Source organism: Malaclemys terrapin, chromosome 1, assembly GCF_027887155.1.
Source record: "Malaclemys terrapin pileata isolate rMalTer1 chromosome 1, rMalTer1.hap1, whole genome shotgun sequence".
NCBI classification, from domain to species: Eukaryota; Metazoa; Chordata; order Testudines; family Emydidae; genus Malaclemys; species Malaclemys terrapin.
The window spans coordinates 102925262-102997350 of record NC_071505.1 but is presented as its reverse complement, the minus strand read 5'-3'; the positions used below and the strand labels follow the sequence as shown (position 1 = coordinate 102997350).

General features: G+C 42.8%; 1 protein-coding gene across 1 annotated transcript; it reads right to left on the bottom strand.

Annotated features, from left to right (window-relative positions):
- Positions 1-17990: 17990 nt before the first annotated feature.
- AKR1D1 (aldo-keto reductase family 1 member D1) lies at positions 17991-68329 on the bottom strand. Its single transcript, XM_054033688.1, has 9 exons — positions 68037-68329; positions 46664-46831; positions 38063-38179; positions 32663-32740; positions 29491-29613; positions 26671-26780; positions 25055-25220; positions 24025-24107; positions 17991-18806 (listed from the first exon to the last, which is right to left on the bottom strand). The coding sequence occupies exons 1-9, from the start codon at positions 68127-68129 to the stop codon at positions 18764-18766; spliced, it is 981 nt and encodes a 326-aa protein (XP_053889663.1). The 5' UTR covers positions 68130-68329; the 3' UTR covers positions 17991-18763.
- Positions 68330-72089: the final 3760 nt, after the last annotated feature.

The following is a 72089-nucleotide window of genomic DNA, read 5'->3' as shown; positions in this document are numbered from 1 at the left end:
GCACACAGCAAGCAGCAATAACAATGGGAATATTGGTTTGGCTGAGGTCTGATCGAGTCAGTAACATGCGCCAGCGACCCTTTAAATGTCCAAATGCACATTCTACCACCATTCTGCACTTGCTCAGCCTGTAGTTGAACAGCTCCTGACTATTGTCCAGGCTGCCTGTGTATGGCTTCATGAACCATGGCATTAAGGGGATAGGCTGGGTCCCCAAGGATAACTATAGGCATCTCAACATCCCCAACGGTTATTTTCTAGTCTGGGAAGTAAATCCCTTGCTCCAGCTGTTTAAACAGACTAGTGTTCTTGAAGATGCGAATGTCATGAACCGTTCCCAGCCATCCCACGTTGATGTAGGTGAAACGTCCCTTGTGATCCATCACTGCTTGCAGCACCATTGAAAAATAACCTTGCGGTTTGTGTACTGGCTGCCCTGGTGCTCCAGTGCCAAGATAGGGATATGGGTTCCATCTATCGCCCCACCACAGTTAAGGAATCCCATTGCAGCAAAGCCATCTACTATGACCTGCACATTTCCCACAGTCACTACCTTTGGTAGCAACAGCTCAGCGATTGCTTTGGCTACTTGCATCACAGCAGCCACAGTAGATTTGCCCACTCCAAATTGATTCCTGACTGACCGGTAGCTGTCTGACGTTGCAAGCTTCCACAGGGCTATCGCCACTCGCTTCTCAACTGTGAGGGCTGCTCTCATCTTGGTATTTGGCGCTCCAGGGCAGGGGAAAGCAAGTCACAAAGTTCCATGAAAGTGCCCTTACGCATGCGAAAGTTTCGCAGCCACTGGGAATCGTCCCACACCTGCAACACTATGCGGTCCCACCAGTCTGTGCTTGTTTCCCAGGCCCAGAATCGGCGTTCCACGGCATGAACCTGCCCCATTAACAACATGATCTCCAAAGCGCCGGGGCCCATGGTTTGAGAGAATTCTGTGTCCATGTCCATGTCCTCATCACTCTCGTCACTGCCCTGCCATAGCCGCCTCTTCCTCGCCTGGTTTTTCAGTTCCTGGTTCAGCATAAACTGCACAATAATGTGTGAGGTGTTTACAATGTTCATGACTGCTGTCTTGAGCTGAGCAGGCTCCATGCTTGCCGTGGTATGGTATCTGCACAGTTCACCCAGGAAAAAAGGTGTGAAATGGTTGTCTGCCATTGCTTTCACGGAGGGAGAGGGAGGATGTACCCAGAACCACCCGCGACAATGTTTTTTGCCCCATCAGGCATTGGGATCTCAACCCAGAATTCCAATGGGCGGGGGAGACTGTGGGAACTATGGGATAGCTACTCACAGTGCAACGCTCCGGAAGTCGATGTTAGCCTTGGTACATGGATGCACACCGCCGAATTAATGTGCTTAGTGTGGCCGCATGCACTCGACTTTATACAATTGGTTGCCCAAAATCGAATTCTGTAAATTCGGAGTAATCCCATAGTGTAGACGTACCCCTAGTAAAAACACTAAATTCTCTCCAGTTTGGGCAGTTGGCAGGTAAAATCAAAAGGAAAAAGATCTATAACAAAGCCAGAGCAACCCACTAGAGGGAGCCCTTAATATTCACAAACTACAAGGTTACTAGCAAAAAAGTGTCCGTTTCTTGTTTTCAAACTAATTTCACTTTATTTTTAACACTTCATTGTTTGTGCCACCTTAGATGTCTAAATATGACTCTTTTGTGGGTGCTGTCCATTTGGATCTTTTCAATTTGGAAAACATGGAATGGCAAAGTAAGGTGTTGTGGAATTTGCTTTCAAATGGAACTTGACAATAACATGCTAATTTATTCACTTCCGTTATCATCATCACCAGCCAAATGACGAAAATAACTGAAAACTCAGCGCTAGCGGACTCAGAGCTAACATACATCCAAAAGTTATAATAAAGAAAAGGAAAATTAACTACACGTGGGTTGTAGTTTCACAAAGTTCCACAGCTTTCCCCTGCCTTATCTCCATCATGCTATCGCCTTAGCCCATCTTAGAAATGTCTGACTGTTTCCTGCAGCAGTTACCCTTGCAGCCTCATTTCCTCACTAATTGATGACAACTGCACCTGGGACTGCTTAAATTAGCAGCAGTTGGGCTGGCTCTGGCCTAAGGGTAGCAGATTATCAGGAACAAACTGACCCATTCAGCCTTTCTTCTGGGCTCAAGCTGGTGAGGACCCCTATTATTATTCCACCCTGACTCTATCAGGTAAGAGCCTCTATCTCTGGAGCTAGGGGGGAAGGAGAAGCAAATTAAACAAAATAGGTAGAAATACAACCACAGTGCCCCTTTTCAGTTAGCTCCTCACCTCGGATAATCAAGGGAGAAGGGAAACAGGTCCCTTTCTGCTCTGAGGTAGGGCTGGAAAGATAATGTTGCAGAGATTTAAATAGAAGAGGAAAGGCAATAGGTGAATGCCTTCCACACGCCATCCATTTCATGGTCCTTGCTTCACACACAGCACAAGATAAGAGATTTTCAGTGCCAAAAGAGACTGAAATGTGAAAAAAGAACAGCCCCAGAGTTTGGAGAGCAGAGGGAGGGGCATTTCCTCCAGCCACTTGTAGGATTTCACTTCTATGGGATTTCTTAATAGAAAAAGCTAAAGGGCATATCTAGCTACAGAACTTTTATGGTCCCCATTACTGTAGTATCAGGCACCTCCCAATCTTTAATGTATTTACCCCCACAATGCCCCGGGACGTAGGGCAGTACAACTATCCCCATTTTGAAGGCGGGGAACTGAGGCACAGAAAGAATAAGGTCCAGATCCACGAAGATCCAGAGCTAATTTCCATTGATATGGCTCTGGGCCTAAATGATTTGTCCAAGGTCACTCAAGAAGCTTGTGGCCAAGCAGGGACTGAAACCCAGACCTCCAACTCCAAGGGTAGCGCCCTAAGTGCTGGATCATCTTTCTTCTCTACATGATAAAAACCTTCGTCCCAGCTGTGCAGATCCCTAACTGTGTTTTCAAACTTGTGGAAGCGAATCTCAGAGACCAGGGCTACCGACTCAGGCTTGCACTGCGGCACTAAAAACAGCAGTGTAAATGCTCAGGACTGGGCTCTGAAGCTGTGGGTTTTAAAACAGTGTAGACATATCCGGAATTTATTTCCAGGGCATCAAAACAATTGGAAAAGTAGTGTTTTGGATGGGCAGGGGCCGTGACTGATGAATATGCTCCGGTCTTGATCCAGCCAGCTGTCTTGAGTGAGTGGATCCACAGTGTACAGTCCCATTGAAATCAATGGGCCTATACCGGAACACAGGGCTCAGTCTGCATGGAACAGCTTGTAGGAGCAGGAGTTGTGATTGGAGGATGTAACAAGGCTGATGTTCATTAGGAGTGTGCTTTGAACAGGCTATAGCTTAATGAGACTTAGCCATAGTGTAGTAGTTCACTGTGGCTAGGGGTGTTTACTAGCACAGATCATGGCCATTGTTTTGTTTTGTTCCACTCCTTGGTTTTTCTTTCTGAGTAGAAAAAGCATAAAGCCATAAAACACTTCCCCAATCCACAGCCAAGCAACGTTATTAAAACTGTGGCTAATATTGACTTAGGATCCGAACTCTTATGCCTGTTCTCTTAGATTTTTTGAGCCAGGTGATGTTTTCCACCACATTATAACAATTTTACAAACTTGAGTGCTGAGCGGCTTGAACAGTATTTTTCTGAGTACTGACGTGATTCTTGAGCATGTGTACATTGTAAACAGACAGAGTTATATGGCAGGTTTTGCTGCACATGGGTATGCGAGTGGGATGCAGTGGGTCTCCTTTGGGAATGAGTTCTGAACTTCAGAATCTTTCTAGGAACACTTTGCAGAGCACTGTTCTGTAAAGAGAGACGCATTCTTGGAAAATGTAATACCTTGCCAGCTCATGAGAGCACAGAAGATTGAAGGGACTATCTGAACTACATGTGTATGCCCATGAGTATGTATGTTAGGTCACTCAGCTGAAAAGCGATGTTTCTATATTTCAGCTCTTGTTTTGGAGCAACAGAGAGATTTTTGAGGAGAAATTTTTTCTTTTAAAATGGTATTTTTACAGTATGTGACTTTAAAAACATCACACACAGGTTTCACTGGGCCCTCATCAAGCACCCAGCAATACCTGCTCCTTTAGAAGAGGGACCAATCCCCTTCATTTGTCCACCAATGTAATTGAATAATGCTATGCATGGGGTTAGCATGGGAGAAAATTCCTTAGCTCCATACATTTTCCATATTATCTGAGCATCAAATGTTATTAGTGACCTTTATCCACTACTTTGAAAATTGCGGTCACAACATTTGGCACTGTGCCATTCTGTAACCGTGAATTCCAGATGGTGCCTTAACATAAAGTAACATTTTCATGGCTTTGTTCTGCTTTCACTGCCCTTTAGGTTGTAGGAGTACTCCTTTGTTCTTGTCTTATGCAATAGGTTACACAGGAGAGATGAATCAGTTCTCCCTGTATCATAATTTGAATCACTTCAATCAATTCCCATCTATGTTTTTCTCCTTTCTGTTCTAAACAGCTCTGCAATTTGTAATCTCCCATTCCCTATCACCACTCTTGTCACCCTTGTGTGAGCCTTCTCTCTCTCAGCCATGTCCCAGGCCTTGGGTGCTCTGGGGTAAACTGGACCTATGCCCAATGACTGGCTTATCAGTATCTCTTTCAGGCTGAGATTCCATCTTCAAGGTGTGGTTTTACTCTAAAAAGGCACCTTCTTATGTTGTCTCTCATTTCTAGTTAGTGTTGTGCTCTCTAACACAACCAAGCAGCCAAGAGCCTCTTCCTTGTGAGTCTGTTGTAGCCTCATTCCGGGTTCCTGAAGTACAGAGACCAGGGATATAAAGTTGAAACCACAACATTCCTTTTATTAGATGCATAACAAGTCCTGCAGACTCTAAGCACAGACCCTGACTGCATCTGCATCTTGTGAGAGGCCCCTTACACTGGTGATTATGCATGATTAATTTTAAAGAGACAGTATCACAATAGCCTATAATTAGCATAGCTTTCTAGCTCTCCTGCGCTAGCAATATTTGAGGTACAAACAATACAGGGAGAGAAATTTTAGTCCAACCAACCTCTTTTAACTGATCTTAGATTTTGTAAGAGCTGGGAAGTAGCTCAGGTGGGGATGGATGTTCTGGGAGTCAGGTCAGGTCAAGCACTTGTTGTTCTTAGTCAGGAGGAGGAAACCAAAAGGTTGGAGACAGTTGGCAGATGCACTACAGCAGGGAATAGGGGTGTGTGTGTGTGTGTGTGTGTGTGTGAGAGAGAGAGAGAGAGAGAGAGAGAACTTCTAGCTGGGAAGCAAGATTGATTGGAGTGGATATCCAGGTCTATGGCAACAAAAAAGGCACAAGAGAGAGTAAGTAGGATGGATGGAAGTGGTTATCTGGCTTGGGGTTGAATCGGAATGAGGCTTAAGGGAGTCCGGTTGTGGGGCAAATCCAGGGTTTGCATAGTTAATTTTCAAGAATATTGGGTCACTCACTGAGGATTGCGGGAGGGTTGAGCAGTTGAGTGCGGGGGTGGGGGGGACTTTGTGAGAAGTAGTAGTAATTGCAAATGAATATATAAGGTTTGTGTACTATCTCAGTGCAACTTGTTGGGAAAAAAGCATCCTGCTAAGCAGTATTTTAAGGGTTAATGTTATCACAATAATAAAACCTAAAACCTCAAAGAAACAAAATGCAAATCCACATATTAGTATTTTGCACCACTTGATAATGCTAAGCCTGTGATGTAATGACTATTTACATAGTCACTTGCAATATATAAAATATTACACAAGAAACGGTGGATGAATGTTTCAGGGCAAACGCTGTTTCCAGAACATTTGGAACACATACACACACTTGCTGAGATTTTGTGTGCAATTACCAGCTTGCCAATGATGGCACATGCAGCAGAAACATCTGCAGGCACAGTCTGGCTCGTTTGTTCCACATGCTGTTAGTCGGCCATTTTTTAAAAATAGTTTGTTACTCGCAAACTGGCTGCTGTAACTGGTGACAATTAGAGAGCGGTAACCTGAGAGGGCTCAGCTGTGGCTTGCTTGAGGTTCTGAAATAAAACAAATCAAACATTTCTAACACGTACAGAGACATCAGACTATTCTAGAATGAAAACATGGCCCCTGGGATGGAAAGGCAGGTGCCACTGCAGAGGAAAACTTTGAAGGCCCAATGGAGGGATCATGTAACAGCTGTGGCTTGCCAAGATACAAGGCACCTGTTTGCAACGTGTTCAGCAATTTTCAGCCCTGTTTAAGTCCCTACCTGCACTGAGGAAATTCACACCGTGTTACTACATTGATTGGAGCATCTGCATTACAGGCTGGCACAAAATCTTAGCTAGCTACATCAATGTAATCACATTGCTGCAAACCTTTAATATAGATATGCAGTTCCATTAATAAGTAGAGTTTATGCTGGTGCATTTTACCCTGTATGTTACTGGATTAAGTCCAGTGGTTCTCAAACTGTGGGTCGGGACCCCAAAGTGGGTCACAACTCTGTTTTAATGGGGTTGCCAAGGCTGGAGTTAGTCGTGCCTAGGCCTGGGTCCGAACGCCAAGCCCCACTGCCCGGGGCCGAAGCCAAAGCCCCACCACCCGGGGCTGAAGCCAAAGCCCAAGGGCTTCAGCTCCGGGTGGTGGGGCTCAGGTTATAGGCCCCCGGCCTGGGGCTGAAGCCCTTGGGCTTCGATTTTGGGCCTCCCACCTGGGACAGTGGGGTTCGGGCAGGCTTCGGTTTCGGTCCCCCGTCCTGGAGTCATATAGTAATTTTTGTTATCAGAAGGGGGTTGTGGTGCAATGAAGTTTGAGAGCCCCTGAGTTACACCCATCTAGATACACTGTTGCAAATTCTCTCAATGTAGACAGGGCCCAAGAGAGATCTGGTCTAAGCCAAGGCATGGGAGCCAGAAAATCCTGGATTCTAATCCCAGTGCTGGCATGGATTCCCTCCATGAAGTTAGGCAAGTCAGTCAGGATGGGATTTCAAAAGCACCTAAGTGACTTAGGAACACATTTGCCATAGAAAGTGAATGGGATTTGTGCTCCTAAATTCCCAAGTTGTGTCTGGAAATCCCACCTCTAACCTCTCTGGTTCTGTATAATGGGGATGATAATACCTCAGTGGGGTGTTGTGGAGACTATGTTTTTATTTGGATTTCTGAACTATATTAAGAAGCACCTTATCCAAAAGCTCCAGGCACCTTGGATGTGCATTAAAAATGCCAATTTTACACAATGAAAATAAGTTGAACAGCATCCCAGGAAAGGAGATGTGGATCCTCTCCCACCACTCCCCCCCGCCCCACCCCTCAGCCCCGAGTATGTCCTGCCCCATTTTCAGTCACTGCTCCAAGCCTGGCCAAGTGGAGAAGGGCTGTACAACATGTGTTGATGATCAGGAGATTGGGGCTATTTTGCGTTAAGTGGAAGAGTGAACTCCAAAGTCATGGGCTCCTAGCACAATCTTGGTTGGTCTTAGGCAGTACCATAATTAACATTATTTAATTTAATTTAATTTTATTATCAAGGATGCCTTGCCAGTAGCCTCCTCTGTTTTAAACTGAGGGGACTCCAGCTTTGGTGTTCTTTCTTGCCTCTGAGGCAATATGGCTCGAGTGCAGTCTCCCCAATAAAACCCTTTGAAGATGTAAAGCTCGCTGCATGTAAACTCTAAATATGATTTATCCAAAATTAGGATTATGACATTGCAACCGCTCTAGTGCTCTAAATTGGGGAGAGGGAATTCTTGGACTGTATATTCCTTGGGGCAGGAAATATGGGCCTGATTCTGCTCTGTTACGCTGGCGTAAACTTGAGTAATTCTGCTGAAATCAATAGAGTTACTCTGAATTAGAGCCCTGTAACAGAGAGCAAAATTCTATCCAATATCATAGAAATGCTGCATTTGCACAACCCCCCCTTGCTTCATGCATGTGGCCAGTGTGAGAGATGTTTTAGGTTTATGGGAGACTTCATATCCTTTGTAAATGATTATGTACTTGCCTCAAGGCAGGATTTGCATCCTCTTTGGTCAATGGTCTCTGATTGGTTTGATGTTCTGTTAGCTTTGAAGTCTGTGGAGCAAAACTGAGCTGTCTTGTCAAGCTGTGTGTGTGTTCCCTCTGGGCATCTTTTTTCCGCTCTGCTCGGCTCTGTTTTCTCTTTGGGAGGTATGTTGTCCTGTTGTGAGTGTTGCTCAGTTATTTTTGGTTAAGCCTCCCATGGAATTTTAGGCATGGGGCACCGAAAAATTAAAAATGATTCTTTTTTGCACATTTGACAGCCCTTTTTGGTTAACTAGAATTCTGCTCCAGGGATTGGCAGAATATTGGGAAGAGCTGAAACAAGGCACTGAGAATCAGATTAGCATAGAGGCTGTGGTAGTCTCAGTATTGTTCCTAGAGGCCAACCTGCCAATCCTGGTTTAGATCATAAGTGAAATGAGTATGTTGGCTCTCATGCTACTCATTACTAATTCACTGCACAATTATGCATCTCTGCTCAGGAAGACCTTAGGACTGGACTGCTGAGCAGAGCTGAATGCATTGACAGAATGTGTGTGGGGCTAGGACTCAGGTAACAGTGAGTCTCATGTCATGCTCATGGTGCACTGACATTTGTGTAGGGGATACAGTGCCTGTCCACACTATCCCTGATTTTAACCAGTGCTATTTACCTGTCACTTTCATAAATATAAGTTTTTGCGTACACAAATTTGGGAAATCAAAACATCTCTGTATGTGTTTACTTTTCAGCCACTGCACTTTTTGTACGGGAGTTCACGAAAAGTTATTATGCAATTACTGTGTGATCTTGAGGTTTTAATTTGAAGTGATAGGGCTATTTTAAGGGTTACACAGAAAAAAATTACGAGTCCTTTCCTGCTGATAGATATCAGTGGGAGAATAACAGAAAAGCCAATTAGCAAAATTCCTGCCTCCCCTTGATTTGTCCAGAGGGATTCCATCCTATTTGTTTGTCTTTCCAGGATTCTTCTAGGCTGTCCTGGAACAAACTACAATAGTTTGTCCTGTCAGGAATAGATCAGTTTGTGCTCATAGGAATTCAGCTCAAGCTTTTTCCTGTAAGGTTAGCCTGCTTGGATTTGAATCCCATGTTTTGTCCTGTGAGGAATCACATTAGGCTTTGTTTCTGATAGGTTTTAACCCCTTTGTTGGTCTCCTTGCTACAAGTGTTCTTCGAGGCTTTCCTCTTTATGTACTGCTGCTCACACCATGGCTCTGGCTTTTTTGGGAAGGTTCCAGTGGTGGCCTGGGGGTTTGTTGACTAATCACTTAGTATACTGGCAGTTGTCCATAACTAGCTCTGCTTTTGCAAAACCTAGTGTGTGGAAATAACCCAGTAAAAAAAGAACGAACATAGACACAGGATAGCCTGCTTAAAGGTGCTCTTGGGAAACAAGCCGATTCCAACCCCCTGGATCTGAACATCCAAACATTTGGAGAGTTCAGAGCTTGCTTAGGTCCATCCATGATATTCAAAACCACAGTTTTCTCCACTCCCCAGTTTTCTTTCTGGCAGAGAGAGGAGATTTCCCTTCAAAGCACAGTTGTATGAGTAGGAGCGCTGAATATATTTTAAATGTATTTCAGGGGAGGAAGGACACAGCGTGACACATCTTAACCAGCGTTTCATAGATAATGGAACCTGCCCTTACAAATGGCTGGAAAAAGAACAAAAGATGCAATTAATTAGCAGTCTAAGGGGAAATAAAGGGCCATAGAAGCCGCAGGAATGGGGCAATGAAAAGGAGAAAATAGCCTTCAGACATTTTTTAACCCTTAATTAAAGCAGTGAGGCCACTACTCTCTCATCCATCAAATTCCTCTTCTTCATACTTTTGCTGTGATGCCTACAAGAAATCATTCAAACACTATCTGGACTGAACAGCAGTCAGAGAATGCTGATTTTATCCATTAATTTTTAGAAAACAACAACAACCTTTCGAGTGATTTGGAGTCATCCAATTCTGCCTATACCTGCCCAGGTAGCCAAATGATCACATTTTTTGTTACCATCCTTCTCCTTCCCCTCCTGCTGTTTGTCACATGTGCTTCCCTCACTTGGTTCGAGTTAATTTGTAAGATGTCCATGTCTTCAGGTATTTGTATAGCATCCAGGACAATGGAGTCCTGATCCTAATAGCAGGTAGCCTTTGGGCTTTATCATAGTGAAAAATATGGTAATTGGTATGTTGACTGCCCTTTCTCTCTAATGTAGCATACCTCTTAGATGTCCCACATTGTGCAGGCATCCTATACCTGGCCCAATTTGTTAAAGTTGTCCTGTGGTCCTTGAGGCTCTCTAACAGAAAGAACAAGGGGAAACTGTAGAGCAGTGGGTCTCAAACTTTTTTACTGGCGACCCCTTTCACATCACAAGGCTCCATGTGCGACCTCCCCCCCCAATAAATTAAACACACTGTTTAATATATTTAACACCGTTATAAATGCTGGAGGCAAAGCTGGGTTTGGGGTGGAGGTTGACAGCTCGCGACCCGCCACGTAATGACCTTGTGACCCCCTGAGGGGTCCCGACCCCCAGTTTGAGAACCCCGGCTGTAGAGCTTTCACCAAAATGTAAGAAGGAGCAATCAGAGAGAAATCACATACAGTATGCGTTGAGTACACAGAATCACTGTTTAGTTTCATGACAATAAGTTATTGTCCAGGTTATTTGCATACTTGTACATACTTTTTTTAAATACAGGAAATATTCAGTAAAAAAATTGTTGTCCCTTATTTTGAGGATTACTGTCCCTCATTTCAGAGTTTGGGGGTTGAGAGTTTTAGGTTCTAATAGGTTATAGGTTCTAAAAGGTATCCGTTCTATTTCAAAGATTGTATACTAATAACTACTGAATGTACAATATCAGAGGGGTCGCCGTGTTAGTCTGGATCTGTAAAAGCAGCAAAGAGTCCTGTGGCACCTTATAGACTAAGAGACGTATTGGAGCATGAGCTTTCGTGGGTGAATACCCACTTTGTCGGATGCATCCAATGAAGTGGGTATTCACCCATGAAAGCTCATGCTCCAATACGTCTTTTAGTCTATAAGGTGCCACAGGACTCTTTGCTAAATGTACAATGGCTCTACTCACTGCATGAACAGCATCTATTTCATGCATTTGCAAAGTCTTTTAAGGTCACTTTGGTATCATCAGTTAATACACTAATATTAAATGAAAGGCTATTCTGTTTATAAGACTTTTGCTAATGTCCTAATTCATAACTATCTCTCACACACAGTTCCCTGCAAACTGGTTCCCATCTATCCAATGCTTTGTGTATATGCATAAAACTTAAGGTGGAATTTGTAATGGAAATCCTTCTCAAAGTTGGGCTCCTGTGGTTTGAATGGATTTCAGCTAAATGAGCAGCTCAGAAATGCTTGCTTTGCAGTGACAATATTCGAAAGTTGCATTAACTGCTTTAGAAACAATGCTTGCTTCTTCTTTTTCTTTTTCAAACCTTTTCATTAGTGCAAAGTTACAATAGAATAATAACATATTTCATTGTACATTGCTTATTCGGGATCAGGGTAATATTCAAAGAACCTGGATAATGATTCTGGCTTATTAGCTGGGGAGCACTCCTCCTCTGAGTACGCTAAAAAAAAGTGTAAACAAATATCTAAATACGAGTCCTCTTTTTGGGGCTTCTTTTGTGTATGTATTTGGTGTGAAAGCTTTTCCATTGCAAGGTATTTTACTATACCACAATTCCACAGGAGGAGGGATTACATTTTTCCAGTAATTTGCAATACAAAGTCTAGCTTTGTAATAAACAGAATGACAAATTACTTTTTTCAAAAGGTAGCTCCTTTACTGGAGCATTCAGTAAGCAGGTCTGGGGATCTCTGGGAAACTGGCATTTTATCATAAGATGAATCTCTTTAATAATTTTCTCCCAGACTCATCTAATTCCCAGACACAACTACTGCATGGGTAAGTATGTTCCCTTTTCCCTGCACCCCTCCAACAGATCACCTCCTTACTTGCAAAAATATGATCTTAACTGGAATCAAAAGCCACCCATACAGTAATATATAAATATTTTCCTTATGAACTACATAAACTGAAGTTGTATGTCTCTTTCCTATATAGAAACCTACTCACACAGATACATTTCTTTGTCCAAATCCCTCTCCCGTCTTTTCATCTGTTTATTTCTATCAACAACTTTTTTTGATCAAAATTGTATAATATATCTTAGACATTAAACCTTTTGTTCCAGCTTGCTCCTGGGTCAATTCCTCAAATGTGGGTAAAGGTCTAGATAGAGATGCCTCATATCCAGATTTCACAGTAAAATGTTTGACTTGTAAATACTGAAAATATGGGATCTTTATATTATTTCCATTATTACTCATCTCCTGGTAGGATTTCAAATCAGGGCCCACCAACAGCTATGCTAATTGAGTAATTTCACCTCTTACCCACAAAAATAGTCGCTTTGATATGTTCTTGGGATAAATTGCTGATTATTAATGAACATAGCTAAGGGAGAGAGCCTTGGCTACAGCAATTTAGACAACTTGTTCAAAGCTGCTTAGGTCCTTTGGATGAAGGGGTGAGCTTTTTTTTATTTTTGGTGGCCTAAATTTCATTTTAATCCAACAAGTACTATGAATATTTGGACTCCAGTCTTGTTTGAGTTTTACCCACTCTTTGGATGGTCTCTTGTTAACCCATCTGATCACATCTTTTAATTGTGATGCATAATAATAAGCCACATTGGGGAAAGCTAGTCCACCCCACTCTATAGGCTTAGACGGACCTTCAGAATTCACCATTTGTCTTCTATATTTCCATATGAATTTTAAAAGTGCATTCTGCCATGTTTTTACTGTCATGTTGGGGTTACCAACTGGGATGCACTGAAACAAAAATAACAACTTTGGGGAGACATTCATCTTTATCAAGATTACCCTGCCATGCCAAGAAAGCTCATATTTATTCCATTCCGCCGAGTCTTTTTATTATTTTATTCTGTAGTAGAGGGTAATTTGCCTTAAAAATATGCTTATGTTTCTCTACAATATTTATTCCTAAATATTTTAAAGATTCCTGTACCCATTGACATTTATGTAGCTGACAATAGTTTGTTCTGACCCTTTTGGGAATATTATTTCCTAAAATTGCAGATTTATAGTAGTTTATTTTGAAGCCTGATACCTGTCCAAATGCCAGAGTCAATTGTTCTATAATTTTTAATGAAGCTTCTGGCTTGTGCAAATATAACAGGACAGTGTCAGCATACAAAGCTATCTGGTGTTCAAGCCAGAAGACATTCTGATGCCCTTTACCGAGGGACTGCTTCTCTCATTTATTGCAAATGGCTGGGTTGCCAAAGCAAACAACAGGGGGATAATGGGCAACCCTGTCTCATACCCCTCGACATATTAGGAGGAGAAGATTGAAGACCAAAGCAGATGCTTGAGAATGAGTATATAAGGTCATTATGCCCCTATAAAACTGATTTCCAAAAGCAAACCTTACCAAAATCTGAGGTACTCCCACTCCAGCTGGTTGAAGGTTTTCTGAGCATCCAAACACAGTAGTGCACAGAACGAATTGCTAGAAATAAAGCTTATGAATCAAATTCAGAGTTCTTCTGGTATTATCAAATAGATGCCTACCAGCAATGAACCCATGCTGGTCAGGGTGAACATATTTGGGAAAGATAACACTCAATCTGTTTGCTAGCACCCTGGCATAAATTTTAGCATCCACACTGATCAAGAAGTAGGTCTTAAATGATGCAGATGACCACATTTTTTGCCCCTTTGCATGGATCTGCAAACTCATTGCCCTGCAATATACCATTAAACGATTCCGTTAAAATAGGGACCAACACTGGCTTTAGAGCTTTATATAATACACCCTAGAAAACATGGAGCTGGATTGGATTTTAACTTCTTGATTACATCTTCAACTGTCTCTGCAGCAATTTTGCCCCTCAAAAGCTGCCACATCATCCTCTGAGAGCTGACATAGTTTCACACTTCTCAAATAGCTATTTATAGGGTCAGGATTTGGATGTTCTGAAACATATAAAGTATGGAAAAAGTTAGCAAATGTTTCAGAGATCTGTTTGGTGAATCAGTTACTAAATGCCCCTTTTTATTTCTAACAAGAGGGATGGCTGATTGATCCTATTTCTTGTTTAACTTTCTGGCTAAAAGCCTATCAGCTTCATTGCCCTTTTCATAATATTTTTGTTTACTATATCTAAGTGTTAAGTGTTAGCTCAGCCTTACCTGTTTGTAACAGTTTAATCTTCTCTCTCCTCTCAATTATTTACTTATATACTGGTAGATTTGGTAGATTTATGTCTCCCTTCCAAAGCAGAACGTACTTTAACTAACCCCTCTCTTCTTAAAGAGCTCTCATCTTTTTGTGGAATGATGTTTTACAGGGATCCCCCTCATTACTGCGTTTCCAGCATACCAGAGAACACTTCTGTTGATCCCTTCTGTATCGTTTTCTTCTATATACTTCTGGAAAATTTCTTCTTGGTCTTGAATTCTAAGGGGATCGTACAACAAAGCTCCATTCAACGGCCAGGCCCTTTGTTTTTTCACTGAACTCCAATCTTTTAATCTAATATATGCAGGGGCATGAGCAGACTAAGTTATAACTCCCAGATGTCTTATTTAAAGAGGCACAAATGTAATCGAGAGCTTGCATCTGGCTGGGGCGGGAGCGGGGGCTTTCTTCTTTTAACAAACGGTAATATACTGGGTGAAAGCAGACTTAATACTCATGGGAGAGTCTATTAATGTCATGACTGTTAATGTTAAGGGGATGGATGATCTAACAAAAAGGGAGGGGGTATTCTGCTCACTGAAAAAGGATTGTTGTAGTATAATCTATTTACAAAAAACCCACTCGAAGAAAAATTATGATTAATATTTGAATACTTCTTGGTTATCACGTCTCTCCAGAAGGACTCTAATAGAAGAGAAGTGGCAATACTGTTTGCTAAACACATCCCTTTTATTGTCTCAGCAAACGCATAATTAGAAGGCAGATATATGTTAATTAAGGGGTCCTTGAAAGGTAAACTTCTCACCTTGCCAGAGGTGCCAGAATGGGGGGGGCGGGACAGGGGGTCATGGCCCTCCCACTTTTTATCAGGCCATATAAGGGTAAGCAATGGGGGGAGGGGACAGAGAGGAGCAGAGGAGCGAGCGGGGGTGGGGTCTTGGGGGGGGGAAGAGGCAGTGCAACAGGCCCAGTGCTCGCAGAGAAGGGGCAGTGTGAGGGTGGGGGTTTAGAGAGAAGGGGTGGTGTGGGGAGGCCTAGAGGGCAGTGTGGTATTGGGGGGGGGGGGAACACACAGTTCAGGCCCCTTTGGCCCCTCTACTTTTAGTGCACTTCTGCCGCTCCTGTGATCTTACCCAATGCCTATACTCCCAATCAAGGGCAACCTGTTTTTGATCAGGTTTTTTGGGGGGCGGGGGGGGGGGTTAAAATGTTTTAGGGAAAGGGATATTATTCTGGGGGGGGATTTTAACGAGGTGCTTAATCCTACTTTGGACGGATCGGATATACACATAGGGTATTTGGAAGGAACAAGTGCAAAGTTGTTGCATCACTTAGAAAATGAGGCTCTGGTGGATGTCTGGCAGGAGATGAAGCTGGACATCAGAGCCCATACGTATCATTCTGCTACTCCTGGATCTTGTTCCTGGATTGATAAGATTTTTGTTTCTAGGACCTTTCTAATTTGCTTGCTTGTTTTCAACACTCATGAAAGGGCTCAGCTTCACAGCCCGAAATTCTGTTTGTAGCAGCAGGGAGTTGTGTCCCACTATGCTGATACTCAGTTATACCAACCATCTAGGAAAAAAAAGCCAGCAGTGGGGATTGTTTCTCTGATGTGGACACTTGTCCACTAAAATGGCCTTTTGCATGCTGGCCATTGCATGCATCTGATCTACATAAGAGTTTTACCTTGCCTGAACACACCTATTAATGTTCAGCATCCTGTTAGTTAATGACTCTTTGGCGTGGTGTTTGACACCTGTTAAGTCCTCTTCAGCTAATGCCATTGTTGAAATGTTCAGACATAAGATTTTTGTAGTGACAAGCCAGCCTTGCTCACCACTAGATTTTGCTGTACTAACATGCTTGGTGGTGCAAAACTTCACGTTCCCTTATGAATCCCCTGAGCCACCTCACCTCAGCTGCGTGGCTCACTTTGAATGTGAAGAGTTGATTGTGCTGTTCATGTAGCTGAGAGGGAGAGAGTGATTTATACTGGTGGACTGGCATTCCTTTATGCGCTATTGGCAATAAAATCCCTTTCAAACACATGAAAGTGTAAAGTAGACATCTTTGGTCTGGGTTTCATTTTGCATTTGAGTCTGGAAGAATTTTTGGCAGGGGTCAGTTTACTGGGTGCAGTAAAAATGAACAAGTTTTATTTTTTTTTTAGGTCTGTTCTTTTCACCTGTAATTATTATTAGAACAGCAGGCACTTAAGCCCCCTGGGCCAGGGCTGGCCCTTCCACTTGGAGCAGAGCAGCATGAAGTGCTTAGGAGGAACATATTTCACACCAGGCAGGGAATTAAACTGCACTTTTAAATGGGTTACAGGCAAGTGAATTCCATGTTCCGTTGTTTTTTCCTTTGTGCAGCAGCAGCTGGAATGCATGACTCAGGATCGCATCTGCAAGGCTGTTTGTTTCCCCTTCTCTAGATCTCATAGATTTAGGGCAACATGTAGAATGGGAAGCAATGGTCTGAAACTGAGCAAAGGGATTATCTAGGCTAGATGTCAGGAATAGTTTCATAATTAGTGAAAATCTGCATGGAAGAATCTCCCCCTGGGAAATAGACTCTTTTTCATCACCCATTTCAACTAGGCAAAACACATGGGCCAGGAGAAGTCTATGAAGGGACAGTCTTGTGATAGCAGAGTATAGAGTGGAGAAGCTTTCAGTCAGTCCTATCCATTTCTTTATCTCCATAGTGAAAGATGGCGTGAGTATATGTACATCATTATAGCTTGCTGAGGGTAGAGGCTTCTGCATATTCCCTTTACACAGGAAAATGAAGGGATGCTCATTTCTTAGAACTTCAGGCACGGTCTAGATGCAGAGGGGTGTTTGGAATCCAGGTTTAGCCAAGAGTTATGCATAGGTTAGATCAAGCATTTTAGTGCAGATCTCATCTCTAGGTTTTGCAGAGAATGGTTTAAAGGACAAGATTTGAGAAATCAAGGCAACTTCTAATTTACAAAACAATGCTGCCAAACCTGGCCTGAGTGCTGGGTATGCAACCTGAGCTTGGTCAGGTTACAGTATGAAAGTAGTGCACAGTGCTACAGTTAAGCAATTCAGCACAGGACGCATGTCCATTCAAGGCTTGAGTTTATTAACCAGAGCAGAGGTAGCTGTGTTTTACCTTTCCAAGAATTATTTATCTCCGGTCTGACTATCTTCCTATCTGAGAAAAATACAAACCTAAAAAAATCCCCCACCCCTCTTCCCTTTATTTCCCCTTCAACAATGGACTTCAATTTTCTGGGCTACCCCAAGACAACTTTTCCTTCTTGGTGTTTTTGGGCATGAGGTGGAGAGTGGCTTTTCTAATACTTAACCTGAAAACTCCAGTCAGAAGAGGATGGGGCCTTCCCTTACTGCAGACCCTGTTTACCCAGTCAAACTTCCACAAATTGAGATGTTTTCTGCTTCTGGAGGAAATACAAGGAAGTTTCTACAAGTGTACCATGTCCAGCCAGATTCCTTTCCTTGATACTGTTGAAATTACAAGTCTTGTACTGCCTCACACCAAGCACAATACAAAGACAAATTATATTTAACAAAATCTCTCTTCTAAATTCACATTTACTAGAGCAGGAAAGACTGGGTCAGGAATTTGTATTCACCGTTAAGCACACTACAAATAAGAGTTTTTTCAGAGCTTTGAAATGAATAGTTTATTGAGTGAATCATCATTTTTGGGATTTGCAAGAAGGATGTGCTCAGCTTGATGTAAAGAAAGAAAGCGCAAGAGAGACACTCACTTTCAGCTCTTTAAAGTGGTGGTTTCCACACTACACTCAAGCAGAAGAGACCATATGCAGAAGTAAAACCTCCTTTAGACCATTTTTTTAAAATGCCCAAGTAATTTCCTCCTCCCAACCAGCCTTTTCACTGGATCTTGATAATGTTGTGTTTGTGCTGCCAGCCTATTGCTGTGGAAATTATTCTGATGTCACAAATTCAATGCTTTGGTTTCATTGCAAGATCAAACATGATGGTGAGTTGACATGCAGTGTTCAATTTGAGGTAGCAATGGGCCTGCATTGCAGTTTCAACCCAGTTTTTAAAAACTCTACAAGTCAGGAATGTTCTGATTTGTTTTTATATAGATTGCACATTAAAATTCAGAAACAGGATTCATTTTGGGTCCTGCATGCTCTTCTCCCCTTCCACCCTGCCCCAAATAAAAAAAATTAAGGTATTCAGCTCACATGGTTTGGGCCCATCAGTAACTTAAACAGAACTATCCTTCAACTGTTGGCAAGGGTGACAAGAAAAGTTTGAAGAGACAAATGAACTGTAACTTCATTCATGTTTTAATTCTGATGTTCTGGAAAGTCTCCATTACAGTGAAAGCCCCATCTTTAGAACTAGGTGTGTTTGGACCCAGCCCCACAATACTGAGTTGAATATATGCTGCTATGGTTTATTTTCAATATTCATCATTGAAGGGATACTCCGGATGGTCACGCCACCTGTGAAGAGAATTCAGATAAAGAGTCTTCACTACAAAAGCTATTACATACGGCAACACTGGGCACTGGTACTATTTATACAGTGCCTAGCACAACAGGCTCCAGACCTGGTTGAGGTCTCTGCCTGCTACTATAATAAAGTGCTACTAGTGGTAACCCAAATAGGCTTAAGAAAAGAAGATAGTTGGTAAGCTTCAAATGTTAGCTGAAGGACTCTACTGAGTGAAAGTGATCAAAAGCTGTGCATTGACCTACATGAAGAGTTCTGGGGCAGGATGTGTGAGTTAGTTAAGTTCTGTGTGGACTCGTATTCATACCACACAAGTCAGCACTGGCACTGACAGCTTTGTGGGTAGACTCAGGAAGCCAGAGACTTACCAGGAATGGGAAAAAAAAAAAAAAAAAAAAAGGTGGTCCCCTCCAGGTCAGATACAAGGCACATTAGGGCAAGCTTTCCCTGCCTTGTTGCTAGAGACTTCAGACCTATGTTAAACCCTCTTCATGCAAAACATTCTACATAGGTTTCAGAACATAGGGGTAAATCTGCAGGTTTTCCTACTTCTGCAGGGGAAAAAAATGCCACTGTTTGTTTGATGGATGTCATATGGCTAGAATACGCCTCAGCTAGAGTCCCAGTACTGGCTAAACTTGGAGAAAGGTCAGAAACAGCAGCTCTGAAAAAAGATTCATTTCTTTAGCTCAAGTTGTTTGAGCTGGCATGGATGGGTCTGCTCTGGCTTGGCCTCCTCTCCCCTCCCCCCCCCCCCCATGAGTCTTTTGCATCAGAGCTACTCCTGGCTGTCCCCTTTAATTAAATTGCAGTGACTCAGCATGGGTGTGGATACCCTGGTTAGTTATTTAAAAGCATTCATTCTGGAGTGGTCACAAGGAGCCTTTGAATAACCTAATTAAGGTGTGGGGAAGTTCATGTATGTTAATGCAATTGTTTTATGTCCATCTGATTGCAAGACTTCAGACTCCCTATAAGTTGTGTATGTCTGGGAAAAGTAAAGATGATCTAGGAATGCCATAAAATGCAGACATGTTCCCAGAGCCAAATGCAGGCAAATACAAATGTCTTCCATATTTCCCTCTTTAGTCCCAGAAAACCTGGAGGTTACACTACACTTCCAGTCTTCTGGCTAACTAAACAGATATTTATAGGTGGTTTCTGAAATAAAGTAGGTTATAATGAATATGTAGGCCAGCACTTCCTGTCCGTAAAAATAACTGGTTGTGTGAAACACTGCTGAGTGCATCATGGCAGCTGTCTTATTTACCTGCACCGTTAGTGTATTACCAGTAAAGCTGGATAAAAACTGGAATTTATCCCATGGGAAGTGATAATTGACTTTTTTTCCTTCCGAATTAAGGATGAAATTTGCAGAATGGAAAGTTTCAAACATTTCAATTTAGGGTGACCAGACAGCAAGTGTGAAAAATCGGGACAGGGGATGGGGGGGGGTAATAGGAGCCTATATAAGACCCAAAAATTGGGACTGTCCCTATAAAATCGGGACATCTGGTCACCCTATTTCAATTCAGTAATGTGAAGACATTTTGTTTGGACATTTTCAACCAAAATGAAACATTGACATTCCCAGATTGAAAAAACTAGTTTGTTGAACCAAATCAAGATGTTTTGTTTCAGCTTGGGTTGCATTAATCTGTGTCCCTGAGTAGCCACAGTGCCTCATGTTTCCATTTTTTTCTGGGCTAGGCTCCCCACACCTCATGATATACTGTGGTCATGGTGCACTGCTACTGGTTCAACGAAAGAAGAGACAGTGCATCATGGGAGATGTAGTCCAGCCAAGAAGCCTAGCTCACAGGGGAGAATGTGGCAGGATGAGGCACCTGAACTTCAACTCCCATGAGGCACTATGGCACATCATGCTGACCTAGATCAGCTGACCTGAAACATTTAGATTTCCCACTGGAAAAACAAAAACAAAATTCAACAAAATCAGAGTTTTCCTGAAGAGAGTTTAGATTTCAGACACTGCATTGTTTGTCAAACATGTTGGTGTAAAATTCCACTGCAGTTAGCATTATCTTATTAGTTACCAAGGCTTACTCATGTTATCAAAATGAAATGTACTTGTACACAGCTCTATTCTAGTTTATAGCTGGAAAAAACATGGGAAGGTCAAAAACGTTCATTCATACCTGCAATAGTGGAATATTTCCCCACAAGTACATTAAGCAAAAAGTATATTTTCATGTTACTGTTTGACCTTTTCACACAGGAATTAACAGGCTGGATCAGACCAGACAATGTCCCATCTGACGGGGGCTGGTCCAGATGCTTAATAGAGTGTTCTAACACATTCTTAAGCAGACCTGGTGTCATCTGCCCCACACAAATTAGGCAAAATTGTGTTCTAAAAATTTGAGATATGCTTCACTGTTTAAGCCAAAGGCTTAACATCTCCACCCAAAAGCGGATAATTATGACAACTCTCTATATTTTAGTTATCCATATAAAGTGTCCACTCCCTTTTTGAGTCTTGCTAAGTTTTTCGCCTCATTGACTTCCTGTGGCAATGAATCCCACAGGCTAATGATGTGTTATGTGAAAGTATTTCCTTTATTAGTTTTGAATTTACCACCTTTAAACTTAATTGAATGTCCTCCCTCTTCTCAACATTCTCCCCCTTCCCCATGGGCATTGAACTTCCCTACACGAAGATATTTATGAATTCCAGCCAAGATTCACTTGTCACAAGCTGAGTCTGAATTATAAATTAGAAATATCTGCAGGTTAGGAATTTTAGCTAAGAAATCCGAACAATTTCTAGTATCAAGTACATGATAATTTTAGACAATTTTTAAATAGAAAAAGACAATCATTGAAAACCTATTGCAAGTTGATCACTTGGCTATCCCCAGATTCACGGAATGAACAAACAAACAGTAATTATAGATTACAAGCACCTTGCTGAGATTTTAGTGCCTCTTCAACCTAATTAACCTTTCCTATTGTGTATAGTCAGTCACCTTTTAGGTAGCTAGGTAATCTGGTCCATTTGTTCCTGGTAGACTTTTCTAACCATAGATAAAGGCAGGAAAAAAGCTAATAATGCTCTAGAGATGCTGCAATCCTAGAATTTTTAGAGCTTTTGTCCCAGCGCAGTGATCAGGAGACAAGAGAGCTAATCCAAGAAGGTGGAGAGGGACACACCAAAATTAATGCCTTTGTTGCTTTAGGTTACACAGTGAGTGTCCTGAAAAGGGGCCAACATACAGTATAGCCATAGGCGGGACATGCTTTTGTACTAGAAGGTGGATAGTCTCATGCTCAGCCCACTTGGAGGAGTCCTAAGAGAAGTGTCCCATGCAGCTGCAGCAATACCGCCTTGGGTGGTGAACTTCAGCTTGCAAGATAAAGATGGTCAGGCCGGGTCAGCAGTTGGATGGGACCTGCAGGAAGTGGTTTTTGTGGTTCAGACAGGTACATTCTTTCTTTCTGCTTGGATTCAGAGGAAAGTGTGACTTAGGATGGCTCTAGGGGTGATGCTGGTGGTTCCTGAGTTAGTAAACTTCCGAAGAGCCTTAAAAACTAAACTCCTGGCTGTCTCTCATTAAGATAAAACACTTTGCAAGAGTAGGGCGAATTTTAGTGTCCTGGGCAAATTCTAGGGTTTGAGTGATTATATTAGACTTTCCTACATTTCTTGGGTAGTTTCAGATTAAAATATTGTTCCTTTTTACCTGTGGTGCTAAACAGGTGTATTGTATGCAGTTAAGCCACTATAGTGTTGCACCTCAGAGGTGAGAGCACTTCAGAAGGGGACACTGGCAAGTGCTTTAGGATGCTTCAGGATCAAAGGCACTATGCAACTGTCAAGTGATAGCACTATGCACATGATAGGAATTTGAGATTCAGCTCCAGCGCTCACTTGTGACAGATAACACTATCCTGGATGACTTATGGAATTAAGATAAATGTTATTGAATTAAATTAATGCCTTTGGGGTCCATTGTATTAAAACTGCCTTATTTACGTGTTATTGTGGAATTGTATGCAACTTCTCTAGGAGATGTGATTAATGCACTCTCTGAGAAGCATTAGGAATTTCAACAGGACTTCTCAGAAGAACATATGTTAAGCAGATTTTCTAGAAAATACTTCATGTGAAGGGAATGACAGTGACTCACGCCCCTTTTGAAGTTTTGGCTTGGGCAGAAAACCGTTGTCTGGCTGATTAGGTAATCACAATGTCCTGAAAGGCCCACACTGGGTAAATGATGATTCCATGTCACAAGGGTGCTTGTTCTGAGTGGAAGCTGTGATGAATTTGTGACCACAGGAAAAACCTGTGTAGGGTTTGAATGACTAAATCACCAACCAGAGCCCATGGTGAAGCTGGGGTGACCACTGATAAGGTAAAGAAATTATGTGCATGCTGACTAGCTTAAGAATTAAGTGTGCTTGCTTAGATATAGCTGTGTGGTAGCTGAACTGTGGCAATTACACCATGTACCATCTCTGAAGAGAAGGCAAAACAGCTTGCTTAGGCAGCCTGCATTTTGTTGGGGATAATCACAAGGAAGGCAGGGGACTATTCAGCGTAGAAATATCCCAGTTAGAAGGGAGAGACAAAAACACGTGTTTCCACCCAAGAGAGGCAACATGTGGGGAGCCGGAAGCCTAAGAATGGATGCCCTTAATGCACCACTGAGGGGAAATACAGGTGCAGTTACCTTGAACTGTGACACCGCTCATATGAGGAAAGCAATGGCGGTGCAGCAGAGTGAAGAGAGTACTCCACTCCTAGGAGTGGAGAGACAGTGACAATTGTTGAGCAATTCCTTTTACTGAGTGATCTCTACAGTATGCTCCTTAGCGGTCTGGGACAGTCACCACCACTTGAGGAAAGAGGAGAGAGTTTTAAAACAGAGATGGAACTGAACCAACCACCACCTACAAGCCCCTTGACCTAGGAGGCTGTTCAGACTCTGAACCATATGCAAATATTGCAAGTTTTGAAGTTTTACAAGTCATCTTATGTGCTGAACCACTAGACTTAACCCCCCCTTTGCTTTGGTGTTTGAAATTCAGATGCTCTTTTGTCACCTTGAGATAATCTCTTGAAATAAGGTAGTCGTGATTGTGGATGGAAGTGTGGGCATGGCAGGGTTTACATTAAGAACCCAGCACTGTTCAAGAGCCTCCATTCACTTGCTATAAGGCTGGGATACAGCTTGGACTTACATCAGCAACTCCACGTAACGGGTGTTTTTATTCAGTGCTTCAATGTCCTTCATTTCTTTATCAGTGAGTGAGAAGTCAAAAATCTAGGGAAAAAAGATATTAGGATTAATCTGCAGCAAGGGAGATTTAAGTTAGATATTAGGGAAAACTTAACCATATGGTAGTTAAGCTCTGGAATAGGCTTCCAAGGGAGGTTGTGGAATCCCCATCACTGGAAGTTTTTAAAAACAGGTCGGACAACACACTTGTCAGGGATGGTCCAGGTTTATTTGGTCCTGCCTTAGCGCAGAGGGCTAGACTTGACCTCTTGAGATCCCTTCCAGCCCTACATTTCTATGAAATTTCAACTGGTTTGCAGAAACAAATGCAAAAGTCCTTGCGCATTTTAACTAAATATGAAAGCCGAATTCTGGGGAGGGTTTATTAGATTCCTGTAATATTTGCCAAGCTCAGTCTCAAGGACAATATGGCAATTCTGCTAACTCCTTTGGACCATTGGTTTCTTAAGGGAGAGACACTGCCTAGAAAAGGGGGGGCAATAAGGAGAGACACATTTAGGAAAAGTTGTAAACCTTCCTACCATGTAGGCAGAAGGGTACACAACACCTCTTCTGTGTCTGGCTATCAAGGAACTACAAGCCATGGCTGGGAATAAAGGACACAAGTTGCACACACGTTTAGTGTCATTAAAATGGATAAAACTAATAACTACTGATCTATATTCAGTGTTTACTTGCTCTCTCACTGTTGCACTACTACAGGTGAGAGCACTAGTGTAGACTGGCTGCTGGAGTTTTAGTCTACTCAGAATAAGTCTAGATGACACTGTAGAAGAGTCCAGTGTCCTGTCCATACTAGCTTCCCCTCTATTGCACCATCACCAGGTGATAGAAATGATGGTTAGTAAGAGAGTCAACATAGGAAAGGTTTATGGGTTGTTAAGTCTCCTCTCTGCCTCAGGAGAGAAGGGGAAGACACTCTAAGCAGGGGTCAGCAATATCAGTGGAGCAGAGATGAATCTATAACTTGCCTGGAAGTTTTCTTTGATCCGCTGTGGATGGAAGCTTTTGGGAATGACTACCACCCCTCGTTGGATGCTGAAACGCAGAGCAACCTGTGCTGCCGTCTTGTTGTATTTTTCCCCAATGACATTCAGCACAGGGTCCTTCAGTAAAGGAGGGGAAGACACATTTACCCTTGAATTTAAAAAAAAAAAGAAAAAAGTGGGTTTTATTTTGATTGTGGAGTATTTAAAGAAAGTGGCAGAAAGCAGAAATCCAAAGCAAAAACGGATTCGGACAATCTATTATGAAATGAAGATTAATTTTAAATGCATCAGTTATCACCATGTTTGCACTGTTTCCCACTGCCTCCGTCAATCAATAGGATTTGTGGAAGTAACATGCGTAAGTTCATCTGTCCACTCTTGATCTGCAGTTTACAGATCACGAGCCAGCACTCATCCTATTCAATCTGGAAAGTATTTGGAAGTTTGATTGTCAAATAAATTACAGTAGGACATGAGCCGAACACTAAATAATGCAATAAGATTTGAAAGGCAGTTAGTCTCCCACAGGAAGCAACATCACTTGGAATTTTTACTAGTAAACAGGACAGGACTCTAGAAAGCGTACCAAGGGAATCAGTCCTACATGAGCAGAGAGATGGACTGGGTGATCTAATAAGTTGTCCACCTCTAACCTCTGATCAGATTCAAAGCATACAGGCATCCTCTAGCCTTTGGGAAGCCTGATATTGTACCTTTGTTTCTTGATAATCCTGATCTGCTTCTGAGTCAGGTATTGAACAGCCCAGATCAAGTTATCATGGGATCAGTTGTGTGGAGAAGAGAGGAGAGATGTTCCTCATGACTTCTAGGAAGAGTCCCATGTGTTTTCCACTGGGTAGGTCCTCTGTTCTGTTTGGTGCCCTAAATGATCTAGTGTTTGCCCTCCTTGCAGCTACTCGTTTCAGCCTCAGAGCTCCATATTACAATTGCCTCTCTTCTGGCCAACTGTATGGGGCTGACTCACTGGCATTCCTTATTGACAGAGCAAGGCAAGGAGATCAGTTCAGAGGGTCAGTCAGTGCTGCCTAGGTCTACTGCAGCTAGGAGCAAGCCTCCCAGCACAAGTCAAGAGACTTGTGCCAACACACTAAAAACAGTGGCGCTCCAGTGGAGACTCGGGCAAGCCACTTGAACTCAGACCCAGGGGGTTGGGTGGTCTTGAGACAGAGCTGGAATGTCCACACTGCTAATTTTAGTGCGCTAACTTCAGTCCGTTTACCCCGGCTGTGAGGCTTGCTCTCAGCTGTAGTGTAGACGTACCCTGTATAGCCCGTTGGCCTGAGGAATACTGGGAATCACATTTTGAATTCCCAAGTTAGAGCTGAGAAGCTACAGCTTAGTAAAAGGGATGGTGGGGTAGATTTACCCAAATCCCAAATTAAGAACTTTGGCTTCTCTGAAGCATGTTTCCAAAAAGGGGAAAAGCCCAGCTCCAAATGCTCATACTTGCCCCACTGGGGGACAGCAAGAGTTTGGGAGAAGCCATTAAATTACTTTTTGCTGGATCTCTGTGGGGAGACTTGCAACCCTCTGGTAGCAGTGTTCACCGCACAAGTGAGGCTAGTATGAAGACTTACCATGTTTCATCCCTTGAGGTTCCTAGTGGACTGTACCCAACAATGATAATGTCATGTTGTCTACAGAATTCTAAGAGCTTGGGCTGGGTGAAATATGGGTGGCATTCAACCTACATGAATGAAACAGAAGGAGCAATTAAATTAAATAATGACAGATACTGAATAATATCTTGATATCTCTTTCTGCATGTTTGACCAACCATAATCTCAGATGAATTAGAGGTTGTAGGGGAAGATGTCTTAAGAAAATGGAATCTTCTAGCCCCTGGATTAATCATTCAAATCCAGGCCAGGCTGGTCATGGCAGGCCATCCTGACCTTCCCAGGGGAGAGACTGACAGGCATTGTGGAAATAATTGATTTTTCACTTCATTGGCCATACCAAGAGTGTGTTCCGGATCAACCCAAAAGAAACTTTCAGACTTTTGATTCACTGAGAAGTTGACCCAAAACAAAACACTTCATTTTTCTAAGATTTTAGAGTTTTTAAATGAAAAATAGTTTTGATTTGGGGAAAAATGTTTCATTTCAAATGTGTCAAAATGAGATTTTTAGATTTTGGAATTTTTAGGTTTGATCTAAACCAGGGGTAGGCAACCTATGGCACGGGTGCCAAAGGTGGCACATGAGCTGATTTTCAGTGGCACTCACATGCCCGGATCCTGGCCTCTGGTCCGGGGGGCTCTGCATTTTAATTTAATTTTAAATGAAGCTTCTTAAACATTTTTAAAACCTTATTTACTTTACATACAACAGTAGTTTAGTTATATATTATAGAAAGAGACCTTTTAAAAACCTTAAAACGTATTACTGGCACGCAAAACCTTAAATTAGAGTGAATAAATGAAGACTCAGCACACCACTTCTGAAAGGTTGCCGACCCCTGATCTAAACAATTCTGCAAATTCAACATGAATTCTAATATTTTGGTTGACCCCAAATCTGCATTTTTCAGCTAACAACGTATCAGCTGAAAAGTTTCACACAGCTCCAATGATGACAGACCTTGAGCATGTCCAGGCAAGAGGGGGTGGGGGGAATCAATATATACAGTAGTCTAAGAGGAATGTGGACCTCCTTTTTGGGAAACAATTCAGACAGTTTAACACCTTTGCACTTCATGATTGTAATTACATGGGGGGAAATTTGCCTCCTCCCCAACGGGTAGATGGCAAATGAGATATGGAAGAGAGATTGGGAGCATGAGGGTAACTATTGAACTGACTCACCAGCCTTTATGTTCTGCCCAACATTTATGTATAGCCATCTGAATAGAGATCTATGCCAGGAGGGAGGAGCATCTTGGCTACCTATTGATTGTACTTGTCTCTTCTCTTTGTATCCAAAATGATGGCTGTCTTAGTTTGCCTCCAGAAAGTTGGTGACAGCTTATGCCATCAACAGAAAATTGAAATAAACAAACAAACAAACCCCCACATTTTTTGTTATGGACTTCTCCAAACCTCTATCTTTCCAGCCTGCCGCTATTGTGTTGCCCGTAGTGAGTTTTTCTGGCTATGTGCTCAATTTTTCCTGAGTTATAAAAGCAGCTTGCTCTTATAATAAGTTCCTGAAGTTAATAAACCCTAAGAATTGCTTGTTTAAAAAAATCATAACCTTCTTCCTTGCATCTTTACTACGCCCACAGAGGGTAGTATTGATATAGTCTTGGGGGTGGGGGTGTGAGGGAATGGAGTCAGACAATTCAGCCAGAAGCAGTTATGGTGTTTGGTGCTCGTTTGATAACTTGTTTTTAAACTTGAACTTTAATCCTGGTGGGGGAAAAAAGGATTAGAATGACAGCCATAGAGACAAGGAAATTCCTGTGTAGCCAAAGAACAGGTACCAGGACAGTGGCAGACTTCCCCAACACTACCTTGCCAGTGTCCCTCCAAGGCCAACTTCAGAGGGTGAAAGGATTGTTTCCTCTCTTTCCCATGCAATCTTTGGCCTCTTTTCTGATGCTGCTGACACGGATATCCATTAGCACTAGCCATGATATCAGTCACTGGACATCTCTCCAACTCCAAATCAGAAGCCACCCCAACCACCACCCAATGCTAATGACTTGTATCCAGACCAGCTACTTAGAAATAAATGGTTATGGGCCCCATTGTCATGGGTTTTACTTAGACTTCACCATGATTTCAGTGGCAAGTTTAGCTTCAGCTGAGGGTAAGACAGTCTTATTGCTAAGTTAGTTCTTTGGTCTAGTACCTCCACAGAATGACCCATGGAAAGGACATAGAAAAGTGCCTTAGAACTTCTTTGGCTTGTTGTAGTTTCTTAAAGATAGTTCCTTATAGCAGACACACAAAGCTTAGAATAGCACAATATCCCATATGCTATAGGGTTGGACTTTAATAGTTTTAAATGAGGTAGCCATCTTGCTTCACTGATGGCTGGTTAGCCTCTGGGTAGTGGCATGCATGTCTCAGGCTGTTGGGAACTTTCTTGGATCACTTGAGGTACATGGCTGAACCTTTTTGATCATGCCTGCAGTGACAAGAGTTCATACAGCCCTTAAAACTCATACAACATGGGACAAACTCAGGTTTTTCAAGCACTGGAGAGGGATCTGGAAGGAAATGGATGTTCCCAGCAAATTTGGATATTTATATTGAGTGTAGAGTGAAAAAATCAGTCACGCTCACTCCAAAGGAGGAAAGTTTGGCGGTATGGTGGGTAGCTTACTACCTGCAGTAGGTCATCTGTGCATGCACACAAGTCCTCATATGTGCAGAAGTATTTGTAGTCCCTCTGAGCACTGTACCACAGTGCCAGTTTCAGGTAGAATTAGGGTTCTGCTTGGGATCATACCTGATTGCTGACAGGTTTGTGCTTGAGCCCGGGCTTGTTCAGAATCATTTCCAGCTGCCTGCGGTTGAAGTTGGACACTCCAATAGATTTTGCCAAGCCAGCATCTTTACATGCTTCCAAAGCCTGCAAAGATAGCAACGGAGAGCATTAGAAAGAAAGTCTCAACAGAAACCTTCGAGGGAAGGAAAGTCAGCATTATTAGCTAAGTGAAATATACTTTACTCAGGACTCTGTCTAGAGAGCTACATGTGCATGCCTTATAGGAAAGGCCTTTACTTTGGAGGGACTAGCACTCCTATTGATGCTTTCTTCCTATTCTAAACCCAATTCTCATGCAGCCATAGATTTTCAGAAGACCAAACCAAGGCACCTCAGATTTCAATGTTGTTACTTCATACTAGGGTAGAGTTTTCCCAGGAAGCAGAGCAAATCAGAAGAAACATTTGAGAGACAGCACTTATAAATGTCACATGTTCACTTCCAGAGTTTTATTTCAAATTTTAGAGGGACTTCCACACTGCTCCAGCTTTAGGGGTGGGGAAAGGGAGACAACATCTGAACAAGAGACAGCTTCCCTTCCCTGTCACTTTCTGAATTATTGTGCCAGTGTTAGCCCAGGCTCTTCTCCCGCCAGAGTCTATAGTTAAGTCACAATTTTATGCCTGTAACACCAAAATGTTGCCATGAAATTGTGCATTACAAAAAATCAGCATTAAGACTTCATTGCAAAATGAAACAGGAAGAGAAGATGGGGCTGAGGGGATTACAGGATTTGCATTTCAAACAAATATAGGCATGCAGTGAAGGAAGCTTATAAGAACAAGGTAAACATACAATAATTCCTTCATTACACATACTTTGATACTCTGCTTTTAGTTGATGCCATGCTTCATTAACAGGAGAAGAGTATCTTGGCTTAGAGAGAGAGTCTTCTCCTCTCTCCCCAAACCCCTCCGAGGAATGCAGTGGCTGTTCAGTGGTGCAATCAAGCAGAGTTACAGTAGACCCTACTCTTGTCTCCAACATCTGGGTACTGAATGTCCTGCTTGTCAGTTTTATTATTCTTTTCTGATTTAAATGAATAGGGGAATTAGGGAAGCAAAAGACTCCCTTTATTTTATGGCCTCTGGCTGGCCTCTTCTTGTCATATGATTTTCATCATTCAATGGTGAGGTAACAAGAATAGCCACAATACTGGCTGCTGAAGCCACACTGAAACAATTAAATTACTCCAGGGAGGAGTTTAGCTGGCTGTATATAGACTGATCTTAATATTTACGGGCAGTGATGACCTCTTTCTCAGCAGCAGCAGCTGAGTTTTTCCTGCCTATTGTTACAGAGACTGTCATGTTATACTATAGCTTTACAATAAGAAACAGATTGAGGGTAACAAGCTGCAGGGACTGAACAGACAACATCTGACAGATGTTTTTCTTTTCATGTTTAAGTGAATTTGACTTGTGAATCTGAGGAACAACCAACACTGGCTTGGGCCAAGCGTACTGTGAGCAGCTACTCTGGAAGTTACGTGCACAGCTCAGTTCCCTGGAAGACACCCCTCTCTTATTCCAGTCCTGGGAGCTCACTTCAGAATTTTGCCATTGTGTCCAAACCTTGACCAACACCACCTCGTGCTAACCAGTACAGGGCATCACTACACAACTTTTGCCAGTGCAGATTTAATCCGGACATGTAGCACCCTGGGCTATTCCCATCTCTTGAGAAGAGAAGGCTGCTTGTGCTGAGTAAGTCGTTAAAAGCCACATGGCTTAGGATGTGCAAAAGTGAGGACTAGACTGAGATCAAGACTCTGTTTTACCTGTGGTGTAAGAAAAAAAAAAAAAGTGTGGTGTTTAGAAGTGACTAAGGATGGGTTGTGTATTGCCCTGCCCCCTTTACTTGAACCAAAGTTTCTACTTCTAAGTAAGGGCAGGTTTGAGATATTTAAAAGGTGGAAACCTTGAAAGGCACAGCCCATTGACAATTTAAGATTCAGCGCCCCTATGCAGTTCTACTACCCTCTAAAGCAGTGGTTCTCAACCAGGGGTATGCAGGAATTCATCTACATAGTTGCCTAGTTTTACAGCATAGCTACATAAAAAGCACTAACAAAGTCAGTACAAACTAAAATTTCATACAGACAATGACTTGTTCATACGGCTCTATATACACTATACACTGAAACGCAAGTACAATATTTATATTCCAATTGATTTATTATATGGTAAAAATGAGAAAGTAAGTATTTTTTTCTGTAATCCTTTGCTGTGACACTTCTGTATTTTTGTCTGATTTTTATAAGAAAGTAGTTAAAGTGAGGTGAAACTTGGCTCCTGAAAGATGTACAGTAGTCTGAAAAGGTTGAGAACCACTGCTCTAAAATCCTGGTAATGAAAAGAAATGTTGAATGCCCTTCTGGTAACTTATACCCCAGAATAGAGGGAGAGTTATTTTTTGTGAGGCAACATAATTTTCTATCCTACCTTGAAACTGTACATTTTTGTTACCAAGAAGGAGCTAGTCATGTGTCACTAAGGCCCACTATCTCCTCCATCTCTTTGAAAGTAGTAAGACTTGAAAAGCTCCAATGGCAATGAATGTGGTGGTCTCTGACAGCCCACTACAAACTTGTTGAACAGTTCCAGAAGCCCCAGCTAACAGAAGGCAAGTGCAATGTCTGGATCAGGGAGCGTGAAAAGCCATTTCTAAAAGCATTTTTGGGGTACATCTACATGACAAAGTGTGATTGTAGCGTGTGTTGGCATATGTGCTAGCTTTATTTTCGCTGGCAGCAGAGACATGTTGGCATGGGCTAGCAACCCAAGACAGCCACCCACAGTCCTCAGCAGGCTCATCCTGCACTGCTAGCCCAAGCGGACATCTTCACTTTTGTTACCTGCATGAGCTAGATGAAAACTAGCCCAGGTACGCCGGTCCGTGCTAGTCACACCTTCATTTGCTGCATAGACGTATCCTCAGAGTTAGTTTAATGCTGGTGGAATGAGATACCCTTGCACACACAAGTCCTGTTTATCCAGGGAGTCAGTGCATGGTCAGTGGAAACGCAAGTTTACGTACATTGCCTTGTCAAGGTTCCTCAGCCAAAGTGCAGAGGAACCACTTTCCCAGATGTGACAGCATTAAAATACATAGGAATGTTACAGCTGCATACCTCCCAAGTGGCACACAAGTTTGTCTCATGGTAGATATATTTTCCATTTTCATCTCTAGGGTAGATTGCATCTCCAGGCTGAAAAAACAAAGTCACAGTTTTCAACTTTCACTACTCAGAACAGGGTTTTTACACACACTGTACATTTATCAGTGGACAAAAATTCAGAGGCTTTCTAAACACACCAAGTTCAAGAGGTTATTCATGTTGCACTTGCCACATCCTCCCTTCATCTACCAGCACTTTAATGCTATAGTCATTAAGTGCACTTCCTGAAATATTCCCCTCATATGGCTATGCACTAAAAAGTTCCATTTTGAGTTATGCCATGTTATCCTGGAGGTTGCAAGGGGATATGGCTTTCAAGAGACTAATCCCCTATTTCCCAGATATTCCATTATGGCAGCCAAACTTTTCCACATGCCTAGACTACTGCAAAAGCCCAATTCCCCTCCAAGGCAGCTTGCTTGTGCGATTTACCATTCAGGGACACTGAAGAGCAATGCAGGTTAAACATCTGATATTGCAAGATAATCTTGAGGGACCAATTCCCAGTGATGCTAATGAGAGTTATGTGCATTGGACATCTGGCAGGATGTGCCAAGAATCTTTCAGGATCATGCCCCAAGTTCTCCTATCTCCCTTGATACCCCAGAGAGAACTTTCAGGATGCTTGCAAGCATCCATAGGCCTAGTACATAAGTGCACCACTTTCTCTCATTTGCTGATCAATTTGTTGCTACTACAGGCAGTATATTTTAAAATGCCAATCATTCATTTAATATTAATTTCACTTTGTTTCCTTAAATGCCTTTTGAACTCAGATCAGCTACCAGACACCACAGAGGGCCATAGTTCAAAAAGTGCGGGGTAACGTGTCGACAGGGTAATTCCTCAGGAATATGCAGCTGTGACTAACGTGCTCAGTGACTGGCGCCACCACATTCAACACGTGCAGCTGCAAGGTATTTTAGGGTGAAAATGAACCTTAGTACAACAAAGCATCCTCACATTTCAGAGACTGGAGTATGATGTGGAATTAAGTGTAGGTTTCTCGCCTCAAAAATTAGAGCATTCCTTAAAGCAAGTCCCAAGAGACAGGCCTGTTACTATGTCTTATTGGAAGAACCTTGCACTGTCAGGAAAAAAGTAAGATGGCTTTTAGGTCTTTTCCATCTCAAATTGCATGTGAGCGAGAGAAGAGTAGAGGAGGGGTTTGGAGTTCTTCATGAAGATGGGATCCTAGCCAAAACATTTCAGGATTCTGGAACATCCTACTCCAAAGTTTGGCGTCTTCTATAGGGATCATTATAAAGGTAAGGGTCGTTGCAAAGCAGGTATGGACTTCTAGCAAACTGGGTTGGATCTGGAGCTAGGAGTTTGGTTTTAGGGCCATCTCTCATTAGATAGAAAGAGAATGTTTAACTTGGGACCACCTCCAAATTCCTTTGCTCCTAGTATTAGTATTCTAGACAGCAAAGAAAAAGAAAGGCTCAAAGAAACAGCAAGATCTAGAGTTCCCTCCTGTGGATTTCTACAAGGTTTAATCCCTTCTCCAATCCTTTATAACAATGTCTAGATGGAGCTGCTGTGGGAAGTTGAGATGCCCGTCTCTATAAAAGCCATAGTAGGCAGATGGTACCCATCTCTACATTCCCTTTATCACTGATGCAAATAGGACCATCTCACAGCTACCTGCATTCCAGAGAAAGCACCTAGATGAAAGATCTGGCTGAATATGAACCAGACAAGATGGAGGCAATGCTGATGGGAAGAGGCAGACAGTTTGGAAAATGAAGCAATTGTGGTTACTAGATCTTCAGAGATTTCTTCCCACAGCTTGTCAAGTTAGTCCATAGAGTGGGATCCTCCTTGACTTCTTATGGCTGCAGGATACATAGCAATGACTACAATAAATGCTTTTTTCCATCTACAACTGGTCCATCTTAAATAGACCCACACACTCATTTCCAAAAGAAATAAGTTCTCTAGATCTCACTGCCTTCAGAACCAAGTGTCAAACTCACTTTGACTTAGCAATCAAAAAAAAAAAAAAAAAAAAAAAAAAAAAAAGGAAGAGAAAAATGGCTATTTAACAACTCCTAGCCACCACTGCATCTGGGAAGAAGGCAGGAAGTTAATCAAAATAAGCCAATGATACTATGATGATGGGAGACACTAGAAGAACTGAGATATCAAGCCTTTCTGGATATATTCAGAACTCTTTCAGAGTGAATTTTTTGTTTTGCTCTCAGAACAAAGTCCTCCCAAAGATCTATATGAAAAAAGTTTGCATCAGTAAAATCAGCAAAGAGATGAGTTTACAATTTTAAAACAAAAGGCAGGATTGTGAATTTTGCCTCAAGCATCAATATTTTCACATATTAATAAAAGGCTAATTTTGCAGGTGAGATTTTTGGCTGCAAGAATGGAAGTCTCCTTCAACTAACAAGCCTCTGTCTGGGGCAAAACAGGAGTTTTTTGTAATGTGATGCCACTTTCTGTGGCAAATGTGTGCTGGCATAATTGTTACTAAACAAAATACACAAGTCTGTGTGCCAATTGATAGAGTACTATTAACACACAAATATAAAGTTAAATTTGAAGATGCTTTAGGGAGATTAAACAACACCTAGCCCAACAATAGCTGTTGCAGATGGGGAAAGCTGTCCAAACAAATCCTGCCTTGTGTGTGGTTTTTGCAGAAACAACTGTTCCAATTCCAAGAGATGCTTCCCAGATTTGGTCCAGACGTTGCTCCATACTTCACTGCATATTGTGTTAGAAAGAAAGGGATTTTCCCCTCCCCAAAGGGAAGCATGAGCGGAGCTCCAGGACTGCAACTGCATTAGCAAATGAAAGTGTCTTGATGCAGCAAGATTTAGGGAATCAAAAGTAGATTTATTAGAAGTCAGCTGTCAATATCTTTATTTTGTGAGACACTGACCTTCACCATATGGGAGAATGAACTAGGGGAGGAAAGCAACAGAAGTAAAAGGAAACCGGAAATTCCAGATGGTGGGAACTATTTTCTAAAGTACACCTAAAAGGGTTCCATACTAGAGCTTTATTTATATAATCCTTAACATCTGAGGCCAATTACTCTTGTGTAAGGAACAGGACGCCACTTCCATAGGAGAGAAGGGAATGTAGGGCCTCTAACTGAGTGAGTTTCATGTGCTGGTTTTTGATCTCTAGAGGTACTGGCATTTGAATGCACCAGTCACAGAAAGGCATGAGCTTTGAGAGTTGTCAGGAAACAAAAGACTCGGGTAGATTCCTTGCTTGGTGGAAGCAGTGTTGTCCTCTCAGAGCATTTAAAAGTGATCCAGCCTTCCCCTCCAAAGAAGTTATGAATGGCTTAGTTCTCTTTGGGGTTTTTAATATTTGCCTTCTGGTTTAAGGCTCTGGGGAGCACTTGCATTGTGTTTTCAACCTTCTCTCTGAAACCATGAAGGCTAGTGACTTCCTTTCATAATGCTCCCAGCCCCTGCGATGGTTTAAGAGCTGGGGCTTCAAGAAAAAGCACCAAATCTTATGAGAGTGGTCATAAAATTGCAAGAGTTGGCAACACTGCAAGAAATGATACCAGTTCCACAAACACCAGTGATTCCCAGAATGAGGGAACAAGGAGTCATGACTGTTTAAATTTCTGTCTCGGATAAGCCATGTTTAGATGCTAGGTCTGTCCTCCTAAAGCTGTCTGTCTAGCTGACTGCCACAAACTAGCAGATACGCAAGATTTTGTGAAAATGGTTTCCCACAATACCTTTAAATACTATGGAGACTGTCTAGTGGTTGGAACAAAGGCTGGGAGTCAGAGCAGTTTTATTCCCTAATTCTACCACTAACTCAGTGTTGCCTTGTAAGTCACTTAACTCTGGTTAATCTTCCCATCTGGCCAGAAGTGAATTTAGATTGGAAATTAAAAGGTTTCTAACCATCAGAGGAGTTTGGTTCTAGTACAACCTTCCAATAGGGGACAAGAAACTTAAGTGGTTTTAAGATGGAGCTTACAAAACAACATAGTTGCCTTTAATTGCAGGGGACTGGACTCTATGACCCAGCCTATGCTCTATCTGGAAAATGGGGATAGTACACTAGGTTCATAGAGGGCTTCATAGACTATTACAGACTTCTATATCCTACTCCTGGGGGAATTCTGCATCACTGTGCATGCAGATTTCTTTGCTTCCCTGCAGAAAAATTACTTTCTGATGGAGAAGCAAAGGGAAGTCACAAGAATGGTCATGTGACTCTCCCCAGCAATATGTTTTGGGTGGCCAGGGCAAACAGCAGAGAGGTAAATCACTGTGGGGCAGGAGGTGGGACTGGGGAAGACCTGTCTGGTGGCTCCTATCCTGCGCCTGGCTCAGCTGGTAGTCTGGGCAGGAGAGGATGGGACTTCCTCTTCCCCTGCATGGCATCTGGGGCCGGGTCAGACTCACCTCCAGATTTCTCCCCCGGCTACAGGAAAACTCTGCAAACTCCCCCCTTTCCTGCATCCATCGCTCCTCAGCTGCAATATCCCTGTATAAGGAGCTGCTCCCCATCCATCCAACCCCCATGCATCCAGACCCCCTCAGACTCAGACCCTCCCGCCGAGCCTCACACCTCCACACTCAGAACCTCACTAATGAGCCCCACTCCCCCTGCACCAGATCCCTTCCGCACCTGGATCCCGCACTGAGCCACCTGCACCCAGATTCCCCCACACAGAACCCTCTTAACCCACACCTGGATCCCTCTATACCAAGTCCCTCCACACTTTGTTCCTGACTTTTAAGCCTGCCTGCTCACACCTGGTATGGAGGGGCAAGGCCCTGGGATGTTTCTGGGGCAGGCACGGTCCTTGCACTGCATCAGGGTTGGGTGCAGCCTCACCGCTGAGTCCATGTCCCAGGGGAGTGGGGGGGCATAGTTGCACAGTGATCTCCCACCTCTGTGCAGCCAGTGGCCTTTGCTCCCCAATGCAATGCTGAAACCTCCACATTTATTTGACAAATAAAAACTCCAAAATTTTGCAGAAATTTAAAATATTGTGCACAGAATTTTAATTTTTTGGTGCAGAATGCCCTCAGGACTAATATCCCCCCCTCTCATCCCAGCTAAAGGAGCTCTCCTAGCACCAGTGCTAAAGGCCCACTTTATTCCACTTGACAAGTTATGCTTACTCTATTTAGCCAGGAGTCTCCACTTCAAAGTTCATGTTATTGTGCTTTGTCTTCTTCAATGAAGAGCAATATGCACATCCAAAGAATGTCAAGCATTACATTACCACCAAAGAACCACTTTTTTAAACAAACAATTGTCTGTAAGTTTGAAGAATTACCTGAGTCCGAGGACTTGGTTCACACAGACAGATACTGTGATAAGCATTAGGGCTACTTTTCTCTTTACCTTGAATGCCATTGGCAGCTCAATAATATAGAGATCAACATAATCCAGCTGCAGAATCTTGAGCGTCTTCTCCAAAGTTGGACGCACCAGCTCCGGTGGGTGACATGTATTCCACAACTAGGGGAGGGGAACAAAACAAAAACAAAAAAACACTATTGGTTCTAGTGAGATAAATATAAATTCAGTTACTTGATTTCCCCACCTTTCTCCCCTTTAGACAGCACTACAGACTACATTGGCTTAGCACAGGATGCAAGTCAGTGCATTATTGGATTACTTATCTACACAAAGGAGAAGCCCCGTTTTTTCCCCCCTAGGATGGATCAGCATAGAGAACGGACCGGAACCTTTACCCATAACTCAAACATGTCCTGACCTGAAACAGTAGATTTTAAACACACCCACATACTTAAAATGTAGAAAACAACTTTCTATTTCCTGAATTTGGCTGGATGTTTAGCAAGGGTCCTGTGATTGGAAAGGATTGGCTAAAGGGAGGGAAGGTTTCAGAGAGGTCTCATATGGTTAGAATAGTTCAAATAGTTATCTAAGCCACAGTCAGACTCTGAACCTTCTGAAGTTTGCTTATTCCCACCGGAGGGCTCTCCTTTCCCTCTCTAGCAAGAGAATCTACAAAAAAAAAAATTTTTTTTTGAGCTGTACACTTGTATTCATGCTCTGAAGTCTGCACATGGACAAAATTGCAGAGATTTGTGGCTTCAAGTAGAGGTCACTAAGTATCTATTCAGGGTTGAGCAAGTGACTTTGGAAACAAAAATGAACTCCCCAAATTTATCAAGTTTGGTATATACTAGGGATGTCGATTAATCTCAGTTATCTCACGCGATTAATTTTTTGAGTTAATTGCGATTTAAAAAAAATTGTGATTAATTACAGTTTTAATTGAACATTAAACAATACAGTACCAATTGAAATTTATTAAATATTTTGGATGTTTTTCTACATTTTCATATATATTGTATTCTGTGTTATAATTGAAATCAAAGTGTGTATTATTTTTATTACTAATATTTGCACTGCAAAAATGATAAACAAAATAAAGTATTTTTCAATTCACCTCATACAAGTACTGTAGTGCAATCTCTGTTGTGAAAGTGAAATTTACAAATGTCGATTTTTTTTTTGTTATAGCTGCACTCAAAAACAAAATGTAAAACTTCAGAGTCTACAAATCCACTCAGTCCTACTTGTTCAGCTAAATCATTAAGACAAACAAGTGTGTTTACATTTACAGGAGATAATGCTGCCCGCTTCTTATTTACAATGTCACCAGAAAGTGAGAACAGATGTTCACATGGCACTTTTGTAGTTGGCGTTGCAAGGTATTTACGTGCCAGATGCGCTAAAGATTCATATGTCCCTTCATGCTTTGGCCACCATTCCAGAGGACATGCTTCCATGCTGATGACGACACTTGTTAAAAAAAAATAATGCATTAAATTTGTGACTGAACTCCTTGGGGGAGAACTGTATGTCCCCTGCAGTTTTATCTGCATTCTGCCATGTATTTTATGTTATAGCAGTCTTGGATGATGACCCAGCACATATTGTTCATTTTAAGAACACTTTCACTGCAGATTTGACAAAACGCAAAGAAGGTACCAATGTGAGATTTCTAAAGATAGCTACAGCACTCGACCCCAGGTTTAAGAATCTGAAGTGCCCTCCAAAATCTGTGAGGGATGAGGTGTGGAGCATGCTTTCAGAAGTCTTAGAAGAGCAACATTCCGATGCGAAAACTACAGAACCCGAACCACCAAAAAAGAAAATCAACCTTCTGCTGGTGGCATCTGACTCGGATAATGAAAGTGAACATGCATCAGTCCGCACTGCTTTGGATTGTCATCAAGCAGAACCCGTGAGCAGCATGGACGCATGTCCCCTGGAATGGTGGTTGAAGCACGAAGGGATATATGAATCTTTAGTGCATCTGGCATGTAAATATCTTGGGACGCCAGCTACAACAGTGCCATGAGAATGCCTGTTCTCACTTTCAGGTGATATTGTAGACAAGAAGCTGGCAGCATTAATTCCGGCAAATGTAAACAAACTTGTTTGAGCAATTGGCTGAACAAGAAGTAGGACTGAGTGGACTTGCAGGCCCTAAAATTTTACATTGTTTTGTTTTCAAACGCAGTTTTTTTTTTGTACATAATTCTACATTTGTAAGTTCAACTTTTACAACAAAGAGATTGCACTACAGTACTTGTATTAGGTGAATTGAAAAATACCATTTCTTTTGTTTTTTACAGTGCAAATACTTGTAATCAAAAATATAAAGTGAGCACTGTACACTTTGTATTGTGTGTTTTAATTGAAATTAATATATTTGAAAATGTAGAAAACATCCAAAAATATTGAAATAAATGGTATTCTATTATCGTTTAACAGTACAATTAATCGTGTGATTTTTAATTGCTTGACAGCCCCAGCATATACTGATTTTTTTGTTAAAAATTTGCAATGTCTGTGGTCAGTTTTTATCATGCTGATGCTGTGTCATGTGATCAAATGATGTTATGAAGAAAGGACTATTTAGGCTTGAGCGGAAGCTTTGGTTTTCTGATGTGGCCAAAGCCACTGAGTCTCTGCATGATCTAGGGAAGTTTTTGTTTAAGCTCAGAACCTCACTGAAAGATAAATGCTGCATTGATGCTCCGTAGGCATGAAGCAGATGTGGTTTGAGTGAAAACTGAACTAGGGCCTTGTGTAAATAACAATTTCATAGGGGGCACAGAAATCATGAAAATGCCCCCATACTAGGATTTTTTAAATATTACCTTAGCTTACTGTGCTGTACACATGCAGAGGAATTGAGTGCTGTGTACGTGCATATGAAAAACATCTAGCCGGAAAACAGAATGGAAAAAAAAAAAAAAAAAGTCGCAGGCGCAAATGAAATTGACTAAAGTTTGCTGGTTACGTTCATTCTGTGCAAACTGTGAAATTCAATACATTGCCATTTACACGGTCATGAATTTTCTAAAACCACCCACATGATTTATATAGTCCCTAATTATGCCTGCTTCCTCCATTGAGGGATTATTCCCAGATGTCAAGGATTATAAAAACCATCAGTGTTCTTGGATTCCCATGTGTTAGTTGTGACCCAAGATACCCATCATCTGATTAGCTTGAAGACAGACATTTCGGATGCAGTATTCCAGGCCTATGTCTTCTCCCATCTGGGTTAACTGAAATTTGCTCTATTTAGGGCTATTCTTGAAGACCACACCAAAATTTCAGCTACCACCTGCCAATGTAGCCACCTGTCTTAACAGGGGCAGCTTGAGTTGAGCAGAGTATCTATGCTTTGTGCAGCACATAGCCTTAAATCTGCTTTTGGGGGAAATTCAAGGTGTTTCTCAATCCGAAAGGAGATGGGGAATTTTTGAACATAGGCTGCAGGGCATTTTTTTGGTAGACAGCCTAGATTTTGGAACTTTCTTCTTAATATGTAGCTGGCCATTTTTAGGTTGCAGGATGTTTAATGGAAAACCTGCAGGTGCTATGTGGGTGAGCTTGGGCCAAAGTCATTTTTAGCAGACACAGTTACTTAGGGGGTAATGGTGATGTGTTTTATTTTGCAAAAGACCCACATGCCTTAGCAAATGTTCCTTAAAAGTCTTTGCAAATTGACTGAGTGTTAAGAGCATGCCCATGCCAATATCAGTGCACACACAACACACCAAGAAAGCATCCTTTGCACATTCTATTATGTGCAAGCATTGAACACAAGATAAGAGCCTAAAATATCAGGAGGCATTTTATAATTTTCATAGATTCTAGGACTGGAAGGGACCTTGAGAGGTCATAGAGTCCAGTCCCCTACCCGCATGGCAGGACCAAATACTGTCTAGACCATCCCTGATAGACATTTATCTAATCTACTCTTAAATATCTCCAGAGATGGAGATTCCACAACCTCCCTAGGCGATTTATTCCAGTGTTTAACCACCCTGACAGTTAGGAACTTTTTCCTAATGTCCAACCTAGACCTCCCTTGCTGCAGTTTAAGCCCATTGCTTCTTGTTCTATCCTTAGAGGCTAAGGTGAACAAGTTTTCTCCCTCCTCCTTATGACACCCTTTTAGATACCTGAAAACTGCTATCATGTCCCCTCTCAGTCTTCTCTTTTCCAAACTAAACAAACCCAATTCTTTCAGCCTTCCTTCATAGGTCATGTTCTCAAGACCTTTAATCATTCTTGTTGCTCTTCTCTGGACCCTTTCCAATTTCTCCACATCTTTCTTGAAATGCGGTGCCCAGAACTGGACACAATACTCCAGCTGAGGCCTAACCAGAGCAGAGTAGAGCAGAAGAATGACTTCTCGTGTCTTGCTCACACCACACCTGTTAATACATCCCAGAATCATGTTTGCTTTTTTTGCAACAGCATCACACTGCTGACTCATATTTAGCTTGTGGTCCACTATAACCCCTAGATCTCTTTCTGCCGTACTCCTTCCTAGACAGTCTCTTCCCATTCTGTATGTGTGAAACTGATTTTTTCTTCCTAAGTGGAGCACTTTGCATTTGTCTTTGTTAAACTTCATCCTGTTTAACTCAGACCATTACTCCAATTTGTCCAGATCATTTTGAATTATGACCCTGTCCTCCAAAGCAGTTACAATCCCTCCCAGTTTGGTATCATCCACAAACTTAATAAGTGTACTTTCTATGCCAATATCTAAGTCGTTGATGAAGATATTGAACAGAGCCGGTCCCAAAACAGACCCCTGCTGAACCCCACTCATTATGCCTTTCCAGCAGGATTGGGAACCATTAATAACAACTTTCTGAGTACGGTTATCCAGCCAGTTATGCACCCACCTTATAGTAGCCCCATCTAAATTGTATTTGCCTAGTTTATCAATAAGAATATCATGCGAAACCGTATCAAATGCCTTACTAAAGTCTAGGTATACCACATCCACAGCTTCTCCCTTATCCACAAGGCTTGTTATCCGAAGAAAGCTATCAGATTGGTTTGACATGATTTGTTCTTTACAAATCCATGCTGGCTGTTCCCTATCACCTTACCACCTTCCAAGTGTTTGCAGATGATTTCCTTAATTACTTGCTCCATTATCTTCCCTGGCACAGAAGTTAAACTAACTGGTCTATAGTTTCCTGGGTTGTTTTTATTTTATTTGCATTATATAACGCGAGCTATGCTGACCTGTTGAACAATTCAGAGGTCCATGGGGTTAGTCATTGCCTACCTGACCCAGCTTTCAGGAATTACCAGTTAAGAGAGCGACTGCGGCACAAACACTTTCAATAGGGGGTAGGGATTGCTCTTCATTGTTTTACATGTGAAGACAGTTTACCTTATTAAAACGGTAATGACCAAGGGGATAGCTCTCCTTATTTTTAATTGGATTTTCAAGATTAAACAAAATGCTAGTTCTAGCTATGGGTTTTTCCAAATGCTTTTCTACCTTAGAGGGAGCCCTGTACAAATACCCATCAGTGATTAAGTGCCATGAATATAGCAGTTTTAAAAAGCCACAGAGGCTTCAAAGAAAGGCGCTGCAGCAGTGGCTGTGAAACCTGTTACCTTATCAGATGCATGGATGAAGTGGGTTCTAGCCCACAAAAGCTTATGTCCAAATAAATGTCTTAGTCTCTAAGGTGCCACAAGGACTCCTCATTGTTTTTGCCGATACAGACTAACACGGCTGCTACTCTGAAACCTGTTACCTTAGTTTCACCGGTGCCAAAAAAATATTAGGTGAGTTTCCTAACTGGCTTTCACAATTTGTAAAAGTTATCTACATCTATGGGTCAACATTCAGCCTATCAGAAACCTGTCAAGCAGCTGTGGCATTCTAGAACACCACATTCCCTGGAAATCTTACTTTTTAGCTTAAGAAAAGAAAAATCTCTGGGGTGAAAGAGACAACCATGAAAGCCTTAGTACATAAGCCAAAGATTGTTGGCAATTGATAGAAAGCCTCTGAAATCTTTGGATGCTTTGTCTGTGATCAACATGTTAACAGCGGGAGCCAAGCACAAATCCTGATTTCAGCTGGCAGATAGCATATGGCTTTACAAAGTCATTATTCCAGTACAACTGAGCCTAGTCTTGTTAACCATGGCTGATGGGCTGGTGTGACATTTGTATCATCAAATCATTTAAAGACTTACCTGAACTCCTTCAGTTGAGAAATTGCATAATAAAGCCAGGTTCTCCTGTGAAATTTCTAGTACTTGCTGGTTTGGGGGTCAGGTCAGAAAGAAGCATAGCTTTTTCTCATGTTGTAGTAATAAACAGGGCCGGCTCTGGCTTTTTTGCTGCCCCAGGCAAAAAAGCCTCTGGCCGCCGCCTCCCCCGCCCAGCACAGCAGGGGAGGGCGGCGAGCCCCGGCCGGGGCTCCGCTCTCCCCAGCGGCCAGAGCGCCGGGGGGAGGGCGGCGAGTCCCAGTTGGGGCTCCGCTCTCCCCGGCGACAAGTCCCCACTGCGGCTCCGCTCTCCCCGGCGGCCAGAGCGCCAGGGGGAGGGCGGCGAGCCCCGGCCATGGCCCCGCTCTCCCCGGCGGCTGGAGACGGAGCACCGCGCCACCCCCCTCCAGGTGCCGCCCCAAGCACAAGCTTGGTGGGCTGGTGCCTGGAGCCGGCCCTGGTAATAAATGGCCTAGTGAGCTTACTGCTGCGTCTCTAATAATGCAAAGAATTAGGGTTGGTCAGCCATTATATGCTAGAGATTTGCCGTTAACTCAGTTTGTGCTTTAGGAAAAAAAGGAGGATCAAAGTTCAGGAAGGGGAGGGAGGGGAAAAAAAAAAAATCACAGATGAAATATACATTTAACCCCAAAGGTTCAGGTTAAATCTTTATCTTGTTAAGTAGTGACCAGACAAAAGAATAGAAAGATAGCTGCAGTAGAGGAATTCCCACATATTGCATGTTATTGCAGCCAAGGTTGGAACCAGAATGTCTTTCTCTCAACAAAAGCTACAGTCTAATAGGATCAGGATCACAACCTCATTTCTGGGAACCACATGTTCCACCCTCCCTAAAGAAAAACTCTGTCCAGCTGAACATTGACTCAAGAATAAATACAAGATGTTTTGCCAATGGTTTGATGAAGTGCATTTAATAGAAAGGCTGTCTAGGGGTTAGATCAGGTGACTGGGTGTTAGAAGACTTTGTTTCTAGATTTGGGTAGGAAATTTTCAAAATGGCATTTCTTGCTGGAAAAACAAATTTGTTGAAACCAAAAGCTTCCTGCAAGAAAGGGTTAATTTTGCTGAATTCCCATTTTAAAAAATTGAGACATTTCAAAATTGTCAGGTCCTGTTTTCAAACAACTTCTCGTTTCAAAAATGTCAAAATCACTTGAAAAATTTAGAGTGCTCAATACAAACTGCTTTGATTGACCTGATCCAGAGTTTAGATTTTTGATTAGTGAAAAACTTGTGACTGACTTTGCCCCAGTTTGGGGAAGAGTTTGAAACCCCCCCCACCCCCGTAACAGGAAAACGGTTTCCCACCCATCTGTGACAGAAAGCAGCTAGCATGGTATAGCGGAAGCGCTGGATTGGAAATCTGTTCACAGCTTTGCCATGGACTTGCTCTCTAACCTTTGAGAACTCACTTACACCTTAAAACCATCTGAAGCTGTGGCTTAGACTCCTAGTTTGCGGAGTACTTAGCTCCTAGAACAGAAGGTGCTATGGAAGTAAACAGCTACAATTGTTCAGAACACTGCATGCATACTTTTTATATGTCTGAAATATTTATTAAACCAATGTTTTGTGGTGCACATTTAAAATCCACTGTACAGAGAAAGGAAGATGCCAGGAGCACTGTGTTAAGTGTGGTGGGGGATTTTATAACATGAACAGCTGCCTGTCAGAAACTGACCTGAGCCTGCTAGCTTATTTCACGCATAACTGAACTGGTACCACTTTTGTACCAATGACCTAAAGTTAAAGTTGAATCCCTTTATCAATACTTTGAACTAAAGTTCTCCATTTCACTTGTTTGGATGATTTTAAAAAAAGTGTCAGATTTAAGATTTTAAACTTTGACTAGCTCATGACTCATTCTCAGGAGCCTTTCCCCTCTTGAAATTAAGCACAAGACTACATCAGCACAAGACAGTTTTCTGCATTGATCACTGAATTTCACATATAAATCCCACAATGAAAGCTGGCTTTTATGTGAAGTGTTTCTCGGAAATCCAGCTGTATGAGACGACTGTCAAAGTTAAGCCTAAAATTATAGGTAGCATTTTTCTTTTTGGAAGCCTCCATGTAGTTACAGATTTTCCTCTCCCACTCCCTCCCTTCCCTTCCCTGTAAATTAATTAAGTCTCTTTAAAACAATTAATTCAAGCCGTGGTGTTTGAAAAGGCCTGCAATGGAAAATGTGCATGTGCAATGCAAAGAAAGAGTCACTGTACAAGTTCCAAGAGGCGAACGATGAGCAAAACCTCAGAAGGTTGGGTTTGAAAAAGTACTGAAATATTTGGATGATTTAACTTGAAATTAAGGAAATGTACTGCATGTTCAGCCCACCAGAACACCCACAAAAATAAATCACAAGAGTAAGTAGTCTGATGTAACTTCTCACTTTGCCACAATAGAAGATTTCGTCTCGTTTTACTTTTCCTTCTGCAATCTTCTCCCAGATGGCCTGTCCCACTTCATGCTCGTTGTAGTACACAAAGGCCCCATCAAAATGGCGGTAACCAGCATCAATGGCAATCTTCACTGATTCGGCACAGGTACCTTTGGGAGTCTAATGGAGACAAGAGAAAGGGCAACATGTTAACGACTTTGTTTGTGCTCCTCTGAGCAGCAGTGGGACGGTGCTAAATCTGAATGAGTGGGAAGCACTAGTCAACATTTCACCTCCTAGTCTACAACTCCCACAACTCTGTTCACATACTAGGCTCCTGGGAAAGAGCGAGGATGGAACTGCTGTGCTCCGAATAGAAATTAATTTCAATTTATGGAGACTTTAAGTTCCCCTTTTCACCACTGAATGGAATAGAATGCTAAGTTCTCCATGTGTACCCCTCTGCCACCCTAACTTTTCAAGAGTTGAAAAGTGACAGACAGAATTTAGTTTTTCCTTTTGCTACTACTTTTCCAAATTTGAACACATTTTGAAGAGTTAGAGCAGAAAATAGAAGAGGGGTAGAAAGTGGAAAAGCTCTTGGACATGGTTTATTTTAATGCACTCCGTGGCACAAAAAAAAAAAAAAAAAGGGGGGGGGGGGGAAGAAAATGAAAAGTGGTTTGTTTTTTTCCCCCCCCAAAAGCAAAACTAAACATTTTAGATTAAGATGACCTCATTGTGAAGTTTCCTGTCAAATCAAAGCTCTCCCATAAGAAGTCATTTGACAAGACCCCATGGGAAAGTTCTTGGTTGAAACACTGCTCTATTGAAACAGATCAGAAATTGCCTACACAGCAATGCTCACCTGTAACACAAATTGCCAGCACACCGGTGACAACTTATTGAGGCAGGGGGAAGAGGAATTCAGACATTACCTTGATCCTCCTCACTTTCACCAGCTCAACACTATTGGAGTTGCTACATTTTATACATTTTACACCGGGGGGGGGGAGAGGGGGAAAGAGGGAGGGAGAGTAGAATTGGGCCCTGTTGGATTAGCATATCGCAGGTAGGCAGTGGTTTCACAGTCTGCCTAAGAACATGTATATTACTTTCACTTTTTTTTTTTTAATAAAAAGAAAGCCGTGCTGACTTACCCTTTAAAAATAAATAAATTTTAAAAAAATAATCAGTAAATTTGGGTTTGTTTCAGAGCAACTCAGCTCTTTGCCATGTACCAGCTTGGAGTTCAAGATGCACATCAGCCAAGCGAAACAAAAAGTTCACTTAGGGGGAGAGTACAGTGTGTAAAGCAGAAGTACAACCACAGTCACCACATCTAAGATGATCACTGCAAGTAGCTTGATGCTATGGCTCCCTCTTGCCAGTGTCTTTGCTTATTGGAGGGTGGTTCAAAGAACTTACAGGAGGTATGGAAACCATATTTCAAGTTCCCAAATAGAGGACACTGCCGGGGAACCCTACTCATAGGTCCTTGTGGTGACATAGTTTAACTTCACCTTTTGGAAAGTACTGATGCTATGTCTGTACATTATTATATTTATATCCTTATCCAGAGCTCTCAACATGCCAGGGCTCACATGTATATCTAGGAAGGTACAAGAAAAAGGTAACTTCGTGATTCAGCAGGAGTATTAAAACTTCAAGTTTTTTTTAAATGTGGAGACTTAAATGTACCCTTGCTGGTTAAAAGTCTGAGGGAAACTTGAGAGGCCAAATTTATTTGTTTGGCCAGCCACCCCACCTTGGGGAAAACGGAGTGCAATTTCATTCACTTAATAGGTACACCGACAAGGAGATAAACACTTGTTCAAATTCTTTCCTTCTTTCTAGAGGGACTTTCAGGCCCTGCCAAGGCCCTTTACAAGTTGGCAGCATGGGCCATGCCAGAATGTAATGAAGATCCTATCAGCTAAGACATCAAAACTGAAGAGACCAAGTCACTGTCCTGCCACATTTTTACCTGTTTATGATAGTTAAAAAGTTTTAGGTGTATCAAGCATGGAGCAATGGCAAACTCAAACACATACTGTACTTTATGTATCAGGAGGGGTAGCCATGTTAGTCTGAATCTGTAAAAAGCGACAGAGGATCCTGTGGCACCTTTAAGACTAACAGAAGTATTGGGAGCATAAGCTTTCGTGGGTAAAAAACTCACTTCTTCAGATGCAAGTCATCTTGCACCCACGAAAGCTTATGCTCCCAATACTTCTGTCAGTCTTAAAGGTGCCACAGGACCCTCTGTTGCTTTATACTGTACTTTGTGTGGTACCTAAACCTGCAGGGACAGGATTTAAGGAAACCATAAGGTGAAGACTGTATATCTGTAGTTGTCCTTTGAAGGCATCTTATCTACTTAAGAGTTAAAGTTTCCATTTGTAGCTCAAGCGTCTCAGTCCTATCATCTTGGTATGGTTTCTGGGAAGTATTTTTTAAGTTTCCATCTCTCTTTTAGAGTTTGATTTATCAGGCTCCCCAACACTGTTAGACAAATATTGCTAATATAACAGGCATCTTTGCACTCTTTGGCCTGATGGTGGCCTTCAGCTCTACCAAGTTCACACCAGGTTGGCGCCAGTGCTTGGGGCAAGTTTCAGCACTTTGATGCATCCAGGGGCCTTGACACCTCAGGGGCCAACTTCAGAATGCCGCTTCTGGTGCCCTAGTGAATTGGAGTGATGATTAAGTTTCAGGAAATTCAATGTATTCCTGTGTCAAACCATTAGTACTTCTTCAGATTGAATCCATCCTGGCACTGTAGGTTTCAGGAAGCACTGGGAACAGTTATGGAATTTTTGGATGGAGTCAGTGATGCATCTTTGCTTGGATGACCATCTCCATTTTGATCGCCAGCCCTGGAGACCCAGTCTCCAGGGGACAGGTGAGGCCAGGAAACCGTGCCAATAGCTAAAAGAAGAGCAGAATTAGATGCTGAAAAAGGGAGAAGGGAAGTGAGGAAGTTTCCTTGAGTCAAGCAAATAGTCTGCTTTAGTAAGTTCAGTTCACAGCCTTAGAAAAACTGAAGCTTCCAGATATTATGGAATACTTATTGTTTTTGAGCTTTAATGATAGATCTGTATATCTTGATACAAATGTACTGACCTTTTCTTTCAAGGATTGATCTCAGTCTTCAGAGGACTTCCACGTTGAGATCAGGAGGGCTTTTATGGATTCAGTCTGGAGTAAGACCAACTGCACGAGGCTTATTTTAAAAATCTAGAAACACAGCACGCCTCACACCAGACCAAACCAATGTTCCAGCCAGCATGGTGTTCTAGCTAGAACAGCAGCCAGTGCTAGATGCTTCAGTTGAAGATGCAAGAAGTCCTAACATAGAGAGCTTCCTAGAGTGACAAGGTGGATGAGGTAATTTTTTATTGGACCAATTTCTGTTGGTGAGCGAGACAGTCATTTGAGCACCACACAGAGCTCTTCTTCAGGCTTGGGAAAGGTACTCCCAGTGTCACAGCTAAATGCAAAGTGGAACAGATAGCATATATTCTAAGGGGCCATTCAAGGCCTGTTAACACTCCTGCAGCCACAGGACAAAAAGGGGAGGGGTAGTGGGTTACAGATTGGATTTATAGATTATAACAGTGTCCTTATTAAAACCCTGATTAGTGGCCAGCAAAGTTATGAATTTAAGCTCCCAGGCTTAACTTTTGAAAATGTTGTGCAGGTTTCCTTTGAGGATGAGGACTGAGAGGACAGATGTAGCGTAATTGCTTTATGAAAAGTATTCACCCACAGGTGATATGGTGTTTTTGTCTTTTATCATTTTCCTGTGAGAGAGTTCGAGGGCGTAGTGATGGTCTCTCTTGTTTCAGCCACATACTTGTTGTTGAGGCATTTATGCATTGGATGAAGTAAACCACATGTTGTGATAGACACGTGTGGGACCGCTAGGTCTTGAAATGTGTATTGTGAGGGTCTAAGACAGGAGCTGGTCTGGAACAAGTTGGGAGCAGGAGCTATACAGCAATGAGTAAATGCTTTGAACCGTCACCGAACTGCTGCTGTTGCTGAGCTTAAGAGCTGGTCCATTGACTTCCCACTAACCAGGCAGCATACTACAGGCCAGCTGTGCTTGTTAGGTTGCCCATAGACTGGCTCTGCTGCCAACCCTGCTTCCAGACAGGTTGTCTTAGCTCCAGAGAAGTGAATTAGTAACCCCACTATGTTTTTTATTCTAGTACAACTGTGGAGGTGTATAGTATAGTTTATCCATGTGACTAATCCTTTTTTGGATCCTGCAATATTAAGCTTTATGGCTTTGGTACATTGTGGCCATGAGTTCCACAGGACACTTGCGTTAAGTAGTATTTATAATTTTTAATTATGTTGCCTTTCAGTTTTGTTTGGTGATGCCGCCCCCCGTTTGAGAGCTTATGCTGACTTTTTATAAGCATAACTGATAATATTTGCTCTATACTGGAGCTGGGCAAAGTATCACAAGGAAAGTTACTCTCAGAAAGTGTGGTTTTGCCAAATTTCAGATTTTCTCCACACACAGGAAAGTGTCATGTGAAAGGGTATTTTTTTTTTTTTTTTGGACTGGAAGAACTGAAGAAAAATCCGGTTTATGCGTTAAACAAAACAACCTGTCCACACCAGCGCTTAAGACGGCATAAGTGATGTTACTTGAGGTGTGGGTGGTCGCTAATTCACACTCCTGAGCGACATACTTTATGTTGATTTAGGCTATTGCTACTCTACATCTTAACTATTCTTCTAGGGACATTACTTCCATGAGAGGAGATATTGAAAAGATTAGGAATGCTTTCTTTAGAGACGAGACATGGTAGAGGTGTCTAAAACAAGACATGGTATTGAATGGAGCTGTGTTTTGTTTCACGCATAAACTGGATTTTTCTTCAGTTCTTCCAGTCCAAAAAAAAAAAAAAAACACCCCTTCACATGACACTTTCCTGTGTGGAGAAAATCTGAAATTTGGCAAAACCACACTTTCTGAAGTTTTTCAACCTAGAAGAACAGTTAAGACATAGTGTAGCAGTAGCCTAAATCAATATAAATTATGTCGCTCAGGAGTGTGAATTAGCGACACCCCCCCCCCCGAGCAACATCGCTTATGCCGACTTAAGCACTGGTGTGGACAGCGCTATGTTGGCAGGAGAGCTTCTCCCACTGACCTAGCTATTACCTCTCATGGTGGGCTGGAGTAATTAAGCCAACAGGAGAGCTCTCTCCTGTCAGTTTAGAGCAGCTGCACAGAGCTTACAGTGGTGTAGCTGCGCCGCTGTAAGATCACTAGTATAGTCATAGCCTTAGTCTCTGAACTACCATAGTTGTGGAGATACAGCAATCAGAATCTATAGTGGACAGTGGCAGATGATGAAAGCTGTATAATCTCACTCTTTGCCTCCTGAAACAGAGGTTGGCTTTTTTTGACCCCTACTATACAAAGAGTAGGCAACTCAATGAAAGCATCTCCTTCCCTACCAGAAGCTAATTTAGAACTCATTATGAGTAGTTCAGGTTATGCCTATCAGTGAAGGTAACAGATGAACTGCCAAGTAATCATGCTACCCATTAACCTAGTTTAGTTTTGGCCCTTCTATCCTCCATGCATCCCATTTTCCACATCAGTAGTAGGCCCTGTATTTAATGTAGTACAAGTCTTTATGAGATGGCAAAAGGCTAATAACTCGCCACATCCACTCCGGGTTTAGCCAATTGATCAATACTCCACCTCTTACCTCCTGATTATTGAGTTCATTGAGGGATTTTTCTCACCTAATTACCCGTTCACCCAAGCACTTACAGCTGTACAATATTTGCTGCTTTCTATTCCTCCAACAGGACAGATTTTAATGAGTTTGCACATTACTAGCACCTCAGCCACTTCATTCTGGAGTTCCTTCAGAACTCTTGGGTGTGTATCCTCCAGTCCCAGTGACTTGTCTAAAACAGCTCTTCCCTGGCCCAGAGAATGTTCAGTCTTAAACGTTTGCTTAATATTAGGCTTGAAGAACCCAACAGAAGGATATATTTGTTGCACATATGAAATTCACTAGCATTTTTCTAGCTTAAGTATTTACTGAGCCGTATTTGAGAAGCTGTTTGAATAATATTTAGTGCATAAAAGGCAAACAGCACTGGTACTCATCCAATGCATTCAAATAGCCCTTCTTACTACAGTTCTCACTTGTTACCACTTTTGCTTCCTGCTTTTATTCCACTTTATTTCCTGTAAGTCTCTTTTCCCTGTCATGTTAGCATCCCTTCCTTCTCTCTATTGTGTTCTCTCTCACTGAAGTCCTCACACAGAGTACTTCTAATGTATCCCATCTCTCTCCCCTTCTCAGCGCTAGCTTGGACATTTTAGCCACTCAGTATCCAGAGGGCTAATCTTACTAACCAGAGACAAACTGAAGATGGAGATCTGAGGGAGGGGACCACTCAGGGGCAGTGCTCAGGGAAAGTTCTGGATTCTTAGCAGAGCCCTGTCCCTTGACACCAAATGTCTCCATCTTTCATAACAGCCTCCAGTTATTGATTGTCTACAATCTGTGGTGCCACTGCAGCCCACTATGGCTGCAGGAATGGGGAGGATTCTCACCCTGTTCCCTTTCCTCCCACTGAAGAGCTTCCTAGCTGGTGATGGGGAGGTAATTCTGCAATCTACCTTTTCAGCTTTCCAGCTGATGGAGGGCAGTGGGGAAGGTTCTATTACTCTAACCACTAAGCTAGTGAAATATTTTTTTGCTGACTGTGCCTGATTGCTTTTTTGCAGGAGCACGTGCACAAGGGAAAAAGTTAGGCTATTACAGGCAGTGCTTTTGTGCTATGCCTTTACAGGGTTATATTACTTTGTGATTACTAGGTTAATAAATATGGACAAATGGCAGAAAACCAATAAGAATTAGTATCCTGCCATGTCTCTCACTTCAATAAAGTTATGTAGGTGTGTCAGTCTTGCTGTCTGTTCCCAGACTGGTAGAGACTGGGAGCTGCAGAGGCAACACTTGAAGGGAAGGAGCAGTGTGCAATGGTCTTGAGCAATCCATCTGGCCAATGGTATCCAGCCCACCTCAAACTAGAGGAAAGATTGCCATGAGGAGAGGACTGGGGTGCTGGGAAGAATAGGACCACCCTCCAGAAGCACTGGATTTTAACTACAGCATGCTGAAGAGGCAAGCTGTGGATTAAATATACCAGTTCCAATCATAATTTAAGATTTCAAGTTGCTGTTTAGGAATCTTAGGGATACTTTGAGTGTCGGGATGTACCTTGCAAAAGCCCAGAAGTTGCAAACAGATTTTCATATTTAAAATTTCTGGAATCCTCGTTATCTAATAGAGCCTACTTCCCTTTGCCTATTTTCTGAATAAAGTAGCAAGAGAACAAGTGTCCAGTAAGTTTCCAACTTTGTAGAAAAACCACTTGGTTTAAGTAATTGAGATGTTACAGGAAAAGCCAGATCTACTTTGTGGACTAAGGATGCAAACAGCACAAGGGAACATTCTTAGAATTGCTTACTCTTGCAGACAAGAAACTGGACTGTGCCTCTTTCTTGGAAAATATCAATCACCAGAATGTAACCAGCTTCTATACAGAAAAATCTGGCAGCTATACCCATGAAACGTTAGCAACTATCAACAAGGAAGCAAAATCCAGATAAAATTATCCCTACAAAAACTGACAGAGCTCAGAAATGATGGCTGAAGAGCACTGCTGGCAGCCCATGTACCGTACACTATTCACTCTGATGGGGAAGCCATCTGGGGACTTGCCACACACTGGACCAGAGTACTATTCCATCTAGTCTGGTATCCTGCTTCTGGTAGAGGTTGGTACTAGATGCTTCTGAAGAAAAGTAGGGGAAAATCCATAATGCATCTTACCTCTTGTGCCATGATATGACTAGGAGAAAACGGGGTGGATTTCTTCTCTACCGCAACAGGCCATCAATTTATACTCTGAAGCGTGAGGTTTGATTTTTCCTTGCAATAGCAACTTAGCATGCATAATTAGATTTAGCATTTCTAAAATTCCTGTTAGGTTGTTGTTCTAGGATTTAGCCAAAGCTGTGCTAAGGACTATTGTAGCTGGCATAGTCTGCCCCAGTTATTTTACCAGAGCAAATAAAAGATTGCAGAATCTGCAACTTTCCATAGAACACAAACGCTTTGAAGCATTGTGAATATATCCTCCATGAGCCAATGGGCTGCTGTCCTGTTAACCCAGCCTTGCAGAAAAGCAAAGCTGTTTGATAAACATGGCTTAGGCCCTGCTTATGCAGCTACCAAGCCACTTTTGAGCTCTTACTCTTCCTAGGCACATTTAAAGGTTGTTAGTGTTAGCAGAGAAATCCATTGGCTTTGATTCAGTAAGTTTCCTCAAACTGTACTCAGAAGTTTTGGTTTGCAGCCTTTGAGACTCAAGCAAATATTAAGGGGTTTCAAGTACATGCAAGGATAGTCCTGTGGTCAGAGAACTGACTGGAACTCAGGAGATGCAAGTTCAATGCCAAGCTCCTCTGTGTAAAAATCGTGTAACCCTTCTAGGGCTCAGTTCTCCTCCTATCCCCAATCTCTGTAAAGTGGGGATGATTCATAGATTCAAGGACTGGAAGGGACCTCGAGAGGTCAGAGTCCAGTCCCCTGCCCACATGGCAGGACCAAATACTGTCTAGACCATCCCTGATGGACATTTATCTAACCTACTCTTAAATATCTCCAGAGATGGAGATTCCACAACCTCCCTAGGCAATTTATTCCAGTGTTTAACCACCCTGACAGTTAGGAACTTTTTCCTAATGTCCAACCTAGATGTGAAGACATTCATTAATTCTCATGAAACAGTCACATTTCTTGGTGATATGAGCCATGAAAACCTCTGTCAAAACCTGCAGATTTATGAAGCCAAGTTTTGGGGAAGCCCTTTACCTTTGAAGCCTCCTAGAAAAGGTACTAGCAGGTGGCCTGCAAATTACCTATTGTCTTAATGTTTGATGTTGCTACCTATCAGGAATGGTCTTCCTGGACACCATTCCACCTTTTTGGGTGTCAGACGTGAAACAGAACTGTTCAACAGCCAGTGGTTGAAAGCACTGCAAGGCATAAAGTGCCTCATGCTTCTGGTTCGATGGCTTGCTCAAATTCTCTGTGTGTCACATCCCATGTGGGATCATTCAGTTGGCAGCTGAAATAGGGTAGGACAATTTCCTGGACAGCATGAGGACAAGGCAACCTGACAGCCCCAGAAGCTGTCTGTTAATTGGAAGAGAGACAAGGCACGTGAGGTAATCTCTTTTATTGGACTAATTTAAGCTGGTCTCTCTCACACAAACAGAAGTTGATCCAATAAAAAGATATTACCTCATCCACCTTGTGTCTCTACTATCCTGGGACCATCACAGCTACACTATGCTACATATTAATTGGAAGGGCAGCCACCCTGTGAGAAGACTCCAAGAACTCCTTTAAAAATGAAATCTTTCTATATGGCCCTCCCCAGTGTCTTCTGATGATCTCAGAAAAAGCAGGGGCACCAGCATCCCTGGTGACAGGGGAGAAGGGAAGTGGCTTGCGAGTCAGTTCACTCTTCAGCCCCTAATCAAGTTATAGGTAAGATTTCTGGGACTGTTATGAGGGTACAGGTGGAGTTTGCAGTTGTATCAGAGCCTCAACACCAAGCTAGCTGAGAGGTTGAACCAGCAAAAGCTTGGTTCAGTGAAGCCTGAAAAACAGCCAAGTTTCTTGTAGTATCGTCTGGAGTTTTAGTAGGCCTGGCCTCATGAACAAGTGAAAGACTGAGGCCAAAATTAAGCATGGTCCCCTATGAGCAGAGCTGCTACCTGTTTTTGCAGGAGGCCTATGCCATTCTAAAGAGAAACTAAGTCATGGGACACATTATGGTGGTCACTTGAAGTGTGGTTCTAGCCTCAAGAAACTAGAGACACACCCCTCCCTAACTTCCAGACCCACAAGTAATCAAGGGACCAGTTAGAGCCCTAGAACGGTTTTTAGGCTTCCAGTTGAACTAGGTCAACCTCACTTCTGCAGTGTTGCCAATGCACAGGTTGATGACATTCAGTTCATGACAGCTCCTGTAGTCATGCAATTGCAGGAATCTGAGTTTTTGTTTAAGCAAGAGTTTCTAGGCTGCCTGGCTGGGAGAAGAGCATGACACTGTGAGCCTTGCAGGCTCAAAATCTAGAAGGCAACTAAAAAGAACCCAATGCATGTATTGCCAAGGGTTTGCAAATCATGAGTCTTAAAGCCTCAGCACCAGTATTAATGATTCTGCAGGACAAGTTCTGCCCTTGGCTTGCACTTGTGCAACTTGGGGCAGAATCAAGCTATGCCACTTAGCAAATAGCTTTTGGATGATCCAGGACCCACAGTAGCACAGGTAGGATTAGAAAACAGTTAACTCTCACGCTAGTCATTACAGTAAACGGCTGTGACAGCAGTGTGAACAGCTCTCCTATTTATTTGGTCACTCCTCAAGTGGTTCTGGCTGAAGAGTGGGAAATCCCCTCTGATATCTGAAGTTTTACTATTTTTTCAAAATTTCTGCTGCTCTTGGTTAATATACCCTTGAATCGATACTGTGTAATCAAGTGGACTGAAGTTGTCAGCCATTCACCCAGCTACAGCTAACATACAGAAGTTGCTATGTGTCAGTGCCAGTGGGAATTAACCAACAATCAGATTCAGAAAGGGGTGCAGTCTCAAGGCCTAAAACTCACTGTCTCCCCAGCATTGTCTTGTGCTCTGGGAGTTTCACGCTGGACTACTCTTGCATATGAACAGGTCTGCATGTGTCAAAGTGTTCTGAAGCCAAGTGAACAGTGCCAGTTTGACTATTATGGACAGCTTCTCAGCTGGTGCAGCTTGGCATAGCTCCATTGGCACCAGTTGACGATCAAGCTATTAATATTTTCACTAAATTGAGTTTTACACTTTGCAACATAGGACTATGCCATTGTGTACTAGAGTGTTCTGAAGAGGTGTCCATTACAGCTAAGGTATTAAAAAAGAGTGCTGGAGTTTAGGGACCATTTCCTCAAAGTCTACACTGTTTAGAACAGACTTTGAGACTTGAAATACAATTAGGCCTGTAGAGAATCCATGCTATTCATATCCCTTTCCTGGCACCAGGCTAAAAAACAAGTTCAGATTTTGAGTGATACAACAATGGGCATCATTTTATGGGAATATAGATTTCCAGGGTAAGGGTGGGTGTGGTAATTCCTAGAAGTACTTCATATCCTGACTCTAATCTTTCAATGGCCTTCAGTTACACAAGTGTAAACCAGAATGGCCTTTTACCAACAGAAGCTGAGCCAATGAAAGCTATTACATCACTCACCTAATCTCTCGAATATCCTGGAGCTGACACTGCTACAACACCGCATATAAGGACGCTCCTGTTTAATTGGAGATTCTGTATGGTGGCCATATCACTAAGTGCAATCTTTAATTGGTTGCCGTTCATTAAACACTAAGTGCATGCACGGCCACTGAAGCAGTTGAAGTTAAAGAAGAATTAATCAAATTAAGACTGTATGGTTTCTATAAAGAACTGTAAAATTCATGTAAATAAGGTCCTCAATGTGGAGATTTTAGTAAATTCAACTTCCCATATAGGGGAACATGACTCTCTCTGCTAACATAAAAATCCATTCATCTTAGAATGAGGTATGATTTTTGCCAGAACCAAAAACTGTAGGGGATCCCCTCTAGAGCCCTTTTTAAATATTGGCGTTACGTTAGCTAACTTCCAGTCATTGGGTAGAGAAGCCGATTTAAAGGACAGGTTACAAACCTTAGTTAACAGTTCCACAACTTCACATTTGAGTTCTTTCAGAACTTTTGGGTGAATGCCATCTGGTCCCAGTGACTTGTTAATGTTAATTTTATCAATTAATTCCAAAACCTCCTCTCGTGACGTCTTCAATCCGTGACAGTTCCTCAGAATTGTCACCTACAAAAGCCAGCTCAGGTTTGGGAATCTCCCTAACATCCTCAGCCGTGAAGACTGAAGCAAAGAATCCATTTAGTTTCTCTGCAATGACTTTATCGTCTTTAAGCGCTTCTTTTGTATCTCGATCATCAAGGGGTCCCACTGGTTGTTTAGCAGGCTTCCCTGCTTCTGATGTACATAAAAAAAAACATTTTGTTATTACCTCTGGAGTTTTTGGCTAGCCGTTCTTCAAACTCCTCTTTGGCTTTTCTTATTACATTCTTGCATTTAATTTGGCAGTGTTTATGCTCCTTTCTATTTGCCTCACTAGGATTTGACTTCCACTTTTTAAAGGAAGTCTTTTTATCTCTCACTGCTTCTTTTATATGGTGGTTAAGCCACGGTGGCTCTTTTTTAGTTCTTTTACTGTGTTTCTTAATTTGGGGGTATACATTGAAGTTGGGCCTCTATTATGGCGTCTTTAAAAAGAGCCCATGCAGCTTGCAGGGATTTCACTTTAGTCACTGTACCTTTTAACTTCTGTTTAATTAACCCCCTCATTTTTGCATAGTTCCCCCTTTTGAAATTAAATGCCACAGTGTTGGGCTGTTGAGATGTTCTTCCCACCACAGGGATGTTAAATGCTATTGTATTATGGTCACTATTTCCAAGCGGTCCTGTTACAGTCACCTCTTGGACCAGCTCCTGTGCCCCACTCAGGACTAAATCTAGAGTTGCCTCTCCCCTTGTGGGTTCCCGTACCAGCTGCTCCATGAAGCAGTCATTTATCTCTGCATTTGGACCTGAAGTGAAATGTTCCCAGTCAATATGGGGATAATTGAAATCCCCCACTATTATTGAGTTCTTAATTTTGATAGCATTTCATCATCACTATCACCATCCTGGTCAGGTGGTCAATAATAGATCCCTAATGTTATATTCTTATTAGAGCATGAAATTTCTATCCATAGAGATTCTATGGAACATGCAGATTTGCTTAAGATTTTTACTTCATTTGATTGTATATTTTCTTTCACATATAGTGCCACTTCCCTCGCCTGCACGACCTGTTCTGTCCTTCTGATATATTTTGTACCCCGGAATGATTGTGTCCCATTGATTGCTCTCAGTCCACCAGGTTTCTGTGATGCCTATTATATCAATATCCTCCTTTATCACAAGGCACTCTAGTTCACCCATCTTATTATTTAGACTTCTAGCATTTGTGTACAAGCTCTTTAAAAACTTGTCACTGTTTATTTGTCTGCCCTTTTCTGATGTGTTAGATTCTTTTTTATGCAAGGGAGTTCTCCAGGTGAAGGAGGAGCAAATACAGCATCATTGGGGTAAGTGACTGTGTGTAGTGTGTGTTTGTGGGTTACTTGCTGTGTGCTGAGGTTGTGTTTGTCAGTCTGTTTGAAGGACTGTGTGCTGTGGCTGGCAGTTGGAAGCTGTGAGCTTCCAAGGAAGGTCTGAAAGCTAGAAGCCTCTGGTAATTGGCTGAGACTTAATCAATGGGCGGGGCATTCACACAGGCTAGGGCTTTATAAAGCAGCACACAAGCGACCAGGGAGCTTTGTGAACAGGGGCTGCTAACAGGGAGTCTCGCAGGGGAGTGGGAAGGGAGCAGGGGTCCCTTGCCAGTTCTATCTGTTTCCCTTTATTCCCGTTAAAACATATAAACCAAACTACATTCAAAACTTCTTGCTTTAAACAACCCTTTCATTAACTAGAGACAATGCAGGCAGAAGCCCAACTGCAGAGTGGGGGCTATCCAGTTTATTGCGCTGAGTGTAGCATGTATGATTACCTGCCCTGTGGGCAGGTGGCATGTGTGTGCATTCGGTGCAAGGAGCTCCTGGCCCTCAGAGACCACGTACGGACGTTAGGAATAATTAAAAAGGGGACAGAGAATAAGACTGAGAATATATTATTGCCCTTTATAAATCGATGGTACGCTCACATCTTGAATACTGCGTACAGATGTGGTCTCCTCGTCTCAAAAAAGATATACTGGTACTAGAAAAGGTTCAGAAAAGGGCAACTAAAATGATTAAGGGTTTGGAACGGGTCCCATATGAGGAGAGATTAAAGAGGCTAGGACTCTTCAGCTTGGAAAAGAGGAGACTAAGGGGGGATATGATAGAGGTATATAAAATCATGAGTGATGTGGAGAAAGTGGATAAGGAAAAGTTATTTACTTATTCCCATAATACAAGAACTAGGGGTCACCAAATGAAATTAATAGGCAGCAGGTTTAAAAGAAATACAAGGAAGTTCTTCTTCATGCGGCGCACAGTCAACTTGTGAAACTCCTTACCTGAGGAGGTTGTGAAGGCTAGGACTATAACAGCATTTGAAAAAGTTTTTAAAGTGCTTGTACACAAATGCTAGAAGTCGTGGGAAGCACATCTCAACAGCCCAACATTTGTAAGACCCAGAGCTACTGAAGTTTCCCAAATCCCCATGTTGATTCCTCCCCCAATGTCTTTTTTCAAGTCTGATCTCATTCCTAAGTAAGGGAATGTCTACACTGGCAAGTTTTGTCACCAAAAACTGCCTTTTGGTGACAAAACAGCAAGAGCATACACACTACAATGACAGCAAAAAACTTCCACCCCTAAGAGAGCCTTGTCTTTTCCCCTCCCTTTTTTGTCCACAAAGAACCAGTGTAGACACCATAGGCGCCGACTCCATGGGTGCTCTGGGGCAGGAGCACCCATGGGGAAAAATTGGTGGGTACTCTGCACCCACCGGCAGCCAAACTCCCCGCCTCGCTCCACCTAACCTCCTCCTCTGAGCGCGCCGCATCCCCGCTTCTCCTCCCAGTGCTTGCCGCCACAAAACAGCTGTTTCGTGGCATAACAAGCTCTGTGAGGGAGGAGCGGGAACGTGGCGCGCTCAGGGCAGGAAGCAGGGAAGAGGCAGGGCCGGGGCGGGGATTTGGGGAAGGGGTTGGAATAGGGGTAGGGCATGGGCGGAGTTGGGGCGGGGGCAAAGGGGGAGGTTGAGCACCCACCAGTGCCAGCAGAAGTTGGCGCCTATGGTAGACGCTGCTGATTTGTCGACAAAACAGGCTTCCGCCAGTATCCCACAATGCCTGCCCTGATTGTGCTGCTCGGTGTTTTGATCTCTGCTACCCTGCAGGCATGCGCCCCTCTCCTTTCAAAGCTGCGGGAAGTATCTGTGTGCTGCTCTGTTTGGGGAACAAACAAAGAGCAAATCATTGGAATGCTCCGGCTCTGCCTGGCATTAGGAACACAGTGGCAGGCAGACTGCTGTGCTGCTTTGCCATTCCTCAGCACGGAGAGCTCACAGAGCCACTCATGATGCTGCTCTCGGCAGCTGAGGGGGCTGTGGGAGAACTGGGAGAGAATCCTAAGCTGCGCAGCGATCAGCTCTTCCTTCCCACAACACTGCACTGTGGGATACATACCCACGGTGCATTGCTCACCCTGTCGATGATGGTGTTCCCAACGTGGACATGATCTGTCAAGAGAGGGAGCAAGTGTGAACACCCTGTGGTAATTTTTGTTGTGTCAACTTTTAGGTATCAAGATAAGTTCGGTCAACAGAACTTCGTAGTGTAGACAAGCCCTAAGGCAGCCCAGCTCTTCCCAGCAGCATTGGTTCTGCTGCCGGCTACAAAATTATGCCTTGTACTGATGCCTGCTTCTGTATAGCAGCTGGGGATCAATACTAAATATATCCCATCTTTATCCACTCTTGGCAACTAGATCTCACCAAAAATTCTACGACTTGGAGGAATAAGCAACAGACTCCCAAGCCCCAGGTTACGGTTTATAGAGCAAGTCCCAAGAGCAAAAAGGAGAAGGGGATGCAGGATGGAGACTATTTTGCTTACACTGCATGTCATGTTCATTCACCATGATTTGTCATCAGCTCTTTAAATATTGAGCCATGTAGCTTTTTAGCCTGATTGCTAGGGAATACCTTATCTGGCCCCAGTCCACATTTCATTTGAGCCAGGCTCTCTCTCTCTCTCTCTTTACTTCCTACATATGCAATCAAGCAAGAACTTTGAGATTTTTAGTGGATCCAGGAACCACCTCCTTCCTATTGCTTGTGTAGGGGGGCGGATGTAGCATTTGGCCCCCCACATTTGAAGATAAGCTGCCAGCCTGATCTGGCAGAGGAGCCATCTGCCATCCTCAAAGTCAAGCTCTGAAACAAACAAAAAAGTCCCACATGTGGTGCCTTAATAGCCCAGTGAAATTCTTGCCTCTTCACCAAAGCACTCCTCAAAGAGTCCAGGAAGAAAAAGAATCCTGCAACCTAAGGTAGCAACACCTGTTTAGAAGATGAGCCAATGGCTTTTTTAGCCATCTCCAGTCACTATGACGGACTGCACTAGGTGCTTTAGAGGTACCAGTAGGAAGATGGGACTGAGGCAACTTCCAAACCCAGCAAATATCCCCACCTCTTCCCTCAAATTTGATCCTAATTTATAGTGGAAAGATTAGGTGACCTCTATTGGCTGAATATTTATGCTAAATACACACAACGAGCACAATTATGACCGGAGTTAATTCATGTAGCAATTACTCACTCTGCTCTCAAATCCATTCAAGTGTGACCTTTGAGGTTGGAGGTATTCTTTCATAGAGGTATTTCATTTTGCGGAACGAAAAGGTAGATTCCAGTTAGAACCAGAAGAGGATGTACTGGAAGTCTTGTGAGTGCTGCACTTTGGCAGCTTCCAGAAGCATCTGGAAGTGGGATAGCTCATCTGAGGTTTTCATTATGCTGGATGTGAGGTATTGTGGCAAAAAGACAGTTGACCTATTTTGAAGGGAAAAGGACTGAAGTTGACTTGTGACTCCTGCAGAGTTTCCCTTCTCCTCCCTACAAAAGGGCCTCTTGACTTCAAGAGCCCAACCTTCATTGTTTCCAAGGAGACCTCAAGTTCTTTAGGAATCTCCAGTACACTAGCCTTTTTAATAGACCCAACAGCTACCTTGTTCTTTACCTCAGGTCAGTAATTATCAAGGTTGAGTCAGAGAGGAATTAAGACTAACATGGCCAAAGTCACCTGTAAACACTGGCCCTTGCACTCAGTCACATCTCTAAAGTGACTAAAGGGCCAATTAAAATAGTAAAGCATTAACAAGAAAACCTTTTGATCCTATTCTTAAGCTACATCTACACTGGCAATTGAATGACAAAAGGCTTCTCTTTCACAGGTGTTAAAAAAAACAAAAACCCCTGAAAGATAAAAAAGTTTTGACGACAACAGGCGCTAGCGTGAACAGCGCTCTCCAGCCGACAGTGCAAATGCCGGTCATTGGGGTGGACATTTTTTGGTCAGCAGGAGAGCTGACAGTGGATACACTGCGTGACTTTTAATGGCATGGCTGTAGCGACACAGACATGTTGCTAAAAGCTGTGTAGTGTAGACATAGCCTTTAGTTACTCCATCTCTGCAATAGGCAGTAGCTATGTCAGTGGGAGGAGCTCTCCTGCCAACAGAGTGATGTCTACACTGGCGCTTAGGTTGGTATAACTGCAGTGGTTTTCAAAAAAAAATTTCTGGCAACCCAGTTGAAGAAAATTGTTGATGCCCGTGACCCAACGGAGCTGGGGATGAGGGGGTTTGGGGTGTGGGAGAGGCTCAGGGCTGGGGAAGAGGGTTGGGATGCAGGGATGAGGGCTGTGGGGTGGGAATGAGGGGTTCAGGGCGTGGGAGGGGGCTCTGAGCTGGGGTAGGGATGCAGGAGGGGATCAGGATTCTGGGCTAGGGGTGCAAGTTCTGGTCTGGGGCCAGGGATGAGGGATTTGGGGTGCAGGAGGGGGCTCTGAGTTTTGGGGGGGCTCCTGCCTGTCCTGGCACCGCAGACTGCTCTGCGCCCCAGAAGCGGCCAGCAGCAGGGCCGGCTTCTAGGCAGAGGCACGCAAGCGGCTCTGCACAGCTCTCGCCCGCAGGCACTGTCCCCCGCAGATCCCATTGGCCGGGAACTGGAGCCAGTGCTTGGGGCAGGGACAGCATGCAGAGCCCCGTGCTGCCCCCCCCCCCCACCTAGGCGCTGGACCTGCTACTTCCAGGGCACAGCACGGTGTCAGAAAAGGTAAGGACTAGCCTACCTTTGCCGGGCAGCACTGCCAATGGGACTTTTAGCGGCCCGGTCAGTGGTACTGACCAGAGCCACCGTGACCCAGTGCCTTACATTCTGTGACCCAGTACTGGGTCGCAACCCGCAGTTTGAAAAATCACTGAACTACAGCACTCAGAGTTGTGGATTATTTACACCCCTGCGTGATGTTGTTAAACTGAAGTAATTCTGTAGTGTAGACGAAGGCATAGGGGACTATACTCCAGCGAAAAGGAATTATTTCACAAGTGTGGCTGCTGATATTGAATCAATACTGAATTCTCAGACCGTGGGTTATGGAGAATAAAGCACAAAGCCATTGCCAGAGGGATAAAATAATTATTTTGGTACTCTTGATCTGTATCCAGTTGATGAGAAAATCCCCCTTTACTTAGAAAAGACTTTCAATAAGACTATCAGATTACTTAACTGTCCAGTTCTGTTCCTGGTAAAATGTGTGTAGTATGTGTTGTAGTTGTAGCCATGTCAGTCCCAGGAGATTAGAGACAAGGTGGGTGAGGTAATAGTTTTTATTGGACCAGCTTCTGTTGAGAGACAGCTTTTGAGCTACACAGAGCTCTTCCACAGGTCCTGAAGGCAGGATGGCTAGAACTTTCAGGCAAATCAACTTGTCTGTAGTGCAGTGTAAGTTAGTCAGGATATCACCTGCCAACTGACAAATGCTAGACTCTCCCTGCAACTCTCCCAGCAAGTGAGCTGCCCATCTCCAAACTGCTGAACCTTTAACCACTATCCACTCAGGTGTCCTGCCCTCTACTCTATCCCTTGACATAGTTACTCCAGCCCCTGTGACGAGTGGTAGTGGGAGAGAGCTCTCCCATCAGCTTAGAGCCCCTGCACTAGCAGCACTGCAGCTGCATCGGTGCTGCGGTAAGCTCTGTAATGTAGCCACAGCCCCAGTCACCAATGCAAAACACTCCTGCAATTCTCCCTAGCACATTCATTAACATCCATCCAGGAGCAACAGAAGCTCCCTACAAGTGTGTGTGTGGAGGGGAAACCAATGCCCAAACCGTGGCCTCCGCCCCCACAGAAGTGCCCCTTACCCTGCTTGTTCCTCTCTGCCCCCTCCCCCATTGCTCACCCTTATGGCCAGTAATAGGATGAAAAAAAGGGTTGGGGCCTTGGCCCCCCAGCTCCCCATTTCCACCACCCCTTTCCCCACTGCCTAGTTTCTCCACCTCTCCCTTGAGGGGTGACCTGACCCTTCTCAAATGCCTAGCCCTCTCATGAGTCCAACCTCTCCCTGCCACAAACACCTGACTCCCATCCAGTTTACAGAGGGTGAGGCACCTGGAAGATGTCCTAAAGCTGATGTCCTAGCCCTAAACTTTAGGTGCCCAGAGCAACTGGTGCTAAGTAGAGTGTGAAATGGCTGAAGTAAGGTGTTATATTTGCCAGATTGTTGCATAAACTGGGAGGAGTCATTCTGCTTTGCTACAACATGTTTCACTTGCCAAAAATAATTCAGCCTTAACTTTCTATTAGCCACCCATCAATTACCTTCTGAATATTCATCTGATGGAATTGTAAAGCTGCTGGAGGACTTTAGGCATCACTCACCCCATTTCTAGGGCTAGTATCTGGGTGTGAGAACCTCTCTCACTGCTGTGTCCCTTCTTCTGCAATAGTGTCTTAACTCAGACAGTCTGAAGCCTTCAATGATGATCACTCTTGTACTGCCTGCAACAATGCTATGTTCATTCAAAAGGGATTTTCTCTTTGATCATACTTACCTTGGTGCATTCATTTGTTAGTATATGCTAAAGTACAAAGATCATTGTTGGCCAAGTAATCACCTTCATAGCAGGTGATTGACTCACACTTAGTTGTTCATTTTAACTCCAATACTGTACTACGGGGCACAGGGTTCTGCCCACAATTTTTATCTCGCTTCACACAGGACAATGACACAGAGAACATATAAAAAACTCTGTAATTTGAGAGGGAGGCAGCCAATTTGTTCATATCGCACTGCCCGGTGTGGAAACAGAAGAGATATCACATATGCTTCCATGGCAATGATGCAGCAAAGGTTCTATGGGCTATATACCCAGGACATCACATCAAGGAGTACAGAATATTTTGGTACCTTTTAAGCTTTTGGGAGCCACAGGAATCAGTATGTAGGAATCACTCTTTGTCAAAGGAATATTCCTTTGAAAGTGTCCAAGCCAGCTGTAAGATAGTCTACAAGAAAACTGAGTTTTTCCTTTTTGCTCAGCACAGCAGGTCTGCTGACCAGCTCACAGCCTCAGAAATTGCTTGCACTTGAAGGCTACTGAGTTTAGGGAAGGCAGATGGTCTCCCAGTCACTGTGCAGCAAGCATACTTTGCTCTCCAGCATCTGTCCGTCAACAGATTCAGCTGGAATCAGAGTTTCTGGGAACTCAGGACTCAGCTAAAGCCAGTCTGCAGCTGTCAAGATGACTAGCAATAATTTAAAACTTTCCTGATTAGCAGCCTGTGCAACCTTAATGAAGTCAGAGTTGTATATGGCAGAATTTGTCAACAAAACATATATAGGAGGACGGAACACTGTTCTCCAAGTACACGCCTATCTCAAAGTGTCTGTGTACTGTATCTCTTATAACAATACAGAACTGAACAACAGTAAGACAAATGCCAGCCTGTCCTATCAAGTTTCAATTAAATATGCCTGTATCATGGTGTGTAGCTAGCTATCAACCCAGATAACAAGGGAATCTTTAAAAAAGAACAGGAGTACTTGTGGCACCTTAGAGACTAACAAATTTTACAAACAAATTCCCTTTACAAAGGGAATCTTTGTAAAGTACTGAGGATGTAAAATGCTGTATCAATGCTAGGGATTATTCAGTATTCCTAAAGAGAACAGATTACTTGGGCTAGGAGTTATCCACTGCTTTAGTTGCATTTCAATCACCGGTTGCCTGCTGTAAACTACTGAGTTGTGAATATTTGGAAGTTAGCAACAAAGAGTCCAAACTTTGCTATAATATTTTTAGTCCTTCCTGCTTTCAGGATGTGAAAGCCCCATTGTTAACTAGAGGTTTTAAAGTCTGCACAGTAAATTGAATGAGAGGACCACAGAAGAGGTCTGTAGATTGGCCACACTTTGCCTGAACTGCTAACAATCTTAAATGTAAAGAACCCTCCAGGATACCAGCAGAAAGGCATTGTAAGGCACGTGCATAAGTCAGCAGTACCTCTGAAAGGAAAGTATCAACTTAACAGTCCTCTGGAACAGAGTTTGGCAGCCTGCTCCGAGCCGTAAGTGTGTTTATGAAAAGGAAAGGTAGAGGATAGATACTTACTTTTCTGGGGTCAGCATAGGTGCCAAGTCCAATCACGGGGATGCTGTTCCCGTCGTTCAGAGGTATGCGGTGGTTTGCAGCCGTTAGATTCATGATGCAGATGATAAAACACTTGACTGCAACTTTCTAACAGACTGAATGAAAGCAGCAAGAAGAGCCCGCTTCGTGTGTGTCGCGTGCTCCAGGCTATAACACTAGAGGGCGAGAGAGAGAGAGAATGAAAACTTCTGTTTCTCAACCTGCTCTGTGCCAGCAACACGCGTGCGATCGGCTAAGAAGAGCCTAGGGTAGCGTTTCCAACGTCATCATTGGACATGACTGACAGGCCAACCCAGGGTTACCCTTCTAGTCTCCTGAAAGCAAATTTGCAGGAGGGTGAAATATTAACTACCAGCTCTCGTTAGGCGAGGGGGGAGCAAGTCAGCGCATTAGAGATTTGAGAGATGATCCCAGTTAATCATCTTCATCAGAAGCACGCGGCTTTTCTTTTCCAGGTGGCTTTAAGTATCTGCTAAAAACAAGGGTGTGCTAGGCGTTAAGGATTAGAGAGAGGAGATTGAAAGGGGGTGGTGGTATTTTGGGGAGGGGGGAAGGGGGTCTGGGTGGCTATGCTTCCACTGCAAAACAAGATTTGTCTGTTTGGTAACTCCTCATATCATTTCAGGGCTCGTCACAGGAGGAAATAAGGGTATTGGGAACAAGACATTGGTCCTGTCAAACCAGGAGAAACCCATCAGCCCTAATCTCAATCTTCACCGCCCCAGCGGTTTATGTGTGCCAAACCATTTAGAGCAGTAGCTACTACCCTGGATTCGCCTTCAGTCTCTTCTGCTCCCCCTGGCTGTTTCTATTGCCGCTCTAAGCAGGTGGGTTCAGATTATGCAAGTCCTTTCACTTTCAGGACTATGGCCCATTATTTTGTTAATGGAAGACTTGTTTAAAACCCCTTGTTTACATCAGTCCATTCTTTTGCTTTCAGGAGAGGAAATCTAGGACCCATCCCCCGTTGTCATTGTTTGCCTCTAGATCAGATTTAGCTAATTTATTCCCCTGCCCAAAGTCAGAGGTCGTCTTTTGGGAGGGTGCTTTTCTGTCTTTACATTATTCTTCCAGTAATGAAAGGACAACTCCAACCCAGGTGAAAGACTCACAAGACCAACATTTCAGTCAATAGCACCAGCTGTTCATTGCTTTATATATTAGTAGAAGAGATTATCCCTTTGATTATTAATACCCCAGTTACTAGCATGAAGCCTCGCTTATTCCCATCACTTCTATCTGTGCTAAACTTGTATTTGTAAAAAGGCACATTGAATTTCCTTTTGAATCTTATTTGCTATTAATGCTGTTCAGAAACTCGACATTGAGGATTTACTTCTTCAGCTGCTGCATGTGTGCACTCTTGAAGTCAATTGGAATTACATATGCATCAAAACACTCAGGAGATCCCTTGATCAATTTAGTTTCCATTTCAAATGCATTCAGCATGTGCCTTTTTCTGTACCTAATCTTCACACAACCCTTTTTGTCCTTCCCCCATTCAGGCATTTAAAAAAAAAAAATCTTTCTCCTGGTTATTCTCATTTAAGCACCTTTTCACAGTTCTGTCCATGCATCAAGCAAAAAAGTGTTACAGACTCATTCAGCTGCAATCCACCAATCTATACATTAAATACAAAAGGAGCAGGTGCTGGGGCCAGGATGGAAATAAGGTTCAGTCTCTCTTCTCAGCACAGAAGAGTGTTACATCCTCCTCACCTGATATTATAGCACCGATTTATTTATTTATTTTTAAGTAGGCCTTTAAATCCATGATTAGCTGTCTAAAGGGCCTGATTTTTCAGAAGGGAGACCGAGCATCCAACCTCTTCCATTGACTTCAGTAAGAGCTGCTGGATACTTTAGGAAATGGGGAGAGGAGAAGAGAAACAGGCCAACTTATTTAGGTGGCTAAACACAGATTTGAGAGCTTAACTTTAGGCACTCTAGATGCTTGAGTTAATATATTGCAATTACAAATGACTGCAGTTATCCACCCCAAAACAGTTTGAGAGGCATGAAATATGGTAAAATGCTACTAATGCATTTTGATAGCAATGGAGAAAGTTTAGAGCACAGGGAATCAATGAATGGTCCATCCACTGTGGGCAGAAGTCCTAACTTCTCTAACTTTATCCCATGATGATTTTCTTCATTTATTTATTCTGAATTTTAACCCCCCCACAAATAGAGCAGGAACTATTGTAATAAGCTATCCCACATACCAATGATGTGCCCGAGGGGACAATCCCTTTCTGAAATCCAATGTAAATCTCTCCTTTTCTAATCTCACACCATGCTCCTAGGTTATGCCCTTATCCCTCAGTGTAAATAGATTTCCCAGCTCCATTTGTGCTTCATCTAATTATTTTCTATCCTATAATTAAGGTCTTGGTATCTTCACTCCACTTTTAAATCTACATATGTAGAAACATTTTATGGGTCTTGCCTTGTATCCAAATGAAATGGAGATCCAGCAGAACTATTCCTCAACCCCCATCTTTGTGGTGTAGGTTATTTCACTGTTTATACATCCTAGCACCCCACTTGTTTGCTTTGTAGCAGGTGTTCAATTTGAAGCAGCATATATGAGTGTCACTGGCTGAACCTATTTAGGAGTGCACAGAGGGGAGAATGGCACTGTCAAATATGGCGTTATCTGTTTCCAAATCACGGACAACTCTGATCCATAAGTATTCAAGATCATTTGTATCAGCCTCCTAGCACAGGCGGTTCTAACCATTATTGGGCTACGTACCTACCACCTTCTTAGAAAATTGATATTTGAAGTACCACGTGCAAACTTCTCCTTTCTGTGCACATTTCTTTCAGGTCCTGACAAGCCTAATTTACATTTTTCCAGACTACATAGTAAAACAAATGACTCACCAGGAAGCCTAAAATGAAATGTTCACTAATAACCTCCTTTTTAAACATCTCAGGCTTCTAGACCTGCATCAAAAACAAACAAGGAAGCAGCCATTACTATTATGTCCTGTGCATTACTCCATTTACAAGAAACAATACATTTCTCATAAATAGCATTGTGATCCCATTTTGGGGAGTGTAGCTGAGCTATAGTCAATGGTTTGACTCTTTTACTTGTCTTCTAAGTTCAAAGTTCTTGGTAGTTCGTCTCTGGATTATTGCTGAACACAAGCTAGTCTTGGCTGGAAAGGGAAGTAGGGAATGGGGGTGGGGAGCTCTATCTAGGCACCAGGCTACTTCAGCTCCAGGAGCCTCTTCTCCTTGGCATCTCTGGCCCCCTTGATGCCTGTATGTCTGAGTATATTGCACAGGGCTAGCTGTGCTGGGAGGAGGCTCAAATTGCAGACAGCTGGTTGCTCCTCTGCTGAGGAGTCAGGCAACTCCCCTTAGTCCTGTAGCCAAGATTTTGGATTGTAGGAAAGTTGAAGGGGGCAGAGATCATAGGCAATAGCCCATGCAAGCCCTGCCTCTCAGTGCTAGCAGTTCACTGCCAGCTACAGTTTAGACATACTCCAGGAGCCCTGATATCAAAGGACTCCCACCTGCAGTGTAGCTATATCCCTTGTGGCTGCAGGTTTGGAGCCACTCTCAAGTAGCTATGTATGCATTTGTCTCTTCAGATGAAGGGAGCTTGTGGGGCAGGACCTGGAACTTCACCTCAGTAGGTTGAGCTACGTAACTCAACGCAAACTGAATATTAGGCCTAGCAGAAAGCCAGCAGTGGGCCAAATGAGTACAGTGTCCATCTGCACAGCCACAGCACCCAACCCTGATACATAAGACTACGCTAGCATGGTGGGAAAGCTTTATTTTCACTACAGTATTATGGCAGAAAGCCAGGAGAGTGCATTTTGCTTCTGGGGTATATTTTGGTGTGCTGCAGTGCATGAGGCCACTATGTGTTTGAAAGTGAATGAAGGTTTAAGAGTTTTTTGGCATACCTCTTTCAGCAAGCTGATGCATATACCACAATTGGTGAGCCCCTGTTCTAGCAGAGAAGGCATAAGATGCGGATGCTGGTTAGTG

Coding starts and splice junctions, on each gene's coding strand:
- AKR1D1 (XM_054033688.1), bottom strand. CDS start 68,129: ATGAATCTAACGGCTGCAAACCACCGCATACCTCTGAACGACGGGAAC. Junction 26,781..29,490: donor ACAAACCTGTCAGCAATCAG/GTATGATCCCAA, acceptor TCATTCATGTAG/GTTGAATGCCACCCATATTT. Junction 18,807..24,024: donor CGTTACGTGGAGTTGCTGAT/GTAAGTCCAAGC, acceptor TTCTCTTCACAG/GTGGCGTGACCATCCGGAGT.